The following is a 72089-nucleotide window of genomic DNA, read 5'->3' as shown; positions in this document are numbered from 1 at the left end:
ACCCCTGAGGGGGGGGGGCGGTGGATGAGGGCGGGGATGTCCTTAGACGATCCCCTAATTTATAACTGCAGAAACCCAGGGAGGGGCCAGAGGTGGCCCAAGGCCCGTGTCTCCACTCCCTGATGCCTGGCCAGAGCAGGGCACTGATGCCTGGCCAGAGCAGGGCACTGAGCTGGGTGGGCACAAGGCCTGAGAGTCCCTGAGGTGTTCCCGTGGGACACACTGCTGTGTTGTGTTCAGTTCATTCTTTAGACATGACTACAGAGACTCTAAAGTGGTTCTACCGCTGGCTCTCAGGTCATGCCTGCCTCCCTTCATCCAGACCCCTTGGCACCACCTCCTACGGGAAGCCCTCCCTGACCCCCACCGCAGGGTGATCTGCTCTGGGCCCTCATACGACCCCATGAGATCAGTGCCCTCACACTGCACACCATACTCAGAGGATGACACAAGGGGCTAGAGCTGAGCCCATTGGTCACAGGGTGGGTGGGGAGCCAGTGGTCTGACCGCCCCTCTCAGAGCTTTCCCTTCCTTTGAGTCATCCTGCTCCTGGATAGGCAGGTCTGGGCCCCGGACTCTGCCTCCACTTAATAAACGTCTGTTCAATAAAAGCAGAAGGAACCATGAAGGCACTGGTCTGGGGTGTCCGAAGCTGGAGTGATGTTTGTGTATTTTATTACAGTCGGAGTGGTCCACAGTGCACTCCCTGTTTACGTGCTCATTAAAGAAAAACGTGCCGAAGAAGTAATTGCCTGTGCTACGGTTAAAAACTGCCGTCTCTATTTTATTTATTACTATATAGGAAAATGGAGAGGTGCTGCATTTGTAATCTCTCGTTTATTTATGGCTACATAGGAAAATGGAAAGGTGCGGCATAATTTAGTAATAAGAACTACAGGCTTTCGTTTTCTATAATTGCATGGTTTTATTCAGCAGAACTGTGACTCTCATTTTTTTCTTAGCCCAGGTCCCTTCTGACCTCCTGCAGGATCCTGGGTGAGGACACAGGAGCAGGGTCGGCCTCCACCCTGTGGTTGCCCAGCCCTGCTCAGAGTAGGAGATGGGAAGGGACTCATGTCAGTTAACAGGGAAACAGAGATAGGGAACCTGGGAGCCACCCAATCAAAGACCACTTTTCCCTGGAACCTAAATCCCACCCCCGCAAGCAATGGAGGCTGCTGAACGTTCCTGAAAAAGGGGCAGCTACAGTGGCCTCATCCCAGGCTACCCTGCCAGACTGTGTCCTGAGGGCAGCGTCGTTCACTCAGGTTGTTATGTAGGTGTCCTGCCTGTGAACCTCAAGTATAGAGGATGGATGGCACCGTGACTGTCCCAGGTTCCAGCCTCAGCATGGGCTGTGGCGTCAGTTGGGTCCCTAAGGCTCAGACTGGCTGGATGTGGAGGAGGAGGTGGTGGGTGCGGGGGTTGCTGGCAGGGTGGAGAGGAGGAGGTGTTAGGTGCAGGGTGCTGGTGGGGTGCAGAGGAGTAGGTGGCAGGTGTGGGGATCCTGGTGGGGTGCAGAGGAGGGGGCGGGTGTGGGGGTGCTCGTGGGGTGCAGAGGAGGAGGTGGTGGGTATGGGGGTGCTGGCAAGGTGCAGAGGAGGAGGTGGCAGGTGCAGGGGTGCTGGCAGGGTGCAGAGGAGGAGGTGGTGGGTGCAAGGGTGTGCTGGCAGAAGCAGCTCACTGGACTCCTCAGCCCGGGAGCCAACCAAGATCGCTGCTGAGAACACAATCCTGGGTCCCTGGGCCGAAGCGTGGACACTGCTCACCAGGCGCCTTGACATCCAGGGTCCTGAGGACTGCCACCCCTCAGCCCCGATCCCGGGGTTCCATGCCGCCCCTGTGTCCTCCCAGAGGAGGGTCTGGTTCTGCAAGTCTCGCTCTGTGGTCACATCCTCGTGGGTCCTCCGACCCCCACAGCCTCAGCCAATGCAGCTGTGGTGTCCTTGAGGCTGGACAGGCCAGCTCCCACTACACCCATGTATCACTGGAAGTCCCTGGCTGTCCCCAGCTGACGAGAAGAGTGAGTGCCTGGGGGTGACTTTCACAAGGCCATGCCGATGGGGACCAAGACAGTGAACTTGGGGGCCTCGGCATAACCAACTGTGTGGCCCAGACTAGCACCTGCAGCCTGGGAGCTTGGGGCCTGAACCTGGAGAGGGGGAAGCTCAGGCGACCTGCAGGTGGTAGCAAGAGCCCCTCATCGCCCCTGAGGACTCCGAGCGCAGTCTCGTGTTGTGATGACTCTGAGCCGTCCCAGCAACAGCCCCACCCACCGACCTGGCAAGCACAAGGCACACCTGGGTGGAGACTCTCACGGTAAGGCCATCTGTGGCTGATGGGTCTGGGCTCATGGCCTCTGTTCCAGCGTGGATCCACATGCATTTGTGAAGATTTACTTTTCTCTGAAATAGAAGGAGCTGAGAATTAATGTTCTGGGTGGGTTTTGTCAGTGGAAGTCAACTGTGTATGACAGCCATGGCCTCGCAGGGTGTTCTGCATCCCTTCCTCTGGAAGCTGTGGGGCCATAGGTCATGGCCAGACCATCTCCCACACTGTGGCAGCTTCTGCCACGTTCCTTAGAGCAGGGATGGTGCCTGCTGTGCTGGGGGAGGCGGCACCATGGTAGAGCCCACAGAGGTAGCAGAGCTGATGTGGCCTGGCCGCTGAGGGTGCTGTGTGGCGTGGCTGGGGCTCCCTGGGTCTGCTCTGAGGGGCGCTGGCTCAGGGTGGCTGTGGTGACCATGAGGAGCCTGCTGGGAGGCCCACCCTTGCTAATCAATTGCTATGGTTTTGGAACAGAAACTGCATGAGTGTCAGAAATCTCCTGTCGGCGCCGCCTGTGGGCATCTGTCTTCCGCTCAGCATTGCAAACTGCATGGACTTCTATTTACCCATCAGGATGAGTAATTTACAGGTGAGTCCGTGATGAGCCTGAACTGTGACTCTTCTTCAGCACCAGTGCATGTTCACTGCCTCACCAAAGGGGACATCAATTAGGTAAGATGTGGGGAGAGCGAGGCATGTCTTAGCCGAACCCCACCTACCGCCGGCACTTTTGCTGACCATCTGTTGTTTGATGTGGTGAGTGACAGCCATGGTAGGATTGGGATTCAACTTTGCAGTGACCTTCCACCTTCCAGGGATGTCTCAAGCCCACCTCGCTGCTCCGGCCTCATCGCCCCAGGCCGCGGCCATGGCAGGGCTGGCTCTGCTATATGGGCCCCAGGGAGGACCTGGGGGGCACAGCCCAGGACGACCACAGTGACATGAAACCTTCGTGACCTTAATGCCCTGAGATTTGGGGCATTTGCTCATCATCGGTAGCCAAGCCCCCACTCACAGCTGACGCTTGTGAAAAGCATTCGTGGTTTCACTTCAAGTCTTAGCCTCAGCACGTGCTGGCGAGAGTGACCGCTGGCTCTGGAGCTGGACTGTGGAGTCTTAGATTCTCACCATCCCACCTTGGCGGGTCCCCACTCTCTGCACCAGTTTCTTCATCGATGAATTTGGGGTGACAACAGCACCCAGGTGAGGAGGAGGATCAAGCAGGTCAACCTGGGAGACAGCTGGGGCAAAGCCCCTGGGACGGTTCCTGCCTGTGGATGCTGCTTTTGCCATGAGAATGGCTCCTGGTCACCGGCAGGAAGGCGGACGGGTGGGAAAGGCGTGGGAGAGAGACATGAGGATGGCCATGAGGAGTGTTTCCGTGTCTCATTAACCAGTCCTGACGCCTGGTAGTGAGCGGGGCAAACCCACCCGAGCTCCCGTCCCATGTACGGGGTGCCCCTCGCAGCTCCAGATGATGTGCTAGCTGCCTCAGGGGAGCCGACTGGCTCCTTACGGTCGAGGGTGCACATTCCCTTGCCCATGGGGAGGCCGAAGCTGCTTCTTCCAGGGAGAAAGCTTTGGCATCAGACGTGAATGAAGTAAAAGCGACAAGCTTTAAAAAAGGTCACATTCCAGTGGGAGCAATCAAGGAATGGTTTTTCCAGTAATGCCCCCTTGCCCACATGGCCAGATTTCTGCTTTGTACTGGAAATGCCACCTGTACAGCCTGGCACCCTGGCAGTGGGCCTCCTCCTTGGCTGGGAACGGAGACCTCTGCCTCTGAGGGCCCAGCCCTCACAGACTGCAGATGCTGCTGCCTGGAAAAGACCCAGCAGGGGGTGTCGGGAGGTGTAGCTCAGAAGAGATGGAGTCGGCACTGGGAAAGGCGCTCGCCTCTGGGGCAGGGATGTGGGTGCCAGATCCCAATGCCAGGGTGTCCTCTGGATAGGCTGTGCCAGAGCAGTCTTGGGATCCATTTTCGGTACCATGAGCTGTGTTTAAAAGTTTGTGTATGGAAGCGTCCAAATTTCTAATTTTCCCCAGGAATAAGAAGAAATCCCAGGGCCTAAGAGAAGGTAAATACAGAGAGCTCTGCTGGGCTTCCTCTGGGATGCCTGCATTCCCCTCACACCTGACCCTGATGTGGGCTTTCGAAGCCTGTTCACGGTGTCTATGGCTTTTCCAAATGTTCCAGCTTTTTCTGCCATGTCTGTGCAAGAAATTAGCTTTGCTGTTAAGAGAATAAAATAAATATTTTTTAAAAAACTGGTTTTTTTGTTTGTTTGTTTGTTGTTTTTGAGACGAAGTCTTGCTCTGTCACCAGGCTAGAGTATAATGGCGCGATCTTGGCTCACTGCAATCTCCGCTTCCCGGTTCAAATGATTCTCCTGCCTCAGCCTCCTGAGTAGCTGAGACTACAGGCATGCACCACCACACCCAGCTAACTTTTGTATTTTTCTAGTAGAGACAGGGTTTTGCCATGTTGGCCAGGCTGGTCTCGATCTCCTGACCTCGTGATCCACCTGCCTCAGCCTCCCAAAGTGCTGGGATAACAGGCGTGAGCCACCACGCCTCACTCCAGAGAATACACTTCTAATCTTTGCATCTTATGGTTTGCAGACATATTCAGAGCACCATGTTGTGATTGTTGGAAGTGGAGGTGAAAATCAGAAATGACTCCCAGGTCTGTGGGACCTCATGAACAACCTATGGATTGGAACCTTTGAAAAAAATTGAGGACAAGAATGGAATGATTCTATGGCTCAGGAAGTTTCCCATAAGGAAAACTTCATCTCATAGAAAATAAAATCTCTGCTGAAGCCTTCTAGTTTGCCCTAAATTGAAATACACAGAGCCCTTCCTTAGTCATTATCATCACATGGAGTAATACTGGTGATTTTATATCACTGTGGACCCAGAAACTTATGCACCATTCTAGGGCCATGTGTAAAATATACAAAACTGCCATCAGTTACTGACCTGTGGACAAAATAGCATCATATTAAAGTGGCTTATATATTTAAAAAGATCTTGCAGATTACTCAACAGTTAATGCTTTCGTGGAACATTTAGTCTTTGGTCTGCTCATTTTCTTGTAGTGCCTGTGGTATAGACAGAATCAGCCTGTGAAAATAGAGGAGACAGGTATTTAGAAAGCAAGCAAACAAATGTGTTTTCATTTACAGTGTCAATATTTAGTAAATATATTTCAAACCTTATTGTGCATACAGATCACTTAAGGATCTTGTCGAAACACAGATGTGGATTCAGTAGATCTGGAGATGCCAAGATTCTGCATTTGTTACAAGCTCCCAGGTAATATCAATGCTGCCCATCCTTAGACCACACTGTGAATAACAAGAACCCGGGTTTTACTCAGGGCGCAGTGACTCATGCCTATAATCCCAGTACTTTGGGAGGCTGAAGCAAGAGGATCGCTTGAGCCCAGGAGTTTGAGACCAGCCTGGGCAACACACTGAGACCCTGTCTCTACCAAAATAAATAAATAAATAAGGAGGCCAGATATGGTGGCTCATGCCTGTAATCACAGCACTTTGGGAGGCTGAGGTGGGCAGATCACCTATGGTCAGGAATTTGAGACCAGCCTGGCCAGTATGGTGAAACCCTATCTCTACTAAAAATAAAAAAATTAGCTGGGCATGGTGGCACACATCTGTAACCCCAGCTACTCAGGAGGCTGAGATAGGAGAATTGCTTGAACACAGAAGGCAGAGGTTGCAGTTAGCCGAGATCTTGCCACTGCATTCCAGCCTGGGCAACAGAATCAGACTCTGTCACAAAAGAAAGAAAGAAAAGGAAGGAAGGAAGGATGGAAGAAAGGAAAAAGAGAAAGAAAGGCAGGAAGGAGGGAAGAAAAGAATCTAGGTTGTAAAAATCAGAGTTAAATCTGAGTTATTATGTGTATATAATTTCTGCCCTTCCTCAAAGATCTTAACCTTAAAAATCATTTGTCAAATGAATACAAGGAGTTTCAATCAGCAAAGCTTAAACTCAGTAATTAAACCAACTACAGTGCTAGGGTGAACATCTAAATAAAATGTCCAAGAATGATTGCCAACAACCATTCAAGGATTATACGTTTTGCAACTACCGTATGTTGAGGGTTTATTGAATACCAGACATCATGCAGAGTTTCTTCCGTGATCCCCATTATGTTGGAGTCTAAATTCAGGCAAACTACATACTGTAAACAGAGGAGGGGAAGATGCCGCCTATGGGTACTGTTTATTAAGTTCTTACCCTGTGTCAGTCACGTTATAGACATTATCTCAGTTAATCCTCACAGTGAAAAGAGGGAAATACTATCATTGTCTCTATTTTATATCATAACAGGAATCCAGGATCCAGAGAAGTGAGGCCATTTGCTCAAATTCATAATGTGCTTAAGTGGGAAACTAAGATTTTGAATCCAGAGTCTGTTGACATATTACGCAGCTTCTATTGAATTCTGCATCATTTGTAATGAAAACTTAACTCCCAATTCTAAAACAAGGTGAGTAGCAAGCAGAATGGGTGGGAAAATGAAGATGTTTTCTGAAGTGTGCATGTGCGTGCACACACACACACACACACACGCACCTGAATTTGGGCTGAGAACATGGGTGTGCTAAGAAATCCTTATTTACTTCTGTGCATTCCACAATGTTCCAGGTCATTAGCCTCCTAGCTCCCATCCAAATTCATACCATTAGTAGCTGCAATCAGCTATAACTCTGAGAAGCCTCCTCTAAAAAATCCTCACAGATGGGCAATTTCCCACTGTGCCTCAAGTGTTAATTCAGCCAGTCAATCAACCAGCCATTAAAACTGAGCAAGATCACCTGCAAAGCCATTTCTACTAGCCATATTAGAGGAGAGGGCTGAGGAGGTAAAATTGTGGGGATGATTTTGTAACCAGAATTTTTCAACCTTTGGAGAGCTAGAGGTGCTTCTAAGGCAGTGAGGTGAGAAACCGGGGATTTCAAGGAATTTTGGTAGCACAGGTAGTGTCTTACTTATCCAAAGGGGTGCAACGGACTAACCTTACATGTTCTGAAATCAAATATACACACTACCACTACTGTGTTCAAAAACATGTTAATTAAGAAGGGGCAGGACTTGTAACAATCAGAAGAAAGGCCAATGGGAACTAAGAACCTAATGAGATTATGTACGTTTTAGAGGCTTGATTGTGGTAGGGGGTTTTGTAGGAATGAGGAGAGAGGATAGTGGAGAATGCAGTGAGAGCTTGTTTTTAGATTAAGAGACCTTTAAAAGACATATGCAGCTGATGGAAAAATGATGGAGCATGCTGTATTGATCAGAGGTGAATTTTCTTATCTTGAGGGTAGAAAAAATTAGGCTAATTAATAGATACATAAAATGCATTTGATTGGTGCAGTGGCCTCCAAGGCAAGATTATCTGCCAAAAAGAAAAAAAGAACAACAAAAACAAAACCATTGGGATATGGTGGAAAGAAAATGTTAGAACTATTAATAATGTTTACTTTGACTTCAAAATGAAGAAGGAAATTAAGCTTTACGAATATTTGGCATATGATTGACAGGGAGTAAGTATACGGTGTATAAATGAATATGCATACATTTGGGTATATCATTAAACATTCTTTCCTGGTAAGGATGAGACTCCTTACTAAGATAATTTATATGTGAATCTGTGTTTTTGGAAATACTCTAAATGTGGCGTTGGTAGAAAGAAAATGTACTAGAATGGATAAAGTGTTAGATATTTATGTCATGGAACATTAGACAACTGTTAAAATGAATACACTTGCTTTAGATAAATCTTAAAATGTCAAATTAAAAAAGCAAGGTGCAGAATAATGCGTTCAGCATGATTCCATTCATGCATACTCTGAAAGCATACAAAATAGTATTCTGTGTCATTTATTTCCAGATATAGAAAGGATATAACATTGTGGATAAGATGGGCGCTTGCTAATTTCAGAGTAGTTGTCAACACCTGGGAGAACATTAGGGCTATAAGATTAGGAATACTACAAAGGAAGTTCTGAACAAAACATTAACGTGTTCAGTCTGGGAGATGGGAGTGTGGCTGCTTGCTAGTTTATTAAATGAATCTCCATTCTTCTTTCTGTTCGTAATATTTCATAATAATCAAATCAATGAAATGTGCTAAATGGGTGGATGGAGCAGAACAGATCCTGGAAAGTTAGGTTTATAAGTTTGGGAAGGCTGCAGAAAGTTTACTTTCTTGGGACCCCGGAAGTAAGGCAAGGCAAAAACACCTTGTTCAAGCGAGAAGCAGAGGATGCAGCCAAGACTAAACTGCCACTGCTTCTTCTCGGTGTCCACTGATGGGACTCCCTGTCTTTGTGCTAACTGCATCATTATGAGCAGAACCAGAGGCAAATGAAGAGTAATCATGAGCAACATGACAGGTTATCCTGTGAGCCTCATGTTGGGGACTTAAGGTGAGTTTGAGAAGAATGTGAAAGAATGAGAAAAACTAAGCTCACAGGGGCTAGCCAGGTCAGTGGTTCTTAACCCCAGGTGCAGTTAAGCAACACCCAGGCTGCTTAAGTTGTCTGACCCCTCCACAGACCAATTGAATCAGTAGTATCTCTGAGGCTGGACACCTGGCCTAGGCATCTAATGTAAAATTCCCTTTTTATGGCTAAGTAGTATTCCATAGTATAAATATACCACATTTTTTAAATTCACTCACTGTTTGGTAGAATTCGTACATGCAACCAAATACCAAAATAAAAAATAAAATACATGGAGTTCATTAGCTGATTCCAAAGTGCAACCTGAGCTGAGATGGGTGGAGTATGTGTTTCTCAAGGTGCCATAACCACGGGTTTTGTCTGTCTTTACGCCTCCTGGCTTGGTAACAACCAATATAACTTGTGTTTGCAAACACACGTTGCTTTATATGCTCTGCTGGTTACTTTTTCTGCTCAGACACAAACCTCAGTGGGAAATGGGGCATAGAGTCAATGGCCCTTAAGGAAATCATATGATATGGGAAACAGGTCTTTAAAATTAGGAAACAAAGGTACTGAAAGAAGAAATGCCTTGGCCCAAAGACACACAGCTAATTAGTAGTAGGTCCAGGATTTAAACACTAATTTTCTGACTTTATCTTGAAATTGAAGAAAGTTCTATTAAGAAGGGTTTACTTTCCTCAGCTGATGCTATTAACCTGCACCGACTTACGTACGAAGGCATTGCTGATTTGGACCTTCTTTTGAGCGCCAACTTATAATTATCCTAATTGTATGGACATGAGAGCTTTCCAAACATGTGAAGGGTCATAAAAACATCTTGTTCAGTTAACTAAGTATTCCCACGATGATCTTGTTTTTAACAGAAATTTATTTTATTTTTGAGGGAGTGTTTGGTTATTTCTGAAAAGCTCTAAACTACCCTCTAATTGAATGGGTATGCCAAATTAGTAAGGTTCTGAAGGACTCTGGTCTGAAAGAGAGGCTGGGAATGGAGTGGGCTCAATAAAAATCAAGCAATAGAAATAATCATAATAATAGCAAACACTTATGAGCACTTGCTGAGCACTTTTCTTAGTGCTTTAAGTAATAGGGTTGTTGCCAGTTTTAGCAAACAAAAACAGAGAACACGCAGGTAAATTTGAATTCCAGCAAACAACAAATAATTTTTTATCGTAAGCATGTTTCTGTATTTTTATTTGCCAATTCTGTCAACTCCACTAAGTGAATTAACACCATTTAACCTTTGCAATCCCACATGGTAGATTTAATTAATTTCCAGTATAGAGGAGAAAATGGAGGCAGTGTTAGGTAACTTATCCAAAACCACAAAGCTGCTATGTAGCGGAGTTGGCATTTTAACCAAGGAAATCCAGCTAACTAACCACCATGATACACTGCCTGTTTACAACTATTCAGTCTGCAGACATTTACTATGTCTCTGGGGGACTTGCTGACATCCATTTGTCCCTGCTCACCCCCATAGATTCTGATGCAATAGGTCTAGGGGTGAATCCTTGGTATCCATTGAAACTGATGTGCCTGAAGTCTGAGATCCTCCAAAGGAGATCATCTCTATGCTTCATGATTCTTGATCCTGGCTGCACGTCAGAGTCGCCCGGGGAGGCTGTGGTTCATTTGGTGCGGGGTGGAGCCATTGAGTGGTTCCACCAAAGGAGCAAAGGTTAAGAATCGCTGCTGTAGTACCTCTTGGCTCTACCTTGATTCAATGGTAAGTGAACACACATGGTTGAAACATTTCTAACAAAGTTCAGGATAAAGAAAAAAGAGTAAGATCAGTGATGTCCCTTCATGATAAAGAACCTTCCCCTCACCTGACATCTGAATACTTATTTTGGCATCAGTTCATTCAACATCTGTATACTAAGAACCAACCGTGAGCTCAGTGGGGAGATATATAGAATCAAATACTATCTAGACACATGCCTGGAAAGCAGGATGGCATTCAGGAAAACTGACTCAATTCCCAGGCAGGTGCCCCCACTTTTCCACTCTACCCAAATATCCTTTCAGATAATCAAGACCAGAATTTCAACTTTGCTTCTCAAACCCACCCTTCACAGCAGCTGCCTAGCAAACACACGTGGCACCCATTTCTCTTGCCTGCAGGACTTCTTCCTTGTAAAGCTTGCCTGTTGGGCATTTCAGTTCCTCCAAAGCTCTTCCAGGCACTTGGAACTTAAACACTGATCTTATTTGAGCTCCTATGTAAATAGCTGCCTGTGAATTGATATTTAGCGACTGGTAAAGAGTTTGTGCTATGGTGGGGGTTAGGAGTATCGTGGAATTACCTTCCTTTTGTGGGCTCCAGGCGTTCTGCATCCTCCATTCAGACTTTGAAAGTCTCCAGGTTGGGTAGGCACACTACACTAGAGAGGAATTATTAAACCTTAGAATTATTAAAGTCCAATCATTTCCATTCATTTAACGAATATCAACAAAGTGCTGGGTGCTGGGCTAGATCATGGGAAAATAAGGCTGATGGAGATGGACAAAGTCTCTGTCCTTATGGGGCTTATATTCACTCTATCTAAGGTAGGTCCAGATGACGTAGCTTCCTCCTAGTAAATATGGTACAGGAACAAAGCCTTAGGTCTTATTGCAACTTGTCCTAAGGCAAAAGGGATCATGGAATGTCCCTCTATAACTCCTACTCTGACACAATGTCCAAGCACCACCATTTCTGTGGCAGGTATGTGGGCCACATTGCCGAGATTTGAGACCACAGAACTTGGTCCCTGGAAACAGGCTCTGGTTAGCTCTTCATTTCAGTTCTCAGTATTCACTAAGTTCTTCCTAAGAGGATAACCATGACTAATATTTAAGAAGCTCTTTTGATGTGCAAAACTCTATAGGAATTACTTCATTCTGGCTTCACAGTGAATAGCTGCAAGATTGCCTAGGTAATAAAGGAAGCAAACAGAGATTCACCTGCACACAGTCTTATTGTCTTCCCCAGAGCAGTGTTTCTTAACCATTTTTTTTAAAAATAATCCCTCTAAGAAGCCCTTTAAAACATGTTTTATTAATTTACTCTCTCATATGAAATTTTAATGACACAGATATACTGTTTATGTAGTGTATATATCTCATACGTATTTAATGTTTTGGATACATATCTGTGCTTAAGCATAAAATAGGAAGCTTTTTCATCCCCAGAACTACTTCCTGCCCCCTTGGAGGCCATAGCACCCCCACTGAGAATATATATCCCAATCACTAGGCTACACCACCTTTCTACACTTCATGGTGTCCTTATGTGCAAAATGCTGGTTTGTTAGTTGCTTGCCTGACTCCAGGCAAAATGCCTTGCCCTGCAGCATGAGGAAGTTCATGTCCTCATTGATACAAACTGTTGCCAAGATTGAAAGAGTGATACAGTATTAGCTGGTTCTCCATAAAACATAGCTCCATGTTGCAAACACTTGTGTATAGCCTGGGAGGTAGTATGCCTATCTACAAATAACAAAAAGCAAGCTAGTATTCTCTCCCAAATCTTGTCTCCTACCTATCTTCAATGAGGAAATCTCTACTTGTTAACTGTGTGACTTTGGGCTGATCATTATTGTCTCTGAGCCTCGGCTCCCACATCCATAAGATGGGAGTGATGATCATGCTACCCCACAAGGCTGCTGTGTGAATTAAATGAGGTAATGTACATGAAGTGCTTAGTGCAGAGGCCCACACAGAATAAGAGCTTATAGTAGGTTTATATGGTCAAAGGTTGGGTTCCCTGGAAGCAGATGCTAACACGGGTTTGGGCATTGGCTCCTGGACAAGGAAGGAGATGAAGACAAAGTGTTTGGTAATGATCACTTGGGGAAAAAACAGGAGGAACCAAGATATGAATCGTGATGCAGGTTCAACAAAACTTGGCCAGCTTGGCCATAAGCTCTGAGGCAAGTAACTCCCATCACGTTGGGCAGCATTAGGCCAACATGGCCTGGTTTATATCTTCCCATCTTATTCAATCACTGAATACCCCAGGAAGGGCATGACATCTGAACTCTGCCCTCTGCACCTGAATGAAGAGTTATAGGCTGTCTATCAATCATATTCCCAATAGCTGTGCAGCAAGTCCTGCTTTGAAGAATGATCTGAGTGGCACACCTCTACCTATGTGTCTACCACAGTCATCATCCTTATCATCATCATCATCTTCATTGTTATAAGAGAAATGTCACGACTGTATCATCAAGTTGTCCTCAAGGGAGGTGGAGATGTACCCAATTTCCCTGCTATCACCTAGCAAGCTTCATCCACTGAGGCGTAGCTCCTTCCCTATATTTGAAGGGCATAAGGACTTCTTGAGTGAGACATGTGACCGTAGGGGTCAAACTCATTTTCTTCAGAGAGCAGGCCTGCTTTGATGAATCGACAGATAAGGCAAAAAAAAGATGAGCAGGGAAGGACAGGGACCGCCCTGAGGAGAGCGGGCTTTCCTTGACCTGCTCAGCAAGCTGTCCATATTTCATGGGTTTACTGATGTCAGTACAACCCACAGACTGGGACTTTAATGGATGTCTCTTGCTGGTGCCTGAAAATTGCAAGCTGCCTGGGACTCACTCTCTTGCCATTTCCTTTCGTGGAAATATTGACTGAACCCCTTCTTCTAACACACACACACATACACCACACACACATGTGTGCGCACACACACACACATACAGACATACACAAACCCTGTCTCACATTGGATACAGTCATTCACATACATTTACAGACATACACATAAGTACTCGCAAACCCACATATAAAGGATCAGAGACTAATTTGACAATTATTTGTTAAGCATGTACTGTATGCAGAGCCCTGTTGGTTACAACAGTGAACAAAACTGATAAAATGTATACTCATGGAGTATATATGTTGGCTGGAGTGGGGAGAGGGGCAAACATGATAAATGATTAAAATATGGGAGCTGGTGATAAGTGCAAAGGAGAAAAATAAAGGAAGCAAGAAGTGACAGGGAGTTGCAATTTTAGACAGCACTTCTTGGGTTTTTACTTTGTATCAGACACTGTGCCAACTCTTTTCATACGTAATATCACTTGATCTTCACATCGCTGTGGTACAGGCATTATAACTCTCCCCATCTCACAGATGAAAGAATTGAGACATAGATTAAGTACCTTTCCTCTGGCCACATAGGTAGTCAGTGACAGAGTTCAGGGGTAAAAGAAGACAGTCCACTTCTAAATCCTGTGCTCTTAATCATTACATATCAACCCATATTGACCCAGAGATGTCACCAGTAACAAATATTCACATCACATCAAAAAATACAGGTTTGCAGTTACACAAATACACATAAGGATGCAAACACATATAAGTGAATGCAGTGACACAGACATGCCTAAACAAAGGTGCCTACATACATCAACCCTTGAATGAGTACACACACACACACACAGACACACACGTGTGCACACACACTCATCTGGGCAGGTGAAAAGCAGATGCTATTGCCCCATCTTTATTGCCTCCTCCAATCTTTTGGAGCCCATGTGGATTTGATATGATGCAGGATGCAGCCCTGGACTCACTGACACACTGCAAACATGACAATCCAATCAGCTTCCTCCCAGCAACAGCCAGCACCATTGTTGCAAACTCATTACTGTGACTGACAGGGAAGACAGCCCATCAGAATAGTGGCAGCCACCTTGACTGAGGGCCAGGAAGAAGGGGACAGAACGGAGACTATCAAGCCTCAAATTAAGCAGATGTCATTTTATAAATGGGATTAGGATGGAAGAGCAGAGATGGCCACTGTGTTGGAAATCATTACCAGCGGGCAAGGAATCTGCTGGTAAATAATTTAGCATATGAACGTTTCTTTTCCAATGACTCTGCCAACTGTTCTCCAACTTCTCATCCCCTCAAATCTTCCCAAACAGAGCTTTTTTTATGCGCAGATTACCAATGATTATTGACGTTAGAGCCTATAGAAATTATCATTTGATCCAACCTACCCCACCCATTTCACAGGTGACTAAACTGAGATATGGGGAGGGGAGGTTCACTTCTCTAAGATGACTGGAGTTGATGGGAGAGAACAAAATTAGAACTTGAATTTCAAGGCTCCCAGGTGAGGTTTGTAAAGTGGAATTATTTCTTTAACAGAACAGCATCATAACATCCCTTTAATGGGAAATGCAAAATGATTGGGGGAGTGACAAGGAAAAATCTGTTCTCACTCTTTTTCCATACCCTGTATGTTAATTACTGTACATGTTAACAACTTTAACATGTTATTAGCATGTGATATGTATTCAGCATTTTTCATATACAGGTACCTCATGTGCATTATCTCATCTACTCTGTACCACAATCACAGAAGGTAGGTACTACTGTTACCCCCATTTTATAGATGAACAGACAGAGGGGTGAGAGCATTGCATATACTGTCTAGGGAAATCGTTCATATGTATGGGTTCAGAATTTGAACCGTTAGTTTGGGTGACTCCAAACCTTATGTGTCTATTCACCAGTATATACTCTGGTCACCAATATATACACCAATATATTTCTCCCTAGATTCATGGTTAAGGACATCAATTTTGGAATCAGACTTCGGTTAATATATAGCTCTGTTGTGTGCTGAATCTGTGATCTTGGGAAGATTGCTATAGATCTGAGCCTCAGTTTCCTTGTATATAAAATTGATAGTAGTGCCACATTTTCTAATTAAAGACACACATTGTTTTCACATTTTAAAAATGTTTCTCAAATTAAAATGTGGCTTAGAGTTGACTTAGGTTATTACCTTCCTTAATTTTTGAATTGATGGTGCATCTGACAACTTATGGCATATTAGAATAGAGAAGATATAGCAATAAGACCTCAACTGAGTAAGATAACTGATTAGTTTTAAATTTTCATTGGGCTCAATTCTTGGTTGGCTATGGAGAGACTTCATCCATCCATTCATGCATCCATCCATCCATGCATCCATGCATCCAACCATCCATCTATCCATCCATCCTTGATTCATTAAATAGGTACTGAGTCATTGCACGGTCAGAGGGATATGATGGTAAACAAGACAAACTGAATTACTGCTCTGTGGAACTTTTAGTTTAATAAAAGTGATATTCTTTAGAATGTTGGTTAAAGTAAAGCTTTTAGACTCAGATTTAACATCCATTAGAGAGACATCAGTGGACAAGGTATAATAAAGAATCCCCAAAATCTGCTCTTGTAATAAGCAATGAAAACTCTAAAATTGTAAAAAGAGTCAACGTTACCTTTTTCAGATCTCTGGACATTAACAAATGCTTGTAAAAATCCAAGGAGCATTTACTAAAGAAAGACTGCTAAATATTGTTAGAAATAGAGAGATCTGTGGCGTTCTAACTTGCCTGGTTGCAATTTCCCTCTTCAGCTCTGTGGTAGCCTTTAAAACCAGCAGCCTGCAATTGTAGTGAAGACCAGAAGCCTGGAATTCATTGGAAGGGGCATGAAAATGGGTTTGGAGTGCTCCAAAAGCATGATTCTCAGATATTGTCATTATTCCTCTGTCTGACAGTTCCCTGGCAACATGCACTCAAAAGGCTTATATTTATTTGACCTGCCTCAGAGTTTTCTCTGTGGACAATCTTTCCTGAAGGCATTTGTCCAAAACAATAAGCAGCAATTGTTGAACATAGCAACTGCCTGAGGCAGTGATAAGAATGTGAACAAACAAAACTCTGACCAAAATACTTAAAAGGAAAAGGTGAACAATGAGATGCCTGTGGAGGATTTTGAAAATCTCTCACCTGTTCCTGAGAATCTAGAGCCACACAGATAGGCAAAACTGTGTGCATGCCCAGGTTATATGCATATGCTCAGAAAAGAACTGAAAAGACCCGTAAGCTGGCTGACCTTGATGCTCTATACAAGCAGGAAGTGAGAGCTAAGGCAGAGTTGTAAAAAAAAAAAAAAAAAAAAAAAAGCAAAGACTTAACTAACTAAAATTAAGAATGAAAGTGAGGCCATTATTACTGATCTTATAGAAATAAAAGTAATTATAAGGAAACATTATGAACAGTTGTTTGCCAACAAATTAGAAAACCTAGATAAAATGGACAAGTTTCTAGAAAGACACAAATTGCTGATGCTGGCTCAAAAAGGGATTTATTAGTAATAATAATAATAAAATTCACACAAAACAAGTCTCAGACCCAGATGGTTTCACTGGTGAATTTTACTAAACATTTCAAAAGGAAGTAATAATAAACCTTCACAATGGATTATTTAAAAAAGAAGAGAAAAAAGGTATCTAGAAAATACTTATCAACTCATTCTATTAGCCCAGTATTACCTTGATACCCAAATCAGATAGACGTGACCAAAATAAAGAGAAAACTACAAACCAATATCCTTTGTGAGTATTCATGCAAAAATCTTCAATAAAATATTAGAAAATTATATTCAGTAAAAAATACAAATAAGGATACATAAAGACCAAGTGGGGTTTATCCCAGAAATATGGGGTTGGTTGAATCTATTAAAATCAATTAATGTTGTATAACATATAATAGAATTAAGGCAAAACTCCCATGATTATTCTAATAGTAGCAGACAAAGCATTTGAGATATCCAGCATTCTTTCATGACTAAAAACCCTAATAAACTAGGGATGTAAGGGAGCGTCCTCAACATGGTAAAGAATAGCCGATGAAAAACCCACAGTTAACACCATGCTTAATGATGAAAGGCTGAATGCTTTTTTCCTAGGACCAGTATCAAGACAAAGATGTCACCTGTTATCATTTCTATTTAACATTGTTCTAGAGTTCCTAGCCTGGGAATGAGGCACAAAAAAGAAATAAAAGACATTCAAATTGGAAAGAAAGCATCAAAACTGGCATCCTGGCATCTGTTACCAGATGACATAATCTTGTATACAGAAAATCCTAATTTTTTTTAACTGCTTGAGCTAATAAATTATTTCAGTAAAATAACAGGATACAAGATCAATAGGTAAAAATCTGTTCTATTTTTATAAATTTGCCCTGGATAATCCAAAAAGAAAACTAAGAAAACAATTCTATTAGCAATAGCATAAAAAAATTTAAGAACTTTAAGAAGTATAAGACTTGTACACTAAACATCACAACACATCTCTGAAAGCAACTAAAGAAGATCTAAGTAAATGGAAAGATATCCTGTATTCATGGATAAGAAGACTTAATATTGCTAAAATGGCAACACTCTCCAAATAGATCTGAAGATTGAACCCAATAGCTATTAAAATCCTAGCTCCCATTTTTGCAGCACGTGACAGGCTGATCCTAACATTTATATGGGTTTCAAAACCCCGTATATAAAATCGGGTGAAATACAATGGGTTTCAAATCATGGAGAAAAAATATTAAAAATAAGAAAAGTTGGAAAGTCACATTTTCTATTTTCAAAAGTTATAGCAATCAAAACAGTTACCCAGGCTGATGGAAGAAGTCCATCTTGGACATTGATAATTGCGTTGCCTAGAAAAAAGAGAGGAACTGAAACTATCACACAATGACTCTGAAGAATTCTGCTCATAATTGTTTCACATCATTTTGGTTCACAGTGCAATGGCATAAGCAAGTCCAATGGCTAAAATTTGGTATTAATGAGCACAGACATATAATCCTCCCTGAGGGAGGGGCAGTGAATATTTTGAGCAATTATATATATAAGGTGATATTTTGGATAGAATGATGGCATAATAATTTGGAGGTCCAGTCACTCCTGGAGCAGGACTGATTCTCTGGCAGAATCATCAGGAGGTGTGAAGATGATGTCAACACACTTATATGACGACATGTTTCTCAGCACATTTACAGCCAGGTGGGGAAATCCCATGTCAGCCCACTCACCTCTCTAATGTATCTGAAGTCATTTTAGCTCTTACCTCTATAACCAGAGGTGGTTTTTCCAGAGAGCCCAAGAGAAATTAAAGTTGCAGAAAATTGAATTGGGACTGTGGCTATGAGCAAACAAATTTACTTTTCTTTTAGGTTGATTAAAAACTAAATTTCTGTTTCTAGGGGTGGAGCTGAAAGAACATCCCTTATTCTATAAGTTATAGGGTGTTTATTTTATTTTTTATCTTTTTGGAGACAGGGTCTCACTCCGTTGCCCAGGCTGGAGTGCAGTGGCATGATCTCAGCTCACTGCAGCCTTGATATCTTAGGCGATCCTCTCACCTCAGCCTCCCTAGTAGTTGAGACTACAGGTGCACACCAACATGCCCAGCTAAATTTTATATTTCTTGTAAAGATGTGTTGCCCAGGCTGGTTTAGAACTCCTGAGCTCAAGTAATCCACTCCCCTTGGCCTCCCAAAATGCTGTCATAACAGGCATAATCCATCATACCCAACCATGATATGGTGTTTATATCAAAAAAGACAAATTCCCCTAAGGAAAGTTAATGAGCATTAACTTTAATTCTGCTTCCATCCTCTCAGAAGGAAGAAGAGCAGGAAGAGTCACAGCATCTCACCATCTAGCCAGGGCACAGTGCATGCCAGTGTTGGATGGGCCTCAAGAGCTGGAAGTTGCCTTGGATGGTCAGAGAATGGGGCTCTTATTTCATCATGGACCACAGTAGCAGCCTTAGGTGCAGCATTCATGTGCTGTTGCTCAGCATTCACAGAAAAGAAAGCTATGGGCTGATCCCTTTATGGAGCAAGGTGAGTATTGAGAGACAGCCATGTACAAAGGGATGAGATTCTCAGGTGCTGGTAAATCCCAATTCTTTTTTATCGTATTTCCAGATACCAGTCATTCATTTACATTTCAAAAATCATATTTGTTCCTCATAACCCATTGGCTTGGAGTGGGGGGAGAGCAAAGAGGATCGTCCCAATATGCCTCTATTACCTGGACAGCTAGGCCATGCTGAGCAGATAGCAAAGCTGGGATAACTGAAACCTATGATACCCATGGGTTTTGATCCTGATCACCTTTAATATGCTAATAAAATGTAAAAACACATATGTGGTTCTCTTGGCACAAAAATATTCTCCAGGTCTGTTGCATCTTGTTGAATGTGAAAAAGAAGATTTTACTCAGGATATAGCTCAGTAATAGTCCCTCTTGGGTATATCCTTTCTCTATGAAAAATAAAAACAATAACATATGCAAATCCAGATGCAGTGGCTCACGCTTGTAATCTCAGCACCTTGGGAGACTGAGGCGGGTAGATCACTTGAGGTCAGAAGTTCGAGACCAGCCTGTCCAACATGGTGAAACCCAGTCTCTACTAAAAATCCAAAAAATTAGCCAGTCATGGTGGCATGCACTGTAATCCCAGCTACTTGGGAGGCTGAGTGGGAGAATCGCTTGAACCTGGTAGAGTGGATGTTGCAGTGGGCTGAGATCGCGCCGCTGCACTCCAGCCTGGGAGACAGAGCAAGACTCCATCTAAACAACAACAACAAACATGTTTATGTGAATTGGAGAACCCTGAAGTCTGTCACCCTGCTGATTGCAAAGCCTGATGGATCGATGATGTCCTGGGATTGACATTACTTAGGGGTAGAACTCAAACTAGTTTAGCTCAAGAGAAGAAGTTAATGATCCACATACTTCAAATAGTTCGGCGATTGTTCTGATAGAGCTACCTCAGGTATGACTGGTTCCAGGTACTCAAATAACATCATACAAATTTGGTCTGTTTCCCTTTTTTGGCTCTGTTTTACTTTGTGTTGGTTTTATTCTCAGGCAAGCTCTCTCCATGTGGTGGCAGGATGACTGTACATTCCAAGCAGCCCTGACATTGCTAGAGTGCCTACTGCCAAATAGTTCCAGCAAAGTTTCTGAGCTGTGTTATATATCCTGCCTGTGTCTTGTGTCCATCTCTGAAATAGCCACTGTGTCCAGGAAGATGCAGTGGTCTACTTGACAAGCCCTTGTTCACGTGCCTAGAGTGGAGTCAACTCACCTGAATCATATAGAGAAATCGAGAGACAGGCTGTTATTCATGCACCTGTCATAATATATAAGGTGCTCTATAAATTAATTATTTTCCTACCTTTCTCCTCTTCTAGGTGCCAAACAGCACAAGGGCTTGGGCTATGTAATGTATCTCTATAAGTCCAGTGTCTAGCACAATGTATGAAACATGGGTGCCCAATAACTGATCAGTATTGAACATGAATACGTGTTCAATAACAGGGTGATAAATCACAAGGAACATCTGCATTCTCATTACCTGGTTTGGGGTTTGTTCCATAGCTCAAAAATATTTGTTGAGTGAACCAGCATTCGGTTCCTCTGGGGATAGAAATTATACCTGATTAAGTGTTTATGCTCTCAGCAAAATATACAGTAAGTAACCAATGATATTTATTAAATAAGAAAACAGTTGAATGGGTGAGCTTTAAGTTTCACCACTCAAGGAACCACATCTGCTTCATCACTCAATTCCTGGTGGTAGGTCCAGTAAGCCTTACCCTCTAGGGACCCAAGATACCTCCATCCTTACCCTCCTACATCCCAGCTGGAAAGCTGCTTCTCACCTGTATCCCAGAGGATGTCCAGAGGATGGGGGTCATGGCAAGAGGGTAGTGAGTTTGAATATGAAAAAGAGGCAAGAAGAAGACAAATGAGTTCACTCCAAGTTCACATTCATCTTATTTTGGAAGGAAGTGGGAAAAGAGAACAAAGTTATCATGAATAATGCCGCATATTAAAATGCTTGCTCTCTCTGATGGTGATTAAGATGGATGCAGCATCATACTGACTTTCGGAGGGAGTGGGAGTACAGCTGACAATTTTCCCATCAGAGCTTTTCACGAAGAAGGAGCAACTCTCAGGTCCCCTCCAACACCCAGCTTCCCTCCTCCTGCTCCAGCCTGCCTTTCCTGCACAGCTTCTGGCTGCTTCAAGGCACTGGAGGAGGAATTCATCAGGGGCTGACAAGTGGCAAATGACATTAGCTGCCAACTATATTTTTTAAAATGTGAACAGAACAGTGATAATGTCATATTCCCTTCTCCCTATTTCCAGTCCTTCTGCCTAACAATAGTGCCTGGATCCTGGTAGGTACAGGATACTTCAAATTACTCTGTGGTGGGCTTTTGTCATTTTCAGCTATCTCTTGTTCCTTTCCTCTTCTTCTATGCCTTTTTTTACTTTTGGGGAGCCACTCCCTTCCTTCAATTTATGTGGTTCTGGGGATTAAAGGAGCTAATTATGTCAAATTCTTAAAATACCCCCTTGCTCAATTAACATTAGCTATTATCATAGATAATATCATTATAGCTAATTATCATCACAGCTAATATTATACTTTTTGAAACACCCATGGCACAGGATACCATAAAAAAATTTTGAGAGGATGCAAACGGTCTTTTATAATTAAAAAAAATAACAATTGTTTTAAAGAATTAAATAAGCATAAGAGTTGGAAGATAAAATTAAAAACATCTCAGAGAAAGTAGAACCAAAAGACAAAGCTATAGGAACACGGAGATACATACATATGTTTAATTTGAGCATCAATTCAAGAGGTCCGGTATTTTCAGAATCCTCAAAAAAAAAAAAGATTACAGAGGAAAGAAAATTATCAAAGAAAATATACAAGGAAAAAATTCCAAGTTTGAAAAATACTATTTTTTGTGTCAAAAGAGGTCCTTTCTAACCCAGTGCTGAGAACAAAACAGTGAGGGGAAAAAAAGCCAGTCAAATCAGAATGTATCATCATTACATTAAAAAAAATATATAAAGAGAAAATGTTTCAATGCTTTAAAAGAGAGAAACAGCAGATGACGTACAAAGCATTGGAAATCATGATGGCATTGGCTTTTCAACAGTAACATAAGAAACTAGAAGACACTACAATAGCAAGTTTAAAATTCTGACTACTAATAATTTCCAGATTGGAAATCTATCGTCATTCAAACTACCGATCAAGTATAAAGGGGAGCCTAGACTTTTTTTTTTTTTTAATTTTCAAGTTCTCAGAAAGCTGTTGCACAATTTATTCCACCAAAATGAAGGAGTAAACTCAAAGAAATAATAAGTATTCTAAACGTATTCAAGTTTAGATTCAAGCAGAGTAAGAGGCAAAGATAATAATCAGAAATAGTTTTGAAGAGAAATCCCTCGATGACAACCAAACCAGATTATAGAAGAAAGACAGGGGCATTAGAGAGAAAGAAATAAACGGTTCTTAGGGAAGCAGTGGAACCAATAACCAATAGAATAATGCGTTTATTTGTCTGTGAGAAAAAGTGTTCAAAGGATTTCTAGTGTTCTATGGAGACTGTGAAGTCATTTATCCATAGGAAACTAAACAGATTTCAAAATGAGACAACTGTCAACTACAGGAAAAGCATAAAGTTATAGAACTAAGAAAAGCGAGTCAAAATATACACCTTGACTCAATAGTGCACTTACATCTACTGAGGCATGTTCTATCGATGATTACGTTATTTATAAATACTGAATATTTATTTGACTGTATTTGAGATGTAAATTTATTGGATGGGTTGTGGAGGGAAGTTGTGTTGGTGGTGCTATTCCTCCTGCTTACAAAGGGCTAAATTCTTATTTACTCATAAAAGAAATTAATTTCTAAATTCAGAAATATATGCAATCATACAAATATATTATCTATAAACTTAAGTATATAGATGTCAGAAGAAATAGCAAGAAGTTGTAAAATTTATGTTGTGTCTGGAGAAGGACTTGGGAACGTTGAGAACATGGGACGTTGCTTTTTGTCGTAAGATTTGTAGTATGATTTAAAAATGTTTAGAACTAATTATGTGTATTATTTTGTTAATAAAAATTAATTTTAAGATAGGTAAATGGGCCGGGCAAGACAGCTCATGCCTGTAATCCCAGCACTTTGGGAGGCCAAGGTAGATGGATCACGTGAGGTCAGGAGTTTGAGACCAGCCTGACCAACATGGAGAAAGCGCATCTCTACTAAAAATACAGAATTACTCATGCCTGTAATCCCAGCACTTTGGGAGGCCGCGGTGGTGGATCACGTGGTCAAGAGATCAAGACCATCCTGGTCAACTGGTGAAACCCCGTCTCTACTAAAAATACAAAAAACTATCTGGGCATGGTGGCGCGTGCCTGTAATCCCAGCTACTCAGGAGGCTGAGGCAGGAGAATTGCCTGAACCCAGGAGGCAGAGGTTGCAGTGAGCCGAGATCGCGCCATTGCACTCCAGCCTGGGTAACAAGAGCGAAACTCCGTCTCAAAAAAAAAAAAAAAAATACAGAATTAGCTGGGCCTGGTGGTGCAGCAGCAGTCACTAAGTGTTCGTTGCACATCAGGTACTATTCAGACTTTGGAAATAAAGCAATAAGCAAAACTAAGTCGTCACCCTCATGGAACTTACATTCTGTAGAGAGAAACAATAAATAAATAAACAAATAGGACAAGCGATAAAAAATGCTACAGAAAAAAAATGAATTAAAAGTGGAAAGAAGGTGGTGGGAAATGACAGGTATTTTACAAGACTGGTTAAGGATGGCCTTTCTGATCAGGTAGGATTGGAGCAAAGATTTGTAGGACATAGGAATGGAGAAAGCTGAATTCCATGAAGAGGAAACAGCAAGAATCAAAGTCTCAAGGCAGGAGTGTATGTAAAATACAAGATAATAATATGCAGATCCTCAAAAAAGAATGAGGCAGATCTGATATGGATTGATCTTGAACATATATCCTTAATACAAATAAAGAGGAAGAATAGAGCATTCTGCCGTTTATGGAGAGAGAGGGATAGAGACAAATGGGTATTTATACTCAAATAGAGGGAAAGACAAATGAGTATTTATATGCTGTGTATAGGTAGAATATCTCTGAAAAGATGAGCAAGAAACCGGTAATAGTGATGTCCTTTGCATATTGGACCTGGAAAGGGCATTGAGGGGATCATATTAGGTTGGTGTCAATGTAATTGCAGCAGCCTCAATTACATTTGCACCAACCTAATACTTTATGTGTTTATTTATTTTGAGATGGAGTCTCCCTCTGTTGCCCAGGGTATAGTGTAATGGCACAATCTCAGCTCACTGAAACCTCCACCTCCCAGGGTCAAGCAATCTTCCCACCTCAGCCTCCAGGTAGCTGGGACCACAGGCATGTGCCACTACACCTGGCCAATTTTTGTGGTTTTGGTGAAGGTAGAGATGGAGTTTTACCATGTTGCCCAGGCTGGTCTCGAACTCCTGATCTCAAGTGATCCACATGCCTCAGCCTCCTAAAATGCTAGGATTACGGACGTGAGCCACTGCACCTGGCCAACACCATCCTAATACTTTAAACGTAATATTTTGAGTTTGATTTTTTTACAGGGTGCACCTATTTGCTATTTTTTTAAGAACTTACCTATTTGAAAAAATTACTAATGTTAGAATAGAAGAAGAAACTATGCCTCCTTCGAACTGATTTATACATTCAGGAATTTTTTAGTTTGGCAAGAGGCATTGAAATGTCTAGTAAATCCCATTCTTCTGTGTTCATAGGCAAATAATAAGGTTCAAAAAATTCAGGATAGGAACTACATGGGATTAGAGGCCACCCAGGACAATGAATGCAGACTTCAAGCTCTCCTGTATGGTTCCTCTACTCCGTTCCCTGTGGTCATGTTGGCAGTTAGCTTTTGGGTAATGAGATGCTGGGAAATAATCGGCTTTTTGCGTCTTATGAAATAGCTGTGATAAGTCTTCTCTTTGGCCAAGTGATCCCTGTTTTAACTTTTGTTTCCCTGAGGACTTCAGAGGCCATGGTTATTGGAATAAGGAGAAGTATTCACAATAACCAGCATATGGCATGAGGATCTGCCTATGGTAGGTTTCCAATTCCACCGTGGATATAAGAGCAATGGTATCCAGTTTTCTCCTCCAAAGGCCCTGAAGCAATGGAACTCTGGACCTCAGGCTATAGCAAATATCATTCAGGGTGGGGAGACAGCAAACTTGAAGCTTTAGCGACAAGAAGTCCATACGTTATGTCTGGAAAGAGCATTTTTTTGCATGAAAGAAAATGAAGAGAGGTTCAATTCCACCCTTTTCCCAAACTTCCATGATCTGCTAGACATAAGCAGAAAGATTTGATTCTTAAATTAAGATTTAAATAAATTTGGCATGAATTCATTCTTTTATAAAAAGTTTGAGGGTAAATCCATCCAAATTAAAAATGTCTTCTCTGTGAAAGACCCTGTTAAGAGGATGCAAAGACCAGCTCTAAACTGCAAGAAAATATTTGAAAACCACTATCTAGTAAAGAACTAGTATCTGTAATATGTAAAGAATGCTCCAAACTCAAAAGTAAAAACAAGCAAACAATTCAATCAGAAAATGAGCAAAAGACAGGAAGAGGCATTTTACCAAAGAAGATATGCATGAAGAAAAAACACAGGTAAAGATAAGAAATTTGAATTTAAAATAACAATGCAATATCACTATATGCCTATCAGAATCGTTAAAAAGTAGTGACAACCCCAAATGCTAGCAAGGATGCAAATATTAATAAATTCATAGTTTTCATATGGTAATGTAAAATAGTATAGCCACTCTGGAAAACAGTTTGGTGATTTTCACAGAAAATTAAATCTGCAAGAATCAGCAATGTATTCTTGGTTGTATATCCCAGGGAAATTGAAATTTACATTCACACAAAAATCTTTACAAGAATTCTTATCGCCACTCATAGTAGCCCCAAACGGAAGCAATCTAGATGCCTTTTCATGGGGAGATGCTTAAACAAACTATGGCATATCCTTACTATGAAATGCTACTCAGCAATGAAAAGGAACAAACTACTGGTACAGGTAACAACTCGAATGAACCTCAAAGGAATTATGCCGAGTGGAAAAAGGCAATCCTAAAATGCTACATGCAGTATGACTCCACTTATATCCTTGAAATAGCAAAGTAAGTGGTGGCTAGGGATTAAGGGTAGGGACAAGGCAAGAGGGAATTGTGTGTGAGTAAGAAAGGACACCATAAGGAATCCTGTGACAATGAAACTCTTCTGTATCTTGACCATGCCCATGGATATATGAACCTACACATGATAAAAGTACATAGGGCTAACTCTGCACACACACGTGAGTACAAGTAAAGTGGGAAATCTAAAGAACATCAGTGGATCATATCAATGTCAATATCCTGATTATGATATTATACTATAATTTTGCAAAACATTATCATTAGGAGAAACCAGATAAAGGGTACACAGTATCTTTCTGTATTTTTTCTTACAGATGTCAAAAATTAAAAGCTGAAATCCCAATGATTCCCATCTGTAGTCATGGGAACACCTCCACCTCACCCTGGAAGTAACCACTCGTCATGTTTATGTGTCTTCTATGCTGGGAGAAGAAATAGCCCTTTGAATTTACAAGCCTGGATTCAGATTCTGATTCCACAACTCAGTAGCCTTGAGGGAGTAAGTTAATTTCTCTGCCTAGCTTCCTCTTCATAAAACAAGATGCAATGATAGTACTTACCTTGTTCTAAGAATTTAATAAGTTAATACATATCAGTTTCTTAGAAGTGCGTCGGGCACATACTAAATTCTCAATATTATTTTTATTACACATGTATCCTTAGAAAACATGTAGCATGACCTTCTTTGTTGTTTATATTTGTTTATTTTATACAAACGATGTCACGCTTCTATATCAGTCTGTTGTTTGCTTTTTTCTTCCTACAACAATATGCTTTAGATTCCTTTTCATGTCAGTAAATATCAAACTGTCTCATTTTAATTGCTATTGTAATTTTTAATTACACTGTAATTGCTGCATAGTATTCCATTTGTATGGTTATATTTAAATTCATTTACCATTTCCTTAATGATGGATATCTAGTTTGTTTCTAATGTTTTACCATCTAAAATGATGCATGTCTCTCTGAGCTACACATGAGAAATAGAATAGCTAATTTACTGAATATGGCTTTAACACTTTAAGATGTTGTGTTGAGAGTCAGTGCTGTCTATAAACATTTCTGTGCCTTCCCCCCAGCAATAGTTTAAGAAATCTTCTTGCCACTTAAAAAAAAAAAATCACTGCCTTGTAATTCATGTATTATAAAGTTCACCCATTTCTGTAAATTTACACAGAATTTGCAACCAGCACCATGATTCACTTTGTTATGGGTTGAATTGTGCTCTTTCAAAAAATATATGTTGAAGCCCTAATTCCTAGTACTTCCAAATGTGACCTCATTTGGAAATAAAATTATTGTAAATATAATTAAATTTAAGATGAAGTCATGCTAGAGTAGGGTGGACCTGATATCCAATATGATTTTTGTTCTTATCAGAAGAGGAAAATTTAGACTCAGAGATAGAAAGAACATCACGTGAAAATGGGGGCAGTGATTGGGTTGATTTTGTTGCAAGCCGAGTGATGCCTCAGGCTGCTAGAAGCTGAAAGAAGCAGGGAAGCTTCCTCCCCTGGAGGATTTTAAGAGAGCAGAGCTCTCTGCCCACACTTTGATATCAGACTCCTAGCCTCCAGAACTGTTAGAGAATAAATTTCTGTTGTTTTAAGCCACCTGGTTTGCAGCACTTTGTTACAGTAGTTCTAAGAAAGTAACAGAAACTTTAAAAACATTTCCTTCACTATTAGATCCTTTACACTAGTTTACAGTTGATAGTTTGCACTGACCCTAGAAAGGCCTTGAGTCTGTATTGCAATATAGGAGACCCCAAATCTTTCAGTTGCTGCTTGGATTTGTGTTATTCTTTTTTCCTTCCTTCTTTTTTTAAAGACAGTGTCCCACTCACGGAGTGCCGTGGTGCAGCATGAGATCACTACATCCTCCGTTTCTGGGATTCAAGCAATTCTCATGCCTTAGCCTCCCTGGTAGCTGGGATTACAGGCATGCACCACCATGCCTGGCTAATTTTTGTATTTTTAGTAGAGATGAGTTTCACTATGTTGGCCAGGCTGGCCTCGAACTCCTGACCTCAAGTGACCCACCCTCCTTGGCCTCCCAAAGTGCTGGGATTATACACATGAGTCACCACGCCCGGGCTGCAATATTCTTTATGGTTCATTTTCACTGATGAAAATGACTCAGTAACTATGGTCAAATTTAGGATATAACTTTCTTCCACCTTCCTTTACACCCTTACACCCTTAGTCTCAGTAGTTTTCAACCACTGGAGTCAAACTCAATTTTGAAATTTTCTTGGAGGGTGAAAATCCCCTCCAAGAAAAAAAAAAAAAAAAGGACATGTATCTCATGTATCTTCACACTACAAAATTTGACTGACATATTGGAATTCTGAGAGCCCACCCGTGAAGCCTCTTCTACAAACTATTGGTATTTCCATGCTCGTGGGGAGGTCAATACTACCTGAGACAGCCCATTCCATCTTGGGGAGCTCTATATCCTACAGCGTAGTTTCACTGTCTTAAAAATCCTCCGTCCTCCACTTATTCATCCCTCCCTCCTGCTATCCTCTGGCATCCACTGAGCTGTTTGCTCTCTCCACAGTTTTACCTTTCCCAGAATTGTGATTGAGCTGGGATCCTACAGAGTGTAGCTTTTCAGATTGGCTTCTTTGACTTAGCCATACACATTTAAGAGCCATGTCTTTTTATGGCTCAATAGCTCATTTCCTTTTTAGTTCTAAATAATAATCTATTGTTCATGGTAAAAGTGGAAAGCATTTCACTATGTACATGTATATGAAAACATTATGTTGTATACCTTAAATATATACATTTAAAAAGAAAACATATTTCATTGTCTGGATGTCCCACAGCTTATTGATTCACCTATTGAAGGATATAGACCTTTTATTGAATTAAATTAGGGCTCCAATATACATACCAGGGACTACAGCAGAGAATCAGCAGGTGGCAGCATTCCAGATCACTTGAAAGTCAAACAGGTCCTCTGGTTAACCTAGGCTCACCATGATGTACTCCAAAGGACAGAAGTCCAAAGGTCCCTAAAGTCCCAACACCCACGCATTAAGAGTTTAAAGAAATAAAACTGATTTGCTGTAGAGGCTGCAATTGTTCTGGAAAATTAAAATGCAACATCTCCACTGGCTATAGTCACTGAGGAGTTCCTTCTGCCCCTGAAGGGTTGACCAACTTCCCTAAGATGGGTGCTCTTTTAAGATCTAATCCCAGAAATGCTCTCCATTCTTATTTCCGCTCACTTCTAAGGACAATACTGGGTTAGGTGCTCGGCTTAAAGGAGTCTTCGAAGACCCCAATTGGCAAGTGCAACAGATACCACTTGAAAAGAAAATCAGAATGCTTTGCCTTGGTTGGCTGAAGTGTGAAGTAAATAGAACTTAAATACCATTGTTGTTTTTTTTTTTTTTTTTCTGTAACTGAGCCTAAAACTAAAAGGGATTTTCTCTCTATCTTTTTATAAGATACCAGGTGCACCAGAAGCAAGCATGCATTTTCTAAAACCATTGAACCATGACATCAGAATATTCTTTAAATCACACCAGAACCGAATCTGCATTTCATCTAGCCTCTGATCTAAATTAGGCCTCAGACATGGAATTGTTTTACCCAATTGCAAGCCGGCATGAAGTGTGTTTGTTGGGACTGTCTTGGCTCCGCTGTCCTGTTACAGTCCGATTCTGTCTTACTGATTGTCTGCATCAGGATGGTTGGCTCTCTTTGTCCCTCTGTGTTTCTGTATTTTGTCTGTCTGCTTTTCTCTTTTAGTCTCTCTGTCATTCTGCCTGTGATCTTTCTCCCTTTCCTGCTGCCCTCTTCTGAAGTGCTTTTAATACTAGGTCACGTTTAAGATCAGATAGCCTAAGCCTGTCTCGGTCTTCAGTCTCATCCGTTAACATGCTTAGAGTGGTACGTGGCATGTAACAAGCATGTTACAGTCATTCACTATTATTATTCCCCTCATTTGTGTAGCAGTTTTCCACGAAGTTTCTGAGATCAGCACACTGGGTGACACCATGGAATGGAAAGAAAAGACTTTGGGAGAAAGAAGATTTCATGGACTGACGAAATACGTAAGGTTAGTTCTCTTGGCTGTGTGCTTCTCACATCTTTTACAAGAGGCGACCTGAGCTATCTCAGACGATTGCAGGGTGTGCACGTGGCATATCTTGATTCTCATAAGACTTTGGCTGTTGAATCTCTAGTCCGACCATGGCAATCTGTGAAAGCAAGAATATTGAGGAGAAAAGGGAAAAGAAAAGGAGAGACAACCTGAGAGAACAGAAGTGGAGAAAGAGGATGAGAATTAGAGAGTAGACAAAGAGTTGATGAGAGTGGTAGTAAAGGCAAGAGAAGGCGAGAGACAGAGTGATAGTCACTGAAACTATTTTATTATGTACGTGTATGTCAAAACAGTCTGTGGTACACCTTAAACATATACATGTAGAAAAGAAAACATATTTCATTGTCTGGATATGCCACAGTTTGATTCACCTACTGAAAGATATTTGTGTCCTGCTGACAGAGTAAGTGAGATCAACCTGTATCGTTGGAAAAAGATGCTGTAGCCCACATTATTGCTCCTTATAATAAATTGTACAAAATAGAAGTCTGTTATCTGCTTAACTTAGTCTTGGTATAATTCACTGTGTTGCTGTAAGCCTCAGTTTCCATCTGAGGTCTTACCTTCATAAGCAAAAGTGTAGCTCTGTACAGCAGAGATTTAGCTTCTTTGCAACTGAACGAAGCTAGGCTAAAGAAAGGAAAAACAAGGTACGTGGTGTTACAGAGTTAGAGAGAAAGGATACTGAAGTATTTTATTTGGAAGCAGCAAATAAAAAGCAGCCCCCAACGAATGCATCCCATGCCACCTGCAATCAATATGCATTATTATAGTTACACAGATGACTGGGTTCTGGGCGGAGTTCCAAGCCAGTAGTTCTCAACCTTAGCAGCACACTAGGATCACCTGAGAGCTTTTTAAAAAAAAAAAAAAAATTGTGTCAGGTCCATCTAGAGCAATTAAAGAGTGGAATCCAGGAACCAATATTTTTGGAGGTCCCCAGGTGACTCCAATGTGCAGCCAAGGTTACAGATCTCTCATCTTGCAGACCCCTGTGACTGCGGGTAAAGTAGCTCAATAAATGTCTGTACCTGTTGGGTAATTAAGGTAGCAATTCACGGACTGTCAGAGGACTATGAAAAGTCCATCTGTTTGGGATGATGCAGTTTAATCAAATGATGTTCTTCAAAAGTGACTACCTCATCCTCTGACATTTGGTTTGCCCCAAGTGTCTGAAGGTCCCAGTTTGCTGGTATCTGTTTACAGCCATCTGCTGCCAGTGATTGTGGAGGTGAATAACAGCATGTTGCCACGTGAGGCATGCAGCAGGGCAGCTTCCCTACCTGCTTGTTTCCTGGGAGTAAAGTTATCTTCACTCCTGAGAGTCAGGGTACCTCATGTATCCTAAATGCACCTGTTATGGATTGAGTTGTATCTTCCCAATATTCTTATGTTGAAGTCTTAACTCCCATTGCCTTCAAATGTAATTTTTTTGGAAGCAGGCTCATTGCAGATGTAATTACTTAAGGTAAGGTCATACTGGGGTATGATGGCTTGATAGCTCATTTCTTTTTAGTTCTAGATAACAGTCTATTGTTCATGGTAAAATAGGAAAGCAGTTCACTGTGTACATGTATATCAAAACATTATGTTGTATACCTTAAATATATACATTTAAAAAAGAAAACGTATTTCATTGGATGTACCACAGTTTATTGATTCACCTACTGGAAGATTTTTTTTTTTTTTTTTTCTGAGACAAAGTTTTGCTCTTGTTGCCCAGGCTGGAGTGCAATGGCACGATCTCGGCTCACCACAACCTCTGCCTCCCAGGTTAAATCGATTCTTCTTCCTCAGCCTCCCTAGTAGCTGGGATTACACGCATGTGCCACCACACCTGACTAATTTTGTATTTTTAGTAGAGACAGGGTTTCTCCATGTTGGTCAGGCTGGTCTGGAACTCCTGACCTCAGATGATCCGCCCACCTCAGCCTCTCAAAGTGCTGGGATTATAGGCGTGAGCCACCACACCTGGTGGGATGCAGATCTTTTATTTAATTAAATTAGGGCTCCATTTTACAGCTTAGGGACTACAGCAGAGAAGCAGGAGGTGGCAGCATTACAGATCACTTGGAAGTCAAACAGGTCCTCTGATTAACCTAGGCTCGCAATGATGTACTCCAAAGGATGCGTCTAGGTTTCTAAAGTCCCAATACCCACTACCTTAAGAGGTTAAAGAAATAAAACAGATTTTCTGTGGCGGCTGCGATGTGACTGGTGTCTTATGAAAAGGGGAAATTTGTACACGGGGATATGCACAGAGGCAGAACACTGTGTGAAGATAAAGGCAGAGACCATCTGCTTCTATTAATGCAAACCAAGGAGCACCAAAGATGCCTGCAAACCACTAGAAGCTAAGAGAGAGGCCTGGAACTGAATTCTCTTACTTAAAGCCCTCAGAAGAAACCAAGTCTGCAGACACCTTGACTTTGGCGCTCCCTAACCGTGAGACGATACATGTCTGGTTTTTAAGTCAACCAGGTTGTAGTTCCTTGTTACAGCAGCACTTGGAAGCTAATACAACACCCCAGCCTGGGTGAACCCGTTCTGCCCACTGATGGGAACTGAATGGAGGATTTCAGGCCTGGGGAAAGGTGGGTCCTGAACCAATCAGCTGTCCCCATTTCAAACCTGCTCGAAACGAATCACACAAATGGTTACTCCTGACACCCTCCTGCTCACTGTATCCTCTGTTGGGGTACTGAAATTCCCCAAGAGGGGCCAGCTTCATGGGTGTCTGACCTGTGCAGGCACACAGGGCCCACTGCTATTTTGATTCTCTGGTGTTGCCATCTTGAAATCCTTAATTTTTGAACAAGAGCCCAGCATTTTCACTTTGCACCAGGCCCCCAAAATTGTGTAGCCATTCCTTTCCCCAAACATCTCGCCAGCTTTCTCTCTTTCAATCAGATCCTATCTACTTTGTCTGAATTTCTTATTGTGTCTCATTCACTGAGGTCAACCCCTTCTTCCAGTGATTTTTCTTTTATAGAAGTTTCCTTTTTAATAATATTGTTTCTGTTATTTGTAGGGATTTGGTGCAGGAGGTAATGGCCTAGGCACTGTGTCGGCCATCTAAATCGAATAATCTAAAGCAAACAGGATTCTTTTACTTATTAGGTTGTTAGTCCTATCAGGGACATTGGCTAGAGGATGGAGCAGAAGTTTAAAAAAGACTGTGTGAGCCTTGGCCCAGACAACACAGCTCTGGGACTCAGGTGACCGTATGTAACTGAAAATCATGAGGGAGTGATACACTGCCTAGGACCCTTGAAGGCTTGAAGGTGGCTGGCTGTGTCTGTGTCATAATAGCATGGTGATTTGCTAATCTGATCATTTTATTCAAAGCTCCCCTTGAAATCCTGGCATAGGTTTCTATTATCCTTGGGAAGCTGTAGCAAGTTGGGTCATTGTTCCCGTTCTTTACTCCTTCCCTGAATTAGAAATATGCACTGGTGCTCTTTGCCACAGTCCTCTGCGGTGCGTCATGCTGTGGGGATCATGACCTTCCCCATCCCATTGACCCTGGGTTAGCCATGTGAGTTGCATTGGTGGATGGAGCTTGAATGGGATTGTCCATGTGCCAGTTCTTGGCTGAGGCCGTAAAAAGCGTTACATATTTCCACTCACCTCCTTGCATTTCTGCCATCTGCCATGAGAAAGACACATCCCAGATAGAGGCTAGTCCAAAGAGAATGAAGAGACAGTCCCAATGCCCAGCCTGGATTCAAACCTAGCAGATTATAGCTAAATCCAGAAGAGATACAGCCTCCCTACAAACCCATTGGCAGCATTAATGTGCTTGTTTACAGAGGCCAGTGAGTTTGGGAGGTCTTTGAATTATTGCAGCCAAAGCTGACTGATGCAGAAATAATGTAATTTCTTTAGGTGGGCTTGTGTGGCCTTTTCTGGCCTGGACCTTTCTATTTGCTCAGTCTTATCTCCTACTCCTTACCCTTTTCTCTCTCCATTCCACACTCAGTTCAAACGTACTACGTTCTCTCTCAGCTTTGAGCCACTAACACATTCTCTTCCTCCATCCCTGCCCTACTCAGGATCTTTTTACTTGGCTTTCTCTTTCTCACTCTCTAGCTCTCAGTCTAAGTGCCACTTCCACCAGTAAATCTTTCTTAAGGCACCGTAGGAAACACTAATGGCCCTGCAGCGTACTTTCTCTGCACCGTGTTCTTCCATATCAGAACACTTAGGACAGTATTGTGTCACCACTAGTATGGCGGTGGAAATATATTGAGATATTTATTTGTATCTCATTGCTGTAGAAGAATCAAGACAAATGAGAGACAGCAATGCTTTGCTTTCTATACAATTTTATACACTTGCACACAAATGAATCGCAAGGAGTTATAGGGCCCCTTCCTTCCTCCGCCATTGTCATTTTAAATCAGAAGCAGAATCTGGTGTGTGTGTGTGTGTGTGTGTGTGTAGGGGGTTGGTTTATCTTGTGTGTGTGTGTGTGTGTGTGTGTGTGTGTGTGTGTGTGTAGGGGGTTGGTTTATCTTATGAGATCCCAAGAAATTCTAGTGAAATTCCAGAAGGGGAATGGTGAGGAGGACTGTGTCTTTGCAGTGTGGCTACGAGATGTTCCTCAGAATGAGGGTGGAGAGGGGTTGGTAGGTTCCATGAATATGCAAACCTGTGCTCGCCATAAGAATTTGGAGGGCTGGTTTACCTACGAGGAACTGAGCCTCAATGTCTGGGCTCTTAGGCATCAAGAATGTCTGTTGCTAGGTATCATGGAAACAACAGCTTGAGTGAACTTGAGGAACCATGTGGGCTTGGAAAATACAGCGCTCCACAGAAATGGGGGTAGACCAAAGAAAGGTTGCAAATCTAATGGCTTAAAACAACACCGATTTATTATCTCATGATATCCTATGGGTTAGGAGTCTGTGCACAGCCAAAGTCCTCTGCTCAAGGTCTCATAAGGCTGAAATTGAGATTCTCTTTCTGCAAAGTCTGACATTAAGGGACTGAGCCCTAATGGTGTCTGAGACTGAATGACTTGGCATGCAGAGATGCCAGGCTGGCAGTGGAACTTAACTTGGTTGACAAACACAAATGCCTTTGATATTTCTTGGCATCATCTCATTTAGCTTTTCTTTTTGTTTTTGAGATGGAGCTTTGCTTTGTCGCCCAGGCTGGAGTGCAGTGGTGGGATCTCAGCTTACTGCAACCTCTGTCTCCCAGGTTCAAGCAATTCCCCTGCCTCAGCCTCCTGAATACCTGGGATTACAAGTATGTACCACCATGCCTGGATAATTTTTGTATTTTTAATAGAGACAGGGTTTTGCCATATTGGCCAGGATGGTCTCAAACTCCTGACCTCGCAATCCACCCGCCTCAGCCTCCCAAAGTGCTGGGATTACAGGCGTGAGCCACCATGCCCAGCTCTCATTTAGCTTTTAAATGCATATCTATTACACTTTAATTTTCTGTCTTTCCTGTTAGACCATAAGCTCTTGGAAGGTGGGCTGTTTCTGTCTTGCTTATTGTTGTAACTCCAGAAGCTCAGACAGTTTCTGGAACATTGTAGCGAGGGAGTCAATAAATATTTGTCAAATGAGTGTTTGACTTTTAGGTGCTTGATATGAGCTCACTGTGCTAAATTGAACCAATTCTCTTAAATGCCATGTGATCTGTGCAGAGTGGGCATCACGACAGCTGTTTCAAAGAGGAAGAACCAGATTTGGGGAGTTTAGGTAACCTGTTCAGGGTCAAATCAATGATAGGACCAGAGCTAGAACTTTTTCATTATATTCAGGAAAAAAAATTAATCTCTTTTTATTTGAAACACAGCCCTGAAATGTAGCACTATGACACATTCTAAGTCGTATGAATCACACTTTTCATCTTCTATGATCAAGAGGGGGGAAGGTGTAATGAATTAGAAGCCTTTATAAGATGTGATTTTATGTTGAGGCCTCAGATACTAACATAGCATACAATCTCAAACTCTGCAGTACCTGAATCTTCCAACTGGATAAGTCTCCTCTTAATAGAAGCACAAACTAAATCAATCTTGGCCAGATGCAATGGCTCATGCCTGTAATTCCTATACTTTGGGAGGTGAGGCAGGCAGATCACTTGAGGTCAGAAGTTTGAGACCAGCCTGGCCAGCATGGTGAAACCTCATTTCTAATAAAAATACAAAAATCAACTTAGCATGGTAGTGAGCATCTGCAATTTCAGCTGCTGAGGAGGCTGAGGCACAAGAATCGCTTGAATCCAGGAGGTGGAGGTTGCAGTGAGTTGTGACACTGTAAGTGAGACACTGTCAAAAAAAAAAAAAAAAAAGTAAGACACTGTCCCTCCACCACCCTACCAAAAAATAAATCTTAAGGGCTCATGGCATAACCTGGTTTCTTTCAGACAGACTAGACTCAAATCCTCTTTCAGGTTTTCTGATGCCCAAATAGAATGGTTGTTCAGTGAGCAGAAATCTAGCATGTGGATGATACTTCTTATTAATCATGTAACTACTCCATTAATTCTTGCTTGTGGGCTTTTGCACAAGCTGTGATGCTTGTTTGAAAGGCTCTTCCCCTTTCTTGTGACTCCATCCTTCTCGCTCTTCAGTTCTTGACTTAAACATCAATCCTCAAGGAGTCTTTCCTGAAAGGTTGTCTGAGGCACCCTCCCTCCCCATGAGTCCCCATCACTGCACACCATTTATACTACTTTTCATAATATGCAACTACAGTTGACTCTTGAACAGCATGGGTTTAAACTGCACAGGTCCACATACTTGTGGATTTTCTTCCACGTCTGCCACCTCTGAGACAGTAAAACCAACTCTTCCTCCTCTTCCTTAGCCTCTTCAACATGAAGACAATGAGGATGAAGACTTTAAGGTGATCCACACTTATTTATTTTTTGAGACGAGTCTCACTTTGTCACCCAGGCTGGAGTGCAGTGGCCAAGCTCAGTTCACTGCATCCTCTGCCTCAGGAGTTCAAGCGATTCTCCCTCCTCAGCCTCCTAAGTAGCTGTGACTATAGATGCACACCATCACGCCCAGCTAATTTTTGTATTTTTGGTAGAGACGGGGTTTCACCATGTTGGCCAGGGTGGTCTCGATCTCTTGACCTCATGATCTGCCTGCCTTGGCTTCCCAAAGTGTTGAGATTACAGGCCTGGCCACTGCACCCAGCCCCATTTCCACTTAGTATAACGGTAAATGTATTTACTCTTCCTTATGATTTTCCTAATAATTTTCTTTTCTCTAGTTTAAATCAACTGTAAGAATGCAGGCTATAATACATATAGCATAAAATATGTGTTAATGGACTGTTTGTGTTATCAGTAAGGGTGCTAATTATAGTAGTGAAATGAGGAAAGTTCCCTTATCCCCCTCACAGGGCGTGTGATGGGGGTGTGGCTTGCTTCATAGGTGCCCCGCTGCTCAAACCCCTTAGAGGGAGCATGCAGACAGGTCGGCTCTGGGGCTCTGACCCACAGTGTCTAGGGGTGAATGTTCATGGCTCCTGAAGCCCACGTGAGCATGTGTTACAGTGTGCTCTCTTAGTTTAGCCATCCGCAGGCAGATCATGTTAACCAGCTTAATTAGACCCCACAACTGTGTACTGCAATTATCATAAGATAAAGGGCTTTCTGGTTCCCAGGGTTTCTTGCCTTGGTATGCCGGAAGAATGGGAGGACATGTGGGCTTGGAGAATGAATGCAAGGTTTTACTGAGTGGAAGTAGCTCTCAGCAGATGGGGGAGCCAGAAGGGAGATAGAGTAGGAAGGTGGCTTTCCCCTAAAGTCAGGCTGCTTAGTAGCCCACGCTCTCCTCTGACTGTCCCGGCCAAACTCCAGGTGGATCCGACAATCGATGTCCTGCTTCAGCACCTGTCGGTGTGCTCTTTTGCAGGTGTGTTCCTCTAGATGTCCAGCTGCTTGTGTGTCTGCCCGCTAGGGTCTTGGGGTTTTTATAGGTACAGGATGGGGGCATGGTGACCCAGTGTGATCTTGAGAAATGCGATATTTGGGAAGGAAAACAGAAATACCTGTCCTCACCTAGGTCTGTGAGCCCAAACCCGGGGGTGGAACCCTAGCCAAGGACCAGGCTTCCCTGCCCTCCTTCCATATCAGTAGGCTATCAGTAGTCGATTTGGATTGAGTCCCCCAAAACTTAAATACTGATAGCCTACTGATACAGGGAGTTGGTGCTCCTAACCCCCATGTTGTTCAAGGGTCAGTTGTGTACAGGAATTTATGTGCTTATTCGTCTCCACTTGATTTCATGCTTTGCAAGGGTAGCTACCAATGTGGTTTATTTACCAGTGTTAACGCAGCTCTAACACAGTACCTAGACGAAAACAGTCATCAATTATTAATTAAATGAATCATGAATGAATTAATGAATGAAGTTCACGGGGTCATTCAGCAAATATCAATTGAGTGCCAGTTATATGCATTAGAAGCTAGAAATACAGGTTGGGCACAGTTGCCCATGCTTGTAATCTCAGCACTTAGGAGGCCAAGACCAGGGAATCACTTGAGCTCAGGAGTTTGAGGCCAGCCTGGGCAATATGTTGAAACCGTTTCTCCACCAGAAATACAAATAATTAGCCAGGCATGGTCGTGTGTACCTGTGATCCCAGCTACTCGGGAGGCTGATATGGGAGGATAGCTTGAACCCAGGAGGCAGATGCAGTGAGCCGAGGTTTCATCACTGCACTCCAGCCTGCATGATAGAGTGAAACCCCATCTCAATTAAAAAAAAAAAAAAAAAGAGCGAGAAAGACAAAATTATACAAGACCTGATTCCTTCCTTCTAGGTGTTCACAGTTTAGTCCAGAAACAAAACATATATACAAGCTAAATAAATGGCCCAGGTTTTACCTGATTTAGCCACAAATGGAGCAAAAGTAACAAAACACTTAAATTGCAATGTTTTTTTTTTTTGTCCCACCACAGAACTACATGAACTTACTGTCCCCCAAGAGGTCTCTCAGTTATTTTTTTGAGTTCCCAAGGATGCTTTTACTGTGCTCCAAGACCGGTCCACCCATGTTCTCCTCACTCCTCCTAGTCATGCTGACACATGGCTCCTGGCACTAGTGCTTTCTGTTCTTTCTGTGGGTCCGTGGATTTCTTGCCTTGCATGGGGCATAGGGAGCTCCTACTTCTTCACTGCTGCTTATCCCAGGGCAGCTAAATGTGGCTACGGTCTTCAGGCACAGAAATGAGAAGAAATGCCTGGGTGTATCTGACTTGCCTGGGGATCTGGTTAGAATTCAGGTTCTGATTCAGTAGGTCTGGGATGGGCTCTGAGAGTCTGCATTTCTCGTAAGCTTCCAGGTGATACAGTTTTGCTGGCCCCTGGACCGCATTATGAGTAGCATGGATGTAGAAGATATTTGTAGTGGGAACAGGAAATGCTCAGTCCACTTTGGCTGTTACAATGTTCACACCTGGAAGGCGCCTAGGACAGGGGTTGCCATTTTGCCAATGCCTTCAAGCATATCAGGTGCTCTCAGTACCCTGCCTACCCATCTCAGAACTCATCTCTACATGTAAAAGCTTTAACTGTGAGTACCTATGACTGTTACAGTCCATGGAAATATTGATGGCCCTCACGTAAAGCAGGTTAGAAATGCTGGAGATTAAATGCTTCCTAGAGCAGCCTTTAACCTACAATAGACAGGAAACTGGGAAATAAATGTCCCATTTCTCTTGCTTCTCTGGTGGAACCATTCTGAGGCGTGTGTCTTATACAGGCTCCCAGCATGCCCCAAGGAATGGAGGCCCAACTCCTGGCATACTAACTTTCTTTTTTTTTTTTGAAATGTAGTCTCGCACTGTTGCCCAGGTTGGAGTGGAGTGGCGCAATTTTGGCTCACTGCAACCTCTGCCTTTTGAGTTCAAATTATTCTCCTGCCTCAGCCTCTTGGGTAGCTGGGATTACAGGCACCCACCACCACACCCAGCTAATTTTTGTATTTTTAGTAGTGAAAGGGTTTCACCATGTTGGGGGAGCTGTTCTCGAACTCCTGACCTCATGATCTGCCTGCCTCAGCCTCCCAAAGTGCTGGGATTACAGGCATGAGCCACCATGCCCAGCCTCTTTAGTAACTTTCTTGATAGCACCCTGTTAATTTACTTTATTCTTTTCCCTGTCTCTCTTTCCTCTGTTCCACCCCCACTCCCTACCCCCCACCCCCACACATATACACACACACATTTCCTAGAACTACTTCCCAAGTAAACTCTTTGCATCTGAATCTTTACTTCTGCATCTTTCTTTCTTTTAGAGGCACATAATCTTACCATAAAATCACTGTTTTTTCCAGAAGAGCAAGTGTGATCCTAGAGGCCAGATCCAGACAATGCCCATGTCTCACGGGAGGGCCTCAGCCACAGCTCTCTTTACCTTCCCAATGACATCATCTCAAATTGAGAAGACAGTTGCTGCCAGGGCCCCCACAACATTGTCTCAATCAGAGAACAAGTGAATGATTCATTCCAATAATCCTGACTCCATGTCTAAACAAACCAGTCTGTCTGCCACTAGTTTATGCAGGTAACCAGCTGTTGGATCACATGGACCCCCAATAAGCCAGGTGCTGCAGGACATAGTCTAGGAGGCACTAAATGTCAGCTACACCGAACAGCAAGGGAGCTTCCCTCTTATGGACACTAATGTCTTTCAACCCCATGGAAGAAAGACACATTGAGAACCCAGTGAAGAAAGCGTGGGTGAACCCTGGCATAATGAATAAAATTGCTCCAGACAAATGTAAACAACCTCTCCTGGCAGGTAAGCTAATGATTCTCCAGCTTAAGCATGCATCCAGTCCCTGAGAGAGTGTGCTGGAATGCATTTTTCCAGGCCTACCCACAGACACTGATCCCACCTTGGGAAAGTGGTATAAGTTGTGAGAGTGATGGTCATCCCACAGAATCTCCCAAGGATCAGATAGAATGTATCCAGTGCCAGCGTGCCAGAAACTGTTCAAAACTCTATCTGCATTCACTTCTTTGATTTTTGTGATAACCTAATGAGTTAGTTACAGTTATTCAGCCTTTTTTTTTTTTTTTTTTTTTTGAGACAGAGTTTTGCTCTTGTTGCCCAGACTGGAGTGCAATGGTGCAATCTTGACTCACCACAGCCTCTGCCTCCTGGGTTCAAGCGATTCTCCTGTGTGAATCTCCCAAGTAGCTGGGATTACAAGCATGTACCACCACACCCAGCTATTTTGTATTTTTAGTAAAGATGGGGTTTCTCTATGTTGGTCAGCCTGGTCTGAAACTCCCGACTTCAGGTGATCAACCCGCTTCAGCCTCCCAAAGTGCTGGGATTACAGGCATGAGCCACCATGCCCAGCCTTCAGCCTCATTTTTACAGATGAGAAAACCAAGACACAGATAAGCTAAGGAACTTTTCTGAAGTCACAGCTAGGCACACTGGAGGAGCCAGGATTTAAACTGCCAATCTGACTCCAGAGCCACGCCCTTCTCACTATGCTAGAACTGAGCCCGAGCAAGGCCCAGACATATTACTTTCATTTCCTAGAAAGACCCTGCTATGGACTGAATGTCTGTGTTCCCCCAGTGTTTGCATAGTGAAGTCCTACTCCTCAGTGGGACTTTATTTGGACATATGGTCTGTGCGGAGGTGATAAAGATTAAACAAGTCATAAGGATTGGGTCCTAATCCATTGGGGTTGGTGCCCATATGAGTAGACAAAGAGACACCAAACTTTTCCCTTCCCCCCATATGAGGACTTAGCTAGAGGGAGGCCATCTACAAGACAGGAAGGGGGACCTCACCAGTGACCAAATTGGCTGGCATCTGGATTTTGGAATTTCCAGCCTCTGTATATTAGTCAGGTGTATTAGTCTATTTTCATGATGCTATGGAGAAATACCTGAAACTGGGTAATTTATAAAGAAAAAAACATTTAATGGACTCACAGTCCTGCATGGCTGGGGAGGCGTCGCAATCATGGCAGAGGGCAAAGGAGAAGCAAATGCTGCAGACAAGAGAGACTGTGCAGGGGAACTGCCCTTTATAAAACCATCAGATCTCATGAGACTTACTCAGTATCATGAGAACAGCATGGGAAAAACCTGCCCCGTGATTCAATTACCTCCCATTGGGTCCTGCTCATGACACATGGGGATTATGGGAGCCACAATTCAAGATGAGATTTGGGTGGGGACTCAGCCAAGCCATATGATCAGGGTTCTCCAGAGAAATGAGACCAATAGGATATACATAGATATAGAAAAGGGAATTTATTAGTGGGATAGGCTTATGTGATTATGGAGTTTGAGAAGTCCCACAATAGGTTGTCTGCAAGCTGGAGAAATAGGAAGCCTGGGAGTGCAATCAATCTGAGTTCGAATGCTTGAGAACCAGGTCAGCTGATGGTAAATTTCCCTGTCTGAGATCTAAGTCCTGAGAACTGGGGAGGCCACTGGTATAAGTCCAAGAGTACAAAGTTTCAAGAACTCAGAACTCTGATACACAAGGGTGGGACAAGATGGACGTTTCTGTTCCAGAAGAGAGTGAGTTCACCCTTTCTCGGCTCTTTTGTTCTACTTGGTCCCTTTATGGATTGGATGATGTCACCTACATTGGGGAGGGTGGTCTTTTTTCTTTTTCCTTTTTTTTTGGAAATAGAGTCTCACTCTGTCGCCCAGGCTACAGTGCAGTGGCGTGATCTCAGCTCACTGTAACCACCTCCCAGATTGAAGCAATTCTCCTGCCTCAGTCTCCAATGTAACTGGGATTGCAGGCACATGCCACCACACCTGGCTATTTTTTGTATTTTTAGTAGAGACAAGGTTTCACCATGTTGGCCAGGCTGGTCTCGAACTCCTGACCTCAAATGATCCACCCACCTTGGCCTCCCAAAGTGCTGGGATTACAGGAGGAACCTCTGTGCCCAGCCAGTGATCTTCTTTACTTAATCCACTGATTCAAATGCTAATCCCTTCCAGAAACATCCTGTGTTAGCCAGTTCTTGCACTGCTATAAAGAAATACCTGAGAATGAGTAATTTGTAAAGAAAAGAGGTTCAACTGGCTCAGGTTGTACAGGAAGTATGGCAGCATCTGCTTCTGGGGAGGCCTCAGGAAAGCGTCCAGTCATGGTGGAAGGCAAAGTGGGAACAGGTTTCTTAACTGGCAGGAGCAGCATCAAGAGAAAGAGAGCGGGAGGTGCCAAACACTTTGAAACAACTAGATATCCTGAGAACTCACTCATCATGGCCACAACAGTGCCAAGGGGGGTGATGTTAAACTCTTCAGGAGAAATTGCCCCCATGATGCAATCACCTCCCACCAGGCCCCACCTTTAACATTGGAGATTACAACTCAACATGAGATTTGGTGGAGGCACCATGTGACACCCCCATAGACAAACCCAGGAAGAATGATTTTTCGTAGCACAATCAAGTTGTTATATCAAATTAACAATCACATTCCAGAACACATTCCAGAAAATAAATTTCTGGGCCAGGCACCGTGGCTCATGCCTGCCTAGTGGTCTGTCTATTTTGTTGATCTTTTCAAAAAGCCAGCTCCTGGATTTATTGATTTTTTCAGAGTTTTTTGTGTCTCTATCTCCTTCAGTTCTGCTCTGATCTTAGTTATTTCCTGTCTTCTGCTAGGTTTTGAGTTTTTTTGATCTTGATCCTCTAGCTCTTTCAATTTTGATGATAGGGTGTCAATTTTAGATCTCTCCTTGCTTCTCATGTGGGCACTTATTGCTATATATTTTCCTCTAGAGACTGCTTTACATGTGTCCCAGAGATTCTGGTACGTTGTGTCTTCATTCTTGTTGGTTTCGAAGAACATCTTTATTTCTGCCTTCATTTCATTGTTTATCCAGTCAACATTCAAGAGCCAGTTGTTCAGTTTCCACGAGTCTGTGTGGTTCTGAGTTAGTTTCTGAATTCTGAGTTCTAACTTGATTGCACTGTGGTCTAAGAGACTGTTATAATTTCCGTTCTTTTGCATTTGCTGAGGAGTGATTTGCTTCCAATTATGTGGTCAATTGTAGAGTAGGTGTGATGTGGTGCTGAGAAGAATGTATATTCTGTGGATTTGGGTTGGAGAGTTCTGTAAATGTCTATTAGGTTTGCTTGTTCCAGGTCTGAGTTCAAGTCCTGGATATCCTTGTTAATTTTCTGTCTGTTTGATCTGTCTAATATTGACAATGGGGTGTTAAAGTCTCCCACTATTATTGTGTGGGAGTCTAAGTCTCTTTGTAAGTCATTAAGAACTTGCCTTATGTATCTGGGTGCTCCTGTATTGGGTGCGTATATATTTAGGATTGTTAGCTCTTTTTGTTGCATTGATCCTTTTACCATTATGTAGTGTCCTTCTTTGTCTCTTTTGATCTTTGTTGCTTTAAAGTCTAAATCAGAGATGAGAATTGCAACTCTTGCTTTTTTTTTGCTCTCCATTTGCTTGGTAAATCTTCCTCCATCCCTTTACTTTGAGCCTTTGTGTATCCTTGCATGTGAGATGGGTTTCCTGGATACAGCACACTGATGGGTTTTGGCTTTTTATCCAATTTGCCAGTCTGTGTCTTTTGATTGGGGCATTTAGTCCATTTACATTTAGGGTTAATATTGTTATGTGTGAATTTGATACTGCCATTTTGATGCTAGCTGGCTGTTTTGCCCATCAGTTGATATAGATTCTTCATTGTATTGATGCTCTTTACCATTTGGTTTATTTTTGGAGTGGCTGGTACTGGTTGTTCCTTTATATCTGTAGAGCCTCTTTCAGGAGCTCCTGTAAGGTGGCCTGGTGGTGATGAAATCTCTGAGTACTTGCTTGTTCACAAAGGATTTTATTTTTCCTTCACTTATGAAGCATAGTTTGGCTGGATGTGTAATTCCGGGTTGAAAGTTCTTTTCTTTAAGGATGTTGAATATTGGCCCCCACTCTCTTCTGGCTTGTAGGATTTCTGCTGAGAGATCTGCTGTGAGTCTGATGGGCTTCCCTTTGTGTGTAACCCGACCTCTCTCTCTGGCTGCCCTTAGCATTTTCTCCTTCATTTCAACCCTGGTGAATCTGACAATTATGTGCCTTGGGGTTGCTCTTCTTGAGGAATATCTTTGTGGTGTTCTCTGTATTTCTCGGACTTGAATATTGGCCTGCTTTGCTAGGTTGGGGAAGTTTTCCTGCATAATATCCTGAAGAGTATTTTCCAGCTTGGATTCATTCTCTTCGTCACATTCAGGTACACCTATCAAACGTAGATTAGGTCTTTTCATATAGTCCCACATTTCTTGGAGACTTTGTTCATTCCTTTTTACCCGTTTTTCTCTAATCTTACCTTCTCATTTTATTTCATTGAGTTGATCTTCGACCTCTCATATCCTTTCTACTGCTTGGTCAATTTGGCTGTTGAAACTTGTGCATGCTTCATGAAGTTCTCGTGTTGTGAATTTCAGCTCCATCAATTCACTTATATTCCTCTCTAATTTCTCCATTCTTGTTAGCATTTCGTCAAATCTTTTTTTCAAGGTTCTTAGTTTATTTGCATTGGGTTAGAATATGTTCTTTTAGCTCACAGAAGCTCCTTATTACCCACCTTCCGAAGTCTGATTCTGTCATTTCATCACACTCATTCTCCATCCAGTCTTGTTCCCTTGCTCTTGAGGAGTTGTGATCCCTTGTAGGAGGAGAGGTGTTCTGGTTTCGGGTGTTTTCATCCTTTTTGTGCTGGTTTCTTCCCAACTTTGTGGAGTTATCCACCTGTCGTCTTTGTAGTTGCTGACTTTCAGATTGGGCCTTCGAGTGGACATGCAATTTGTTGATAATGAAGTTATTTCTGTTTCTTAGTTTTCCTTCTAACAGTCTGGCCCCTCTGTTGTAGGGCTGCTGAGGTCCACTCCAGGCCCTGCTTGCCTAGGGATCACCTGCAGCAGCTGCAGAACAGTAAGGGTTGCTACCAGTTTCTTTTTCTGCTATCTTTGTCCTAGAAGGATACCCGCTAAATGTCAGTCTGATCTCTCCTTATGAGGTGACTCTTTGGATATACGGGGGTCAGGGAGCTGCTTGAGGAGACAGTCTGTCCTTTACATAAGCTCAAGTGCTGAGTTGTGAGCTTTGTTTTTCATTCAGGGCTGCTGGGCAGATACGTTTAGGTCTGTTGCAGCAGAACTCATAAACACCTTTTTTTCCCCAGGTGCTCTGTCCCAGGGAGTTAGGGCTTTGTTTATGAGTTTCTGTTGTGCTGCTGCCTTTTTTTTTCAGAGCTGCCCTGAGCAGCAAGGAGGCAGCCTTGTCACTGTCTGCCTGCAGAGGCTTTGCTGAGCTGCTGTGGGCTCCGCCCAGCTGTCGTGTAAACTTCTCTGCAGTCCTGTTTATATGCGTGTAGTCAGAACTGTCTCAGCATTGGTGGCCCACCTCTGTAATGGCGGACTTTCGCTGTAATGGCAGGTTGCCTTGGCAACGGCGGGCTGCCTCGGCAATGGCGGACTACCTCCGAAGTGGTGGAGTGCCTCGGCAATGGCGGATGCCCCTCCCCCACAGAGCCGGACCATCCCGGGTTCAGCTGTGCTTGCTGTGAAACTCTCAATCCGAAGAATTTCTGATTGCTGTTCTTTTGTGGGGGTGGGACCAGCCGAGCCTGATCACCTGGCTCCCTGCCTCAGAGCCTTTTGTTTTTTAGTTGAATGATCAACTCTCTCCCAGGTGTTCCAGCCACCTGTTGAAAAGGCGCCGGGGTCTATGTGATTTCCCTTGCGGCGACTCACTGCACTGGCTTAAACAGCAGTGCTGAGATTCGTGGGGCTTTTTGTTTGTTTGTTTGTTTTTGCCCGGGAATCACCTGGCCTGGCTCCCTGTTTCAGACCCCTTTTTAGACAGATGAATGGGCGACTGCACCTTCCTGGGGCTCCAATCACCAGCTAAAAGGGCACCTGGACCAGTGTATTTTGTAGGGAGAACTGCCATGCAGGGGCGCCACAAAGCAGCCACGTGGGCCAAAATAGCCACGGGGACCGAAATGGCCATGCAGGCCAAAACAGTCGTGCTGGCGACCCGTGGGGCTCCTCGGCCTGGGAATCTCCTGGTATGTGGGCAATAAAAATCCATCTGGAAATGTGGCGTCCACTCACCCTCTACGCTTTCACTGGGAGCTGCAATCCTGAGCTGTTCCTAAACGGCCATCTTGGATCCTCCTCCGCTCTTTTATTTCTGATTGTGATCATAAATGGAGTTCAGAGTAGCATTTTTGTCATGCAGTATATCTTTGCAGAATGAATGGATGAATGGATGGGTGAGTGACTCTGCAGGATCAGAAGTGAGGAGCCATCCCTGCAGAATGCATTTCAAGTAGCAACCATGCTAAACCCATGTGGAATATTATCCCTGATCTCTATTGGATTTGACATCTTCAAAACACAGTACTGGAAATGGAGATAGTAATTCAGAAGCAGCATTTAATCATGGTAATAGAGGGTGCAGCAAAAAGTCACCACACTTATGCCTCCACAAGGAAAGAAGCACATTATTAACATTAAATTGTCTTCTAAGTAGGTTGTGTAGGGATCTGAGGACGTAATGATGCCTTTCAAATTCAGGGTCTGAAATGGCACTCTTGGAAAGACGGATGGAGAAATGACAAATGCAGTTTTGTAGATGAGCGTGTTGGTACCAACTGGCTATGGATTCTCGGGCAAGTCACTCTAACTGAATCAGCCTCAGTTTCCTTCCCTGGAAAGGAAGGGGAATAAACCTGGTGGGTCCTCTGAGATTTGAGTCTGTCTTCTGATGTTTCTTTGACCCTATCAAGCCAGAGTTTGTTGTTTCATCTCTTAAAACACAAGATAGGGCAAGAGAAAGTTACTCAACCAAAAGGCACATCTTCTAAATGGTAGAGTTGTGGTTAGAACTCAGACTCTGCTTACTCTAAGCTCATGTCAGGAACTTTCCTCTATTATCTTCCTCTGTTATTTGGTTATTCCTCTATTATTTTAATTACATTATCCCCCACCACCTAAAATTTCCTTCTTCACTCAACAATAACAACAGTGGTGTACCCAGGGTATCTGTATGTAGCCAGGCGCTTTGCTGAGCATAGGAATGAAATAGACAGCTTCTATGCTCTCACAGAGATTACAATCTAGTTAAGCAGTTACATGCTAATCTAATAGGCATGCAAATAAAAAAATGAAACAGTGAGAATTTTGAAAGTTTTCAAGTCTTAGGGAAATTTGGCCTCATCAGGGAAGTTAAGCCTCTGAGGAAGGGAAGCCTAAGTTGAGATGTGAAGGATAAGTAGTTGTTAACTACTCCAAGAGAGAAGGGAAGGTAATTCTGGGCAGTGAGGCAGCACACACAAAGGCCCTGTAGTAGAAAGCATATGGTGAGTATATGGAACGAAGGCTACAGGTGGCCAGAGCACAGAGAATGGGAGGGAGGACATGTTATAAGATGAAGCTAGAGAGATAGGGAAGGATATGGGGACTGTGTCCTTGTGAGCTATGCTCAATATTTTTTTCTGTATCCCAACACAAACAGGAAATCACTGAAAGAGATTCTGTAATTGTCTTTAGGGATGACTCTCAAATATTCATTTTATCCCAAGTGACCAGCCTGAGCCAATGATGTTAAAACATTTTTCTGTTATAAGTAACTTGTTAAAAATGGACATGTGATCTAATGCTGGACATTAAGACATGATAAAACATTTATATCTTAAACCCTACATTTTTAAGGTAAGTGTCCATGTTCCTAAGAGGGACATCCTAAAAAGAGATAGTCTACTTGTTCCTCTGGACACAAGATGTGATGCCTTGGACTGCTGAATCCATTCAAACATTACCTCCTGGTTATCCTAAGGCAGGAGGAAGACATTACATCCCTTCAGCTTCCGTAGTGGATGGTGATTGCCTGGAATTACCCTCTCATGGAGAAGACACATATCCAGCAAAGGGTTTTGCCCCTCAAAGAAAATAAGGGGATGGCTAGAGTGCAGTGAAAGTAGACAAATCTTTATTATCCTATTATTGGTTGGTTTGTCAATAATTGCAATGAAATCTGGATTTAATATTCTAGTCAATTCCATATATATTCTTTTCATGGTGCAAAAGAAACCCAGTCCTGGTGAAAGGAAGCAGAACCCTTCATGCCCTTAATTACATGGGACCACAGGGTAAGAGGCAGCCTTGGGAAATAAGATGTGGAAGTGTTTCAGAAGCATTCTGTGCAATGTTCACTCACCCAGAAAATAGAAATATGCTCCCTGGAAAGCAGCTGCTCTGCAGGAGATTTTCTGACAGAAGGAACCCCAGAACCAGAATGACATTGGTTTGCTTTTTCTTTTTTCAACTTTTATCTTAGGTTCAGGAGTGATAGGTGCAGGTTTATTACCTAGGTATATTGCATGATGCTGAAGTTTTGGGTATGATTGATCCTATCACCTAGGCACTAAGCATAGTACCTAATAGTTAGTTTTTCAACCCTTGCCCCCTTCACTTCCTCCTCACTCTAGTAGTCTTTAGTGTCTATTGTTTTCATCTTTATGTCCATGAGCACCCAATGTTTTGCTCCTACTTACAAGCAAGAACATGTGAAATTTGGTTTTCTGTTCCTGTATTAATGCACTTAGGATAATGGCCTCCAGCTTCACCCATGTTGCTGCAAAGGAAATTATTTCATTCTTTTTTTATGGCTGTGTAGTATTCCATGATGTACACACACCACATTTTCTTTGTCTGCTACACCATTGACAGGCATCTAGATTGATTCCATGTCTTTGCTATTGAATGTAGGCCTTGGCAAAGAAATCATGACAAAGTCTCCAAAAGCAATTGCAACAAACAAAAAATAGACAAGTGGGACTAATTAAACTAAAGAAAAGAAAATTTTCTGCACAGCAAAAGAAATTATCAACAGATTAAATGACAACCTACAGAATGGGAGAAAGTATTTGCAAACTATGCATCTGGCAATGTCTTTTTAACAGCTGCCCAGATGTGCCACTCCTTGACTTTTTGCGAAAACTCACCAAAAGTTGTGCATTTTCCAAGCATCTTTAGGCAATAAGCAGAGGCAGAGGGTAGGAAACCATGACATTGTGGAGGGTTGTGAGTGTTAGCTTGTTAATACTTTGTACAAAATGTGACAGCTCACACTCTCCGTCTCTAAAATTCATTTAATTAACCAAGAATCAGTGCCAACCTTACTCTTAATTTTCTTGGCTTCTCAATCCCTTATTTGTGGTTGTGAACCCAGGTTCATGTTATTTGCCTGGCTACGCGGAATAGATTCCCACTTTCAGTTTGACTTTGAGGTCCTCTCCAGGATGTTAATCCCTAAGACATGTACTCTCTAGAGTCAGGTGCAGTGCATCCTCTTTTTACCTGCTCCTGTAGGACATTCTATTCTGCCTTCTCCTTTCTTGTACTCCTTCCTCTGCACTTGGCCATGCGCCTCAGATGTCTACAACTTACGAGTATGCACCAGAAACATGACCCTGAGGGTTGGAAAGGCTACCACATAGTGGAAGGCATTAGTTAGGTTTGGGAGGCAAACACATTAGGATTTTTCTGAACTCATCACTTTCTAGGTGTGTGACTTTGCATATATCACTTTGGGTCACTAAGCTATTACGTGTTCATGTACAAAAAGGAGACCACAACTTGGGCTGCTCTAATCCATTCAAGCTACAACGACAATCTACCATAGACTGTATGGCTTATAAACAACGAAAATTTATTTCTTACCATTCTGGAGGGCAAGAAGTCCTAGATCAAGGTGCAGGCAGGTTCACGGTCTTTTGTGGATCTGCTTCTCGATTTGTAGATGGCTGCCCTCTGGGTGTATCCTCACATGGCAGAGAGAGATAGCTCTGGTCTTTCTCCCACTTAAAAAAAATTATTATTATGCTTTAAGTTCTGGGGTACATGTGCAGAATGTGCAGGTTGCAGGTTTGTTACACAGGTATACATGTGCCATGGTGGTTTGTTGCATCCATCGCCTCGTCATCTACGTTAGGTATTTCTCTTAATGCTATCCCTCCCCTAACCCCCAACCCCCTGACAAGCCCTGATGTGTGTCCATGTGTTCTCATTGTTCAACTCCCACTTATGAGTGAGAACATGTATCTCCTCCTTCTTAAAAGGATGCTTTGTGCATTCACATGGTGGAAGATCCCTAAAGGGATCTCTTTAGGGCCTCTTTTTAAGGGCAGTAATCTCATTCATGAGGGCTCTATTCTTATGACCTAATAAACTCCAAAAGGCCTCACCCCCAAATACCATCACATTGGCCATTAGTTTTTAACATATCTATGTTGAGGGGGACACAAGTGTTCAGTTTATAGCAATAATGCTGTTGTGAACACTGTTGGTTTCCTAACTTTAATCATTTCTTCTTTTTTGACAATACAGCATTTCATTCATTCAGGGTAATATGTCCTGTCTAAGGGGATGAATTTGTATTGTTATGTTGATCATAATAATCCTATACCCATTTATCAATTACTGCTTTAGGTTAGGTCATATGACCAGTTCTGAGCCAGAGATATAAAAGGAATGTGGAGGGGAAGTTTTTGAAGAGCAAGCACATCTTACTTTCTTCGTAATTGTAGATATTATTGTATAATTCAGTGATGTTTGATGCTATAGCAACCATCTTGCAACCATGAGAAGAAAGCAGAGAAAATCACAGAGAAGCTGTGTAGAAATCCAGATGTCTTATAGATCTAGAGATAGATGTTTTATTATATGAGAGAGTTAACTCAACATGTATACACGTTCAGGGAAATCTGTATGACTTCTCTGTGATTTCTCCCATTCTGTAGGTTGTCTCTTTGTTCATGGTTTCCTTTGCTGTTCAGAAGATCTTTAGCAAAAGCTCTTTGGGGTTTCTTAGATGTCTGTCTAAGACATCTCTAGATAGATGTCTTATTATATAAGGAAAAAAATCTCTATTGTTTTAGCCATTTTTACACATTTGTGCAGTATGAAGGTTATATTATGTTGCAGACAGTTTTTAAGTAAAAGAATACAAAATTAAAATATAAAAGTTGACATAAAAATGAGTATTCACTTAGAATAAAAAGGAAAGAAAGGCACAGCAAATTACAAATATTAAAAGCTGATAAATGCCAAACATCACAAAATATTTTTAAATAACAGTCTTTATTAATAATTGACTAATAAAATAAATACTTTATCCTTTTAGTTGAGGCTACATGGTCTGTCTTCATATGACAATAGTTTTGTAGTATTATTTCTGTAGAGAATATAGAGAATTCTTTTTTTAGCGTGATTGATAAAAATTTAATATTATTATCAATGACTCAGAAAAATTTCAGCTTCACAATTCATTGTTGTTAATATTGTATAAATTTTTATGATTGTCATCAAACTTGGGAAAAGCTCTAATGAACTTGTTTCATATATGAGTTGTAGGCTTTAGAAAAATTTTCCACAGCCTAACTTTTGCCTTCATACATTTCAAACCTGTTTTCTCCTCTGTTACCTACATTTCTACAGTTCCCATTGCAATACCACCTCCAGCCCTGCTGTTGGTATCAAGATATCAAGTGAATAAGCAGAGTGGTGGCAGAAGTATTCCTAGAAACCATCCCTATGATACAGACAGGGGACAAGGAAATGCTGGGTGGAAGAGGAGAGTTCTCCAACAAAGGCCCCACTCTCAATCCTGGATACCCACTGCTCTAAGTGAGAACAGGCATTCTTGTTTTTATGCCCAAAAAACTACCTTTTGGCCTGCCACAGCCCACTATCCTGTACCCGTATAAACCCTGAATCCCAGGCTCCAGAAGCAGGAGAGGGCCAGATGAGGAGAGAAGTAGACAAGTGGCAGAATGGCACAATAGGAAAAGACAGAAAAGAACATTTGAACTCCAAGAGGAGTTTGGCTGGGGGTGGTCAGAGAGGAGTTCAGCCACTGGACGGCCAAACTCCAGGGGAAGATCATCTTCCCACTCCATCCCCCTGCCAGCTCCCAATTAATCCTGCTGAGAACCACCTCTACCACTCAGTAAAACCCTGACATTCATCCTTCAAGTTTTTTGTGACCCAATTTTTTCAGGACGCTGGACAAGAGTTAGGGGTACAGAAAGCTATCACACTGGCCCTCTGCCCTTGCAGAAAGGTGGAGAGTCTACTGAGCTGATTAACAGTTAATCCATCTGCGGACAGCAAGGCTAAAAGAGCCCACTGTAACCCACACCCACTTGGGCTCCTGCACCCGTTGGTCTGCGTGCTCCACCTCCTGTAAGGGGTTTGAGCAGTGGTGGTGAACAAACAGATGAGCCAAACCCATGTCACATGTCCTGTGAGGGAGATCAGGGAACTCTCCAGCCTCACCTACACAAGGGCAGCTCACAGTGACTTAACTATACATGGAAATAATTGAGAACCACATGAACATATCTCACCAACCTTACTTCTGATGTATTGCTTTACCTGGATGTCAAAATGATCAAGTGGAAGTGGAAATGGAAAGAATAAGCAGCCATAAACCATTGCAGATAAGACATTTTACTTTTGCAAATTTTCAGAATAGTATGTGAGCATGTGAACACCTTTCTAGGGCTTCAGAAAGGGTTTGTGTACCTGAAGGGCCCTCAAACTTAAGATTTGCAGTAAGTACGTCTTCTCTGATCATAGGCATGTTGTGAGAATGGAATGAACACATAATATAAGCACAGTGTCCAGCATACAGCAAGCCTTGAAATACTGTACCAATGATTATATTTTTAGTAGTATTAGTAACATGGAAGATGGGACCTCCCATAGAATGTTCCCTTTTTCTCCTGAATGTATTTCCATTGCTGCAAGCAAAGGACTAAAACAAGTCTTTGTCCCACAGCTTTTTATTCTGGGTGAACAGAGCTTCAAAATTGATTTTTAATGTGAAATTTGTTCAGGATAGGCCTTTAGTCTTCAGGAGTTAAACATTCTCATGCCTGAAAATGCTGAATATCTCTATAATTGCAGTGACGAGGACATCAAAGTGACATCTTTCCAATCAATAGTTTTATTATTATGCTTTAAATTTATAGGCATCTTTGTCCTAAAATCGGCATGCTAAATTTAGCCACCATCACCAAGAGACATCTGCCCAATGAGGCAACAGTGCTTTTCGTAAATGATACGTCATGTATTTATTTCAGCAGCTAAGTACCTTCTGGCACAACAAACAGCCACCTTTGGAAACAAAGATGGAATTTTGGGTGTCTCAACAAATAAGGGTTGTCTAAAATTAAAGATAGTGCTAATTAACTGGAACACAGAATTAGAACCTACAGTTTGGAAAATATGCCAAAAAAAAAAAAAAAAAAGAGTGTTTGCCAGAAACTTTAGCACTGGAGAGCTAAGTTGAATGTTTCAAGGACACTAAATTGATTATAAGAATTATATAATGTTGGGAGATCTCAATAAACAAAGCCTGTCTAATTTTGCCTGAATTAGATGACTTGTTTGATCAAAGAGCTGGTATTTAAAACCAACTGATAAAAACTATTAATAAACCTAGTAAAAAAGATACTATCTGTGGGAGGGAGACAGAAATTGACCATAGCCTGATTTATGGGTAACTAACAATTTTTTTTCTGTCAATGCAACTTAATTCAAAAGAAGCAATTGTCATTAATATCGTTGAATCTAAAACCAGCGTGAGTGGCTTGGAGTGTTAAAAAAATATTAGGAGAAGCTGGTAGAGTACTGGATATATGTACCAGTGTTCTTCTAAGAGAGTCATACTAATGGAATCAAGTGAAAAGAGCAAGGTTTCAAAGTCTAGTTACAAGGGTTTCCATCCCATATCCAACCCCAATTCACTGGATGATTTTAGCCAATCTCCTAACTTGATGTGGCTGGTGAGGACAATGAAGATTCCTGCCTCCCTAAGTGAGATAATAAATTCTGGCACACCTTGAAACCTAGAAGGCACTACATAAAAGAAAAAATCAGAATGGCAGTAGAACATAGTGATTAGGAGCGCAAATTTTATGTGAACTAAAACTAGACTCTGCAAGAAGCTCTGCCACTATCCAAGTGTATAGTCCTGAGCAGAGTAATTAACTTCTCTTCTTTAGAAACAGTTGCAGCAATGGCCATGTGACATAATACATGTTAATTTGTTCACCTGTGTGTATCAGAAGCACAGGATAATTATGACTTAAACACAAAGTAGATGAACTAGCAGTTCATCTAAAGGCTAGCAGTCCAGGCGGGGAGGGCCTGTCTGCTCCATGGGGTCATTCAGTGATCTAGGATCCTTCTTGCTATTGCTCTGCCATCCTGAGGCTGTTGTTTCCATTTTCATTGGCAAAAGTGTCTTGACAGCACCTCTGAATTCCAAGAAGCAGAATAATATGAGAATATTCTGAGAATGTGATATGGTATAAGTAGCAGAATAATATGAGAATAAATGAAGGTGAGGTAAAGAGAGTCAAGATATAGCCCTTTTCTATAAAGATGCACTCTGTAAGTTACATGAGACACTTCTGCTCATATTTCATTGGTTGGAACATAGAGAGATGGCTGCCCATGTCTCCAAGAGACTCTAACACACGACTTTATTCTGGGAGGCCACATTCCAGCTAAAACTCAAGGGTTCTTTGCTACCAGGAAGAGGAAGAAAATTTACAGGAAGGACACTGAAGTAGGTCTATCACAGCTTCCAAACCTCTTAGCACATATATGTGGTCAATAAGTTTTAGCTATTATCATCTACAATAAAGTGATGTAGGTGAAAAAGTTTTTGAGAGGGGAAATCTCAGTTCATCTCTGCCATGACTGGCCTGGTACACCATATTCCTTACCTTTCTGAGTAGTCTCACTGTCAACACACCGTGGCCTATTCTCTAAGTACAGAAAGGGACAAGTTTCTGAGATCCATCATTTGCTGGGTTGGGTTCTCTAATCATTTTCTGGGTTCTCAGCTACAAAGGCTCTTATTCTCTGCTCAATGGGAACTGATATCCAATCTGGGAAATGTTTCTAGACTGTCAGCAGATACTAAAATGTTTCACCCCTGTGAGGGGTCAGCACCACATGCATTACATGGGCTGGGAGTAGGGAGGGCTGATTTTCCTGATGAAAACAGGGATGGTAGAGACAGAAGAAGAAATGTTAGTGCTCAGTGTGAACAAACAACAAATGTCCAAACCATCTCTTCAATTCTTTCTTTCTTCTCTATTCCTTTCCCTTCCCTCCATTCTTTCTCCCTTCCCTCCCTCCCTTACTTCTCTCACTTTCTCTCTCTCACTAGTAACCACTGTGCAAGATACAAAGATTAACCTCTTGTGGTTCCTGACTTCAGGAAGCTCTCAGCTTCAAAATGGAAGCAGGGCATGGTGGCTCATGCCTGTAATCACAGCACTTCGGGAGACTAAGGCAGAGTGATGGCTTGAGCCCAGGAGTTTGAGACCAGCCTGGCCAACATGGCAAAATCCCATCTCTACTAAAAATACAAAAAATTAGCTAGGAATGGTGGTGCACACTGGTAGTCCCAGCTACTCTTTGGGAGGCTGAGGTGGGAGGATTGCTTGAGCCCAGGAGGCATAGGTTGTAGTGAGCCACAATCATACCACTGCACTCCAGTCTGGGGGACAGAATGAGATCCCATCCCCCCCCAAAAGAAAGACAAATAGCAAACTCCACTAAAAAAATGTGATAGCTTTGGTAATACATACACAAATAAATAAAGGAATGAATGAATAAATAAATAAAATGGTATAACAGAGAATTACACAAAGTATTCTTAGTGAACAGAAAAAGAAGGGATTAATTCATCTGAATGAGGTGAAAACTCAGGGAACTTTTCACAAAGGAAACATTTAATCTGACTCTAAAGGTTGAGAGGAGTTTATAACATTTTCCAGCAAAAAGAAACTCTCATACAACCACAATTAGGGACTTTGAATTTTCACATGGAACTTAGAGAAAAATCCCATGATTAAATATCAGCGAATTTGAGTCCACACAGCCTGTCACTGAATTTAACCTTGTGGAAGTTGTTTGTACACTCTTAGCACTGGTTTTTATCATTTGTAAGACAAGCAGATGGGGCTATTCCTGAAGCTCCTTCCCGCTCTTGAAAACAAGGAATTTCCATTTTGAAAGGATGAAGACCCATAGGTTGTACAGTGAATGGAAGGGTCTTTGGTGCTGAGATTCTAGTTAAATGTGTATTGTTGGCCAAGCACAGTGGCTCTCACCTGTAATCCAGCACATTGTGAGGCCAAAGCGGGCAGATCACTTGAGGTCAGAAGTTCGAGACCAGCCTGGCCAACATGGTGAAACCCTAACCAAATTTCAAAAACAAAACCAACATATGTATCTACTGAAAATACAAAAATTAGCCAGGCATGGTGGTGGGCGCCTGTAATCCCATCTACTCAGGGAGGCTGCAGCATGACAATCACTTGAACCTGGAAGGCAGAAGTTGCAGTAAGCCAAGATCGTGCCACTGCACTCCAGCCTGGGTGATAGAGCTAAATAAGCTCAGTCTCAAAAACACAAAATAGGTTGGGCATGGTGGCTCAGGCCTGTAACCCCAGCATTTTGGGAGGCCGAATTGGGTGGATCATGAGGTCAGGATATCGAGACCATCCTGGCCATAGTGAAACCCCATCTCTAATAAAATCCAAAAAAAAAAAAAAAATTGCTGGGCATGGTGGCATGCACCTGTAGTCCCAGCTAGCAACCCAGTAGGCTGAGGCAGGGGAATCACTTGAATCCGGGAGACAGAGGTTGCAGTGGGCCGAGATCGTGCCATTCCACTCCAGCCTGGCAAAAGAGCAAGACTCTGTCTCAAAACACACAACACACACACACACACACACACACACACACACACAACAAAACAGAGAGAATCAGTGGCCTCCTCCCACAAGGCACTCTGCACTCCTTACATAACTTGCAGCATCTCCAGCTAGGAAAACTTGGCCCCGCATCCATTACAATACCTCAGAGAGATTCCCATAACTTCATTCTCATGCTGCTTTCAGACAGCTACTCCACTGTGAGGTATTCTAAGTGAAAAACAAGCTGTGGGCAGGAACCTCTCCTTGTTCCATTGATAGGTATCAGGAGGGAGAGGGCTTACAGCAAAATCACTTCTCATACTTTTACTTGCTGTTTGAACCCAGAAGGTGGAGGTTGCAGTAAGCCTAGATCGTGCCATTGAACTACAGCCCAGGTGACAGAGCAAGACTTCGTCTCAAAAAAATGCATTGTTGCTTTGGAGAGTTGTGAGTGTACATATTGGGAGACACTGGTTTACCAGATGTCTGAATCAGCTAGTTGGCTTGATCTTGGCTCACTGCAACCTCTGTGGACACTAAGGTAAAGAAGTAATGAGACTTCTCTAAGCTGAACCTGAGTCACTTTATTCCATTGACCGAACTCATCCTGTAACCGTAACAATGGCTGGAGCCAATGTCAACTCGAAGCCAACAGAAAATTTCTGTAACCAGATTAATTTTGGCCAACAAATGAGATGGAGTTAGGTGTACTAAATATGTGTACAGTTTTAAATTATCACCAGATTCATTCTTTACTACTTAATTTAGTAAATAGGAGGAAAAGAAACCCTGTGCCACCCCTCTGCATTATAATCTTGTATTGAAGAGTCCTGTTGTGAAGGTAGCATAATCCATTAAGCCCTGACTTTCAAACCACAAAAATTACTACCTTGACCTAATGATTACAATTTGTTATTGGTGTACAGCTCCAGCAGATGAGTAAGTTCTAGCATACCGGGAGAAAATGGACTTGAAAACAGGATGGAGTAGGAGTTCAGAAAAGCCCACACAGCATTCCTGGAAACAAGGGCTTTGAGTTCCCTAGGGACATTATTGGCCTCATTTTAAAAGACAAGGAAACAGGTCAGAGAAGTAAAAATACTGGCTATGTCACACAGCTAGGATGTAGACATGTAGATTTAAGAGTTAGGGGCTCAAAGCGAATTTTTGTTAATTGCCATGTTCTTGGCTCCTGCAAGCTCTGCCTTCCAGATTCAAGTGATTGTCCTGAGTAGCTGGGATTACAGGTGTGTGCCAACATGCCCAGCTGATTTTTTGTATTTTTAGTAGAGACGGGGTTTCGCCATGTTGGCCAGGCTGCTCTCAAACTCCTGACCTTAAGTGATCTGGCCGCCTCAGCCTCCCAAAGTGCTAGGATTATAGACGTGAGCCACCGTGCCCAGCTGCCATGTACTTTTCATTGTTATTTGTCAGACTAATTTTCAAAAACAAAACCAACATATGTACCAGAATGAATAAAATGAAAAAGACAAAAAATGTAAAGAATGGCAATGAGGAACAACTGGAGCTCTTCTACACAGCTGGTGGGAGACCGAGTCTCTTTGAAAAGTAGTTTGGCATTGTCCACTAAGACCACATGTCTGCATGCTATCTGACCTACCCATTCCATTGCCAACAATAATATGTCCTTATGTCCACCCAAAGACATGTACAATAGTATTTGTGACACTATTCATAGCATCCCCAAACTAGAAACTACCTAAATTTCCATCAGCAGTAGAAATAAGCAAATCGTGGCATATTCACATAGTGTGGTAGTATACATAATGGGTTATTATACATGTACAAACACAAGTGAGTTATACAACTGTAATATTGGGAAAAAAGAGCCAGACGCAAAAGAGTGACCAACAATCATGAAAACAAGCTCAACATCATCAATCATTAGAGAAATGCAAATCAAAACCACAGTGAGATATCATCTCACATCAGTCAGAATGGCTATCATCAAAAAGTCAAAAAATAACAGATGTTGGTAGGGTTGTGGAGAACAAGGAACACTTATACACTGTTGATAGAAGTGTAAATTAGTTCAGCCATTATGGAAGACAGTGTGACAATTCCTCAAAGACCAAAAGAGAAAAACCATTCAACCCTGCAATCCCATTATTGGGTATATACTCAAAGGAATATAAATCATTCTGCCATAAAGACACGTGCACATATACATTTATTGCAGCACTATTTATAATAGCAAAGACATGGAATCAACCTAAATGTCCATCATTAGTAGACTGGTGTTAAAAAAAATAAACTTCAGCTGAATTAAATTTAAAGGAGTTTAATTGAGCAATGAAAAATTCACAAATCAGGTAGCCCCCAGAATCACAGCAGATTCAGAGAGACTCCATTGCAGCCATATGGTGGAACAAAATTTTTTATATTTTATTTTATATATTTTTTTGTGACAGAGTCTCACTCTGTCACCCAGTTTGCAGTGAAGTGGTAAAATCTTAGCACTAGAGTAGGTATTTAAATAGGAGCAGCCCACCTGAAGGGTCCACATTTTAACCATCCATATGACACCACTTCTCCAACACTCGGAGGATGTGAGACACCTAGAGGTACTTAGATTCATAAGTGTATTCCTGTGAAGATCACTTAGAAACCCAACAAATTGGCTAGCCAGGCACAGTGGGACCCACCTGTATTCCTAGCTACTTGGGTCGAGGTAAGAGGATTGCTTGAACCCAGGAGTTGGAGGCTGCAGTTAGCTATGATAATACCACTGCATTCCAGTGTGGGTCACCTTGTCTCTGAAAAAGGAAAGAAAGAAAGAAAGAGAAAGGAAGAAAGAAAGGAAGGAAGGAAGAGAGGAGGAAGGAGAAAGAAAGAAAAAAAGAAAGAAATAAGAAAAGAAAGAAAGGAAGGAAGGAAAATAAAGGAATGAAAGAGAGAGTGGGGAGGAAGGGAGGGAGGGAAAGGAGGGAGGGGAGGGAGGGGAAGAAAGAAGGGTGAGAAAGAAAGAAAAAAGAAAAAGGAAGAAAGAAGAAACCTACAAAATTGGAATAAATTCCTTAAAATTACCTCTGGAAGTAAAGAAAATGTTTAAATAAAAACTCAGTGTTCACTGAGTTGGAGAAAGTCTGTTTACAACAATTTAAGGAGCCACACAGAAAATCACAAGGGCTATAACTTCCTGCTTACTGAAGGCGCCTTTCAGATGAATTGCTGCTTCTATCACTGCATGGCAACTGCAGAAGACGTGGATTGATGCAGTAGTTCTCAGCAAGTTAGAAGACTAGTAACATCAGCATGGGATTTGTGATGATGTGTTGAAGGGTGGTTGGCACCCACAAGAGGAAAGTAGATATGTTTCATATTTTATGATACGTTTTGTCACTCGAGGGAATTTATAGGCAAAGGCACTTTATAGTGAGAATGGAAGCCAGCTTTCTCTTTTTGTCACTTGTGTTATTTGGGATGTTTTGAGTTGGAAAAAAAATAAGCAGAGACTGAATCTGTTCACTAAAGAATAAGGGAGAACTGGGTTGGAGCCAAGAAATGGGCAGAGTGAGAAGCAAGGCTGGGCACCAGGTATTTGCTCAGTTTATTTGCTTCCTCTCTCTTGTTAGCTATTGGGTTTTCGTTGTAGTGTATTCATTTCTTTCTTCAAGTCTTCACTGTCAGTGTCTTCCAACCAGCTGAACACCACTGGATCCTGCATTCCGAAAGCAGAAGTTGCTTGACTGAATGTCATCACAGTGGGAATCACACATATTGGACAGACCTCACCATCGAAGGCTACCTCAGTAGATACCCTCTGCAAAGACAGCCTGTGACTGGATGATGAGATCTGTCAAGGTGCTCAAAGAACAGCTCACTGCAGCTTCCCTGAGTAGAGACAATGGGCAGGTGAATGCCAATGGGCAGAAAAGGAGGGCATGGTGGGTGGCTCAGTCCACATGCTCATAATTTATCTACCAAATGCTGGCATCAAACAGAGGGTGCTTGAAGCTTTGGTGTAGTGAAGCTGGTGGAACTTTGAAAATCACTTGGGAAGGTTTATGCCAAATCACACCCTACCTAAACCCCATCTCACATTTTCTTCGTTGAATCCATGAGCCTCTTTTCTTCCTTCCTACTTTTCTTCTTTAAATCCTTCCTTTATTCCTTTGCTACTTCATTAAACAGATACCTGTCCTGTTTTAGAGTGGAGGCCGTCGCCTGAAAGAAGCTAGATTATGTTTATCTCTGAGACTATGACTTGTCTAGGCATCTCTGGTTTGTCAGCAGAGTGGTTGACCTACATGTATTTATTAGCAGGATCTTTCAAGAAAAGAAAATATAGAAATAAGTGCTACAATTATTTATTCCCACATATCAAAACAGCCCCAAACTTAGTGGCATAAAAGATGGCATTTTAATATGCCTATGATTCTATGAATCAGGAATTTGAAAGCCCATGTCCATGTTCCACAATGTCTATGGTAATGAAGGCTGGAGATAGTTGGAGTGGCTCCCCTGAGGCTGTATATCTGGAGCTTCCATTCTTCATCACGTGGCATCTGCTGAAACTGCATATGCAAGAGGACTACTTCGCTTATGTGCAAGGTGCATGGGCTGAAGTGGCTGGAACACAGTGGGGTCTGACTAACATATCTTCTTCTCCATATGACCACATGGACTTCCTCTCCATATGGCAGTCTTATGTTACTCAACCCAGAGAGTCCTGCCCAGGCCCTTAGAGAGAACAGAAGCTGCTGGAACTCTGATGATGTGGGCCAAACTGGACGTTCTGTGGCCTAGATGGCAAAGCAGCAAATAGGTGGCATGATTTTATTCACCTTCTGCATGAATTCACAGTCACACAATGTGGCTCCAGCACCGTAAGGACTATAAGTAATAACCTAACCTTGAGAACACAGAAGATAGCATGCTGGTGTGATTGCACTGTTACCCTCAGCCAGACCAAGAGGCAGAATAAACAACATGGCTAGCAGTGCAGGACAAGAAGAGCACATTGCACCTCCTTTAGTGACCACAGGTAATAGCCTGATTAATGAAGCACAAATGGGACAACCTTGGGGGATTTCCAGACATAGACTGGGAACATTATAAAGGGGTTGGAAGTTCTATGTAAGCAGCTAAAGCAAAACTAGTGAAATGTGAATATTCAATCTTATATAAGCTCATTTGTATGAACTGGTTTGTGAGAATGCAAATTATACTTTTACAACATTTTTGGTTCAAGCTTTGTATTTAATGACCTCACCCTCTGGGGTGTAGCATCTAATTGGAAAAATAAAATTAATATACATTAAATAATGGCATAAGACAACATAAGAGCTGTCACCAGGGAGCCTTGAATAAATGGCTCAAACATTAAGTTTTATAGGGATAACGTCCAAGAAAGAAGACATTCTGAGAGATGGAGTGAACAGCGGGCCTCCTGGAAAATGGAAATTCGATCTGTGCTTTGGAAGTTGGTGCAACAAAATTAGGCAGAGAGTGAAAGAAATCTCAAAAAGGAAAATTTTTGAATGACTTTTGGCTTTCTGGGACTAATCTTTCATTTAATATCCAAATAAAACAACTCGTAAGAACAACTATTTTCTCCTAAGCATTTTTTTTTTTTTGAGACATAGTCTCACTCTGTCACCTAGGCTGGAGTGCAGTGGCATGATCTCAGCTCACTGCAAACTCTGCCTCCCGGGTTCAAGGAATTTTCTGCCTCAGCCTCCTGAGTAGCTGGGATTACAAGCATGTGCCACCATGCCCAGGGTAAGACTCTGTCTCAAAAAAAAACGAAAACAGAAAACTGGGTTAAAGAGTTGAATCTGAATGCTGATCCTGTAATTTTCATGACCTTGTGAGTGAACTTAGTGAGACTGTGTCCCCAACTTTGTGTCTCCATTTCTTTGTCTTTCTGATGAGAGTCTTATTCCAGGTGAGAACTAAGATTCCTCCTAACTTTAAAATGAAGGATTCCTGTAGTATCTTTGGAGAAAAGGAGGAAAGAGATCTTGACTCAAGGTCACAGAACTTGAATTCCTATCCTAATTTTACCACTAATCAGGTGTATGGCCTTGTGTAAATAATTTAGTGTGTCTGGGAATCAGCTGCCTTACCTTAAAATGAGAGGAATGAATTTGATCAGCTTCAAGTTTTATGAGTCAGTGACTTGAAGATGGTATTGCTCTGGGCATCTTCTCTGAATAGCAGCATCCAGGAGCCCCTGGGGTCAGGTATCTGAATGTTTGCCTGAGAAGAGTGAAGGCTCCAATCTTCCAGGCAGTATAGAAATTGTCTACTTACTTTGCAGAGAGACTACCAGCCTCTTGTACATCTGCCTTGTATTTACCCTGGAGATTGTTTTCTTTATTTTTGTTTTATTAGAAAAGGGAGATAAGTTCAAAGGAAGAGAAAAGCAAAAAGAAGAAATAACACCTGTAATCTACCTTATCCCCCAAAGTTACCCAGAGTTCAACTTCATTTTATTTTGTCTATACCTGTTTTCAGTATCTCCCAGAGAGGTACATCATTTATCCAAATCATGGCTAAGTTCTTCGCTTTGGGGGACTAATCTTTCCTTTAATAGCCAAATAAAACAACTCATTTCCCATGGATTAGTTCTCTATTGCTGCATAACAATTTATCACACATTTTGGAGCTGATAACAACACCCACTTATTAGCTCACAATTCTGTATGTCTGCATGCATGGCATACCTGGGTCTTTTGCTCAGGTCTTACAAAGCTGAAATAAAGGTGTCAGCAAGGCTGTGTTCCAACCTGTAGGCTCTGGAGATAAATCCACTTCCAAACTCTTTCAGACTGTTGAATTCAGTTCTTTGCAACTGTAGGACTGAGGTCTCTGTTTCCTTTCTAGCTGTCAACCAAAGGCTTCTCTCAGCTTCACGAGACCAACTGCACCCTTGCCACATTCTGCCATCACCCCATCATCGAGCCAGCAAGGATACACTGAATTCTTTTCATGCTTCTACTATTTTTTTTTTTTTTGAGACGGCGTCTCACTCTGTCACCCAGGCTGGAATGCAATGGTATGGTCTCAGCTCACTGCAACCTCTGCCTCCTAGGTTCAAGTGATTCTTTTGCCTCAGCCTCCCAAGTAGCTGGGATTACAGGAAGCCACCACCATGCCTGGCTAATTTTTGTATTTTTAGTATAGACAGTGTTTTGCCATGTTAGCCAGGCTGGTCTCAAACTCCTGACCTCGTGATCTGCCCGCCTCAGACTCAAAGTACTGGGATTAGAGGTGTGAGCCACCACGCCTGGCCTCTTCTACTGTCTTTATGTCAGGAAGAGCTCTGTCTCTTTTAAGGACTCATCTGATTAGGTCAAGTCCACCCAGATAATCTCTCTTTTGATGAATTTGATGTCATTTGATTTGTAACCAAACCATAGGAGCCATAGCCCATCTCATTCACTGGTCCCACACAGTCTCAAGGGAGGAGATTCTCTATACAGTATGTACAGGAAGGGGCAGGAATTGTGGGGGCTGTCTTAGAATTTTCCTAATGCACTCCCACTCTGCATTACTGCAGGAAATCCAGTCCTCTCCTGAATATCTCACTAAGAAGTCATCTGCTACAGTGCTCAGCACAGAGCTGGTGCTCAATAAGCAACTGATAAATGAATCAAAGTGCTCCTGAATTTAATGGCCTTTATAGCCAGCCCTTCTCTTTTGCTACTCCAATGTTACCACTTCTTGGCCACTTCTGGCCTTATCATCATCATATTCCAGGCTTCTCTACCTGTCTATTCTGCTCCAAATCCCTAGACCTCATCCCTCCAAGGCAACACTAGCAGAAGACTAATCCCTGAATGCAGTAAGACTGGGAGAGGAAAAGGCCATTGAGGGCAATCACAAAACAAGAAATAATGAAATCATGTGAAACTGGGCACCAGGCATCACCAGTCCTCAGTCCAAATCATATCCCATCAGAAATCCCTTACTGGTAATCTCTGACCTTAGATGAGAGCTCAAAAAACTTTTAGGAATGTTAGATTTTGCAGACCATAATGTCTCTGTTGCAGCTATTCACCTGTAATGCAAAAGCAGTCATACATGACACGTAAACAAATTGGCATGGCTACATCTCAATTGCAATGTGGTTACAAAATAAGGCATAGACCAGAATCAGCCTTTAGACTATTGCTTGATTGCTTCTGGCTTAGACCCTGGCTGCTTTGAAGCTTTGATCTATTCTCTTGGAATGAAGCCTCCAGGAGTCTTCATTTCTTTACCCTCTAGGATGAAGGAAACTCTTGTGCCAGCCCAGAAGAGGAAAGTGAAATCATCATAACATTCAAATAAAGTTTTCATTCAAAGAGAACCACTCCATATATACACCATGGAATACTATGCAGCCATAAAAATAATGATCTCATGTTCTTTGCAGCAACATGGTTGCAGCTGGAGGCCATTAACCTAAGCGAATTAACACAGGAAAAGAAAATCCAGTACCACATGTTCTCACTTATAAGTGGGAGCTAAACAATGGGTAAACATGGGCATAAAGATGGAAACAATAGACATTGTGTACTTCAAAAGCAGGGAGGGGCTGGGCACAGTGGTTCACACCTATAATCCCAACACTTTGGGAGGCCAAGGTGGACGGATGGCTTAAGGTCAGCAGTTCAAGACCAGTCTTGTTAACATGGAAAAACCCCATCTCTACTAAAAATACAAAATTAGCCGGTCATGGTGGTACACACCTGTAATCCTGGCTACTCAGAAGGCTGAGGCAGGAAAACTGCTTGAACCTGGGAGGCGGAGGTTGCAGCGAGCTGAAACTGTGTACCTTCACCCCAGCCTGTGGCAGAGCAAGACTCCATCTCAAAGAAAAAAAAAGCCATAAATAAACAAAAGCAGGGAGGAAAGAATGGGGATAAGGGCTGCAAAGCAACTTACTGGATACTATGTTCATTGTTTGGGTGAGGAGGATTCTAGAAGCCTCAGCATTATGCAACAGACTCACGTAACAAACCTACACAGGTACCCCTGCTCTAAAATAAAATAAATATTTTTTTTAAAGCAAAACAACCACTCATTCACGTGAACATAAAAACCAGTTTTAACTTCCCATTGTCCTGAACTTTGTCATTATGGATTTTGCATTACGTTGGGAAAACTTCTTTGAGAGTTGTTGTTGTTTGTTTGTTTGTTTCTTCCTAGAGAAGATCCCAAAGCCACGGGAAGACTCCAGAGAAACTTTAAAATTGTAGTTGTCGCTGCGGCTTTAACAGATCCTGCAGGCCTAGAGGGAGTCCTTGGGGGCTGCCCAAGGTCAAGTACTTATGCTTCTGTTCCTACCAGTCATTCTGTAGGGGAAACCAATGGGCAGGAAACAGGCAGCACTGAAGAGTTATCTTCCCTTTCCCGAGCCAACTCTGAAGGCCCCTGCTTTCTTTCCTCTATTTCCTTCCTGTTGTAATAGGAACTTCACAGTTCAATGGCTTCTGCAGAGCGTTTGGCAGAAAATGTAGTTTAAGCTGCAACTTGCCGTAATAATAATAGCTACCATTTAATGGGAGCTTACTACACGCCAGGCACCTTGCCAAGTGTTTTATATGTGTTATCTCATTTAATTCTCACAACAATTTTATGAGATAGGCATGATTCCGTTTTCCATTTTATGCACAAAGAACTATAGTGTCAAGAGGTTCATCAGCTCCCCTAGGTACACGGGTCCAGAAAGTGGTGGAGTTCATTCTGAATGCAGAGCTCTCTGACTCCAAAATGAGTTCTCCTAGACATGAACCAAAGAGTGTCTGCATCTGGGAGATAGAGGCCCCCCTGGGAGGCACTGTCTGTGCACATTCCCTTTGCCATCAGGGTGATGGAAGCTTACGGCCCACTTCCTACAGGGCACAAGAGAGAGTCTTGACATTCTTTTCGGACCAAGGCCACTTAATAAAGTACTTCTATTGATTGTTGGAAGTAAATAAGTTCAAGACAGGCTAGAGGGCTTAATTTCAGACAGAACAATACATTAAAAAGAAGCAAAGGCCACACAGCTCACTTAATAAAGCCTCTTCACTTAGGGAATCTTTCATACCACGTCAAAAAAATAACACTGAAATTGAATGGCTGTACATACATAAGTCAGAATTGACATCATCCCACCTCATGGTGTGCTTTATGAATGGTGTTGACAGCCATTAAAACACTTCTCAGCTGCAAGTATCACCAAGCATTCTATTTACATTATCATGCTTAGTTCTCACAGTAAGTCTCTGTATTAGTCAGGACAGTCTAGGCTATGCTGCAGTAACAGGCAACCCCCAAGTCCCAGAGGCTTAAAATAGGAAAGGCTTATTTCTCTTTTATGCTGCTGGTCTACTATAGTCAGCTGGGGAGTTTTCTACTCTGGGACCAGGCTAGCAGAATATTCTGAAATGTTTTATTCAGAATATTCGTAGTTAGTACCTGAAACATTGTTGGCTGACATTGCAAGAGGGGAAAGAGGGCTCTGGAGAGCATATGACTTCATCAATTAAATGTCACATTTTGCTTTTATACAAACTCATCAGCCATAGTCACATGTGAAAAGGAAAGAAATAAAATATTTGCTCTAAGGCAAATATCATCCTTATCCTGCCTTTTATAAAAGAGGAAAGAGAAACTAAGGCGCTTATCCAAGGTTATACAGCTAGATGAATGATTGAGCCAAGATTTGACTTTCTGACTTGACTCATCACCCTCTCTGATAGAGATGGAAGTGTAAACAGGTTTTAATAGTGCAAAAGAAGATTAAAATGCAACAGCAATTTAAACAAAAGTTAAAGCTCTAAAGAATTGTAGGGAATGAACAATTCTAAGTGGGAAGTGAAAGATTTAAAAAAGAAAAAAGCAAAGCCTTATGGAAGACATGTGGCTTGAGTTGAATGTTGAAAGACGGGAAGGGCGTTAGAGTAGGGAGAAGTAGAGGCATAGAGAGGGAAGAGCAGAGGACAAGTTGGGACATGAATGAAAGTGTGGCTGGAGAGAGAGAGGGAACTTGAGAGAAAGAGATGTGTAGAAACGCAGCAAGAAATGAGCCTAAAAGTGGACGGGCAACAGATAGCAGGTTTTGTTCTCCTAGCTGCAAGGAGAGGCAAACAGGGAATTATTCCAGAATAACTCATACCCACAACAAGAAAACACACTGAAACACAAACCCACTCAATAATGAGTCAAAAGCCTCATCTTTTATAGAATTACAGCAGTCCTAGAGTTCTACAGAGTGCTTGGCACATTGTAGATGTTTAATATTTAGTGCACCTTGAATGATTTCCAGGAGAAGTGTATATGAGGTTTAGAGTTTGCCCTGAGGACAAAACAGGAAGAACTACGAAAAATCTGAGCATAAAGGAAGCCTGCAAAGAATTGTCTAGGTTGAATTTATCACTGAAGACACAAAACACCAACATACTGGCAAACATCCAAGCCAATAAGACAGATGCAAACTGTGTGGTCAAGGTTTAACCAGTCTTGTGATGAAAGGGACTGCCATATGGGATTGTTTTTATTTGATGTGGGTAATTTTCTGTGGCAGAGCATCCTTCTAACCTAGCATAATGAAGCTGATTATTTGTGCTTAAAATAACTAGCAAGAAAAGGAAAGAGAAAGAAAGAGAGAAATTCAGTCATAAAACATTTGAGTTAAGCGACAACTTTGGCAGAATTTCATCAGTGGAGCTCTTTTGGATGGATGACCAGAAAGCGGTCAAGGGCTGGCTTGTCAAATACATTGACCAAGAGCTCAAAACAATTGGGTTTTATAGACACAAACTCTACACAGAGAGAGAATTCTGCTCTGGGAAACCTGGTGATCTCCAACCTTGAAGATAGTCATGATAGCTCCTGATAGATAGCTTCCTTGGAGTGGATCATTCTTTTCCTTTCCTGCCCAGATGAATTCTGCACACTAGGAAGAAATTAGAAGATGTAAAAATTGCATAAATGATGCTCAGGGAAGATAAGTTATTTTATTAATGAAGGGTCTTGTCTGTTGGCCTGATGATCTCGGAATACATCTTGAGAATAGTGGTGAACATTCCTTACAAGGGGACACTAGAATTTTATTTTATTGTTTTTTTGTTTTTTTGAGATAGAGTCTCACTCTGTTGCCCAGGTTGGAGGGCAGTGACATGATCTCAGCTCACTGGAACCTCTGCCTCCCTGGTTCAAGTGATTCTCCTGCCTCAGCCTCCTGCGTAGCTGGGATTACAGGTGCTTGCCACCACACCTGGCTAAGTTTTGTGTTTTTAGTAGAGACAGAGTTTTGCCATGTTGACCAGACTGGTCTTGAACCCCTGGCCTCAAGTTATCTGCCCATCTTAACCTCCCGATGTGCTAGGATTACAGGGGTGAGCCACTGACACCCACCAAATTTTAGAAAGATCACTTGGCAGCTGGGTGAAGGACAGATGACAGGAGAAGATCTTGCAGTGGTGATGGTGCCCAATGTTGATAGCAATAGACCAGATGGGAAATAACAAAGATCTCAACTTTAGTAGTAATAGGAAGATAGAGGAGCAAACCTGTATTAGTTTGCTAGGGCTGCCATAACAAAATACCACAGACTGGGTGGCTTAAATAACAGAAATGTATTATCACACAGTTTTCAAGGCTAGAAGTGCAAGCAGACAAGGCTGTCTTTTCTGAGGGCTGTAAGGGAGAATGTGTTTCATGCCTGTCTCACAGCTCTCAGTGGTTTGCTGGCATCCCTTGGCTTCTGCTGCATCATCCTGATCTCTGCCTTCCTCTTCACATGGTGTTTCCCTGCGTGTCTTCACATCGTCTTCCTTCTTTGCATGTCTGCCCCTATGTCCAAATTTTCCCTTTTTATAAGGACACTAGTCATACTGGATTACAGGTCCTCCCTACTCCAGCAAAAATTCTTCCTAACTAATTATATCTGCAAAGGCTCTATTTCGAAATAAGGTCACACTGTGATGACCTGGAGGTTAAGAATTCAACATATGAGTTTTGGGGGCACGTAACGCAAACCATACAGGACCTATTTCAAAAGTATTTTGGAATTGTAGTTAAAAGGACTTGCCGAGTAATTGAATGTGCTTGGTTATTTATTAATTAAAATAGTTTGCAGATGATGGAGATATTAGCATATAAAGAAGATATCTGCAATTTACCAAGAGATAAACAGTAGCGACAATGTCCTTATTATGAGCTATACTGTGTCTCCCCCAAATGTATATGTTGAAGTTCTAACCCCTAGTATCTCAGAATGTGACCATATTAGGAGATAGAGTCTTGAAAGAGATAATTAAGGTTAAATGCGATCTTTAATGTAGGTCACAATACAGCATGACTAATGTCCTTATAAGTAGGAGAAATTAAAACACAAACACACTCAGAAGAAAGACCATGTGAAATCAGAGGGAAATGATGGGCAATTATAAGACCAGGAAAAAGACCTCAGAAAAAAATAACCCTGCTGACACCTTGATC

The sequence above is a fragment of the Sapajus apella genome, unplaced genomic scaffold, assembly GCF_009761245.1.
Source record: "Sapajus apella isolate SASKATOON/1434 unplaced genomic scaffold, GSC_monkey_1.0 scaffold51, whole genome shotgun sequence".
Lineage (NCBI taxonomy): Eukaryota > Metazoa > Chordata > Mammalia > Primates > Cebidae > Sapajus > Sapajus apella.
The sequence above is the reverse complement of the archived record's forward strand: the minus strand, read 5'-3'. Positions refer to the sequence as shown.